Genomic DNA, 70,984 nt, shown 5'->3' with positions numbered 1-70,984 from the left:
ACCACTCTCTTCACCTTTCTTTTACTCTCCATATACTCTGCTCTTCTTATAACACTTCTGCTTTGTAAAAACCTCTCGTAAGCTACCTTTTTCTCTTTTATCACACCCTTTACTTCATCATTCCACCAATCACTCCTCTTTCCTCCTGCCCCCATCCTCCTATAACCACAAACTTCTGCCCCACATTCTAATACTGCATTTTTAAAACTATTCCAACCCTCTTCAACCCCCCCACTACTCATCTCTGCACTAGCCCAGCTTTCTGCCAATAGTCGCTTATATCTCACCCGAACTTCCTCCTCCCTTAGTTTATACACTTTCACCTCCCTCTTACTTGCTGTTGCCACCTTCCTCTTTTCCCACCTACCTCTTACTCTAACTGTAGCTACAACTAAATAATGATCCGACATATCAGTTGCCCCTCTATAAACATGTACATCCTGGAGCCTACCCATCAACCTTTTATCCACCAATACATAATCTAACAAACTACTTTCATTACGTGCTACATCATACCTTGTATATTTATCCTCTTTTTCATAAAATATGTATTACTTATTACCAAATTTCTTTCTGTGGGTGTGTGTGTGTGTATATATATATATATATATATATATATATATATATATATATATATATATATATATATATATATATATATATATATATATATATATATATAGAGTGGACCCCCGCTTAACGATCACCTCCAAATGCGACCAATTATGTAAGTGTATTTATGTAAGTGCGTTTGTACGTGTATGTTTGGGGGTCTGAAATGGACTAATCTACCTCACAATATTCCTTATGGGAACAAATTCGGTCAGTATTGGTACCTGAACATACTTCTGGAATGAAAAAAGATCGTTAATCGGGGGTCCACTGTATACAGTGTATATGTGTGTGTATATGTGTGTGTATATATATATATATATATATATATATATATATATATATATATATATATATATATATATATATATATATAATATATATATATATATATATATATATATAAAAGGTTGGAGGGAGGGGGTAAAGGAGGTTTTGCGTGCGAGGGGCTTGGACTTCCAGCAGGCGTGCGTGAGCGTGTTTGATAGGAGTGAATGGAGACAAATGGTTTTTAATACTTGACGTGCTGTTGGAGTGTGAGCAAAGTAACATTTATGAAGGGATTCAGGGAAACCGGCAGGCCGGACTTGAGTCCTGGAGATGGGAAGTACAGTGCCTGCACTCTGAAGGAGGGGTGTTAATGTTGCAGTTTAAAAACTGTAGTGTAAAGCACCCTTCTGGCAAGACAGTGATGGAGTGAATAATGGTGAAAGTTTTTCTTTTTCGGGCCACCCTGCCTTGGTGGGAATCGGCCAGTGTGAGCAGGGTAATATTTAGTGAAGGGATTCAGGGAAACCGGTTATTTTCATATAGTCGGACTTGAGTCCTGGAAATGGGAAGTACAATGCCTGCACTTTAAAGGAGGGGTTTGGGATATTGGCAGTTTGGAGGGATATGTTGTGTATCTCTATACATATATGCTTCTAAACTGTTGTATTCTGAGCACCTCTGCAAAAGCAGTGATAATGTGTGAGTGTGGTGAAAGTGTTGAATGATGATGAAAGTATTTTCTTTTTGGGGATTTTCTTTCTTTTTTTTTGGGCACCCTGTCACCCTGCCTCGGTGGGAGACGGCCGACTTGTTGAGAAAAAAAAAAAAAAAAAAAAAATTATATATATATATATATATATATATATATATATATATATATATATATATATATATATATATATATATATATATATATATATATATATATATATATATATATAATACACACACACACACAATGTATGTATGCATGTCGTGCCGAACAGTTAAAGCTGGTTAATTAGCAAGAACAATTTTAAAATTGAGCCATCTATAAAGTTTTCTCACACATTTAAAGATATATTTTTTCATTTATGTCTAATATAAAAATTAATGATTTTGTACCAAAAGAACCTTAGGAAACTTACCTAACCTTATTATAACAAGCTAAATTTAATTTAGCCTAATCCAACTAAATATATTTTATATAAGTTTATGATAATAATAAAAAACACAATGAAATATATTGTTTTCGTTAGGTTCAGAAGAATGATTTTTGAGAAATTGTACTCGCAAATTTTTGCTTGCCATATTCAGCAAGAAGAGCGTTGCTTTTTAAGCCAAAATTGCAAGTTTTACTTATTTGGCACAACATACATGTGATGGTGAAAGTGTTTATTTTTTGGGTCACTCTGCCTCGGTTGGAGATGGCGAGTGTTGGAAAATTGAATAATATATATATACAGCAAGCTGAGAAAGTTATATGAAATAGAGAAATAATTCTTATAGAACTTACAGTATCCAAAAGGCCACAATACATTAACAGGACCTAGATACACATCGAATGAATATTACATGACCCTATGACGAGAGGCATCTAATATCATTTTATTACTGTATAATGGTTTGGAAAATTATTATTGATGCTGCAATATATATATATACAACTTAAACCAAAGCCTTCAGAAACTGTTGTATGTATAATGAATGTTTCCTGATGTAATATATGAAAAAAAAAAAAGGGTTCATTACTGTCATATTCTCAAGGTACCAGCAATAGTTTAAGGCAAAAAGGTAAGTATGCAGCAGCAGCAGCAACAGATACAGGGACACTTAAGCACTGCACTAGAGAGATGTTCCTGTTCATCATCTCCAGCAAATGTCAGTAGAAAAACATAGCACTCATGAATTTTCAGTTTGTGTACAGGACACAAACTAGGAGATCCCCATGCTAATAATTAACAATAGTGATTAGCCACAGCATTATTCTTGACTCTCAATCCCTCTTCTGGTCTTATTTAAAAAGTTTATCAAGAATTTGTTGCAGGTTTTATTGTTTTAATAAAATGCTTTGAAATATACATAGTCATTTGGAAAATCTTAACTATCCATACAGGATCAGTTGATGCACCTGACATTAAGTTAAAAGCAACACTATGATGGTGCTGGTGGTTTGTTCATTAGGAAATGGGACAAGTGTCTCCTGACCTGGGTCTTCGGCAAATGACCCTTTAAGCATTTGCTGGCCCACAGGAGCTGGTTTTTACACCATATTTAATAAAAAGAGAATCACTACATAGGTTTATATGCCTGGCACAAACTTCTGGAACAATGAAATTTGAAATACTACGATGAAGATGTAAAAATGTACTGTACTTATGACCTGTTTGAAAATTATCATGCTACATCAAACTGGTGAAAACATTAAAAGTTCATAATGCTTGTGTGTGTGCGCAAAATTTTTATTTTTTTTTTTTTTATTATCACACCGGCCGATTCCCACCAAGGCAGGGTGGCCCGAAAAAGAAAAACTTTCACCATCATTCACTCCATCACTGTCTTGCCAGAAGGGTGCTTTACACTACAGTTTTTAAACTGCAACATTAACACCCCTCCTTCAGAGTGCAGGCACTGTACTTCCCATCTCCAGGACTCAAGTCCGGCCTGCCGGTTTCCCTGAATCCCTTCATAAATGTTACTTTGCTCACACTCCAACAGCACGTCAAGTATTAAAAACCATTTGTCTCCATTCACTCCTATCAAACACGCTCACGCATGCCTGCTGGAAGTCCAAGCCCCTCGCACACAAAACCTCCTTTACCCCCTCCCTCCAACCCTTCCTAGGCCGACCCCTACCCCGCCTTCCTTCCACTACAGACTGATACACTCTTGAAGTCATTCTGTTTCGCTCCATTCTCTCTACATGTCCGAACCACCTCAACAACCCTTCCTCAGCCCTCTGGACAACAGTTTTGGTAATCCCGCACCTCCTCCTAACTTCCAAACTACGAATTCTCTGCATTATATTCACACCACACATTGCCCTCAGACATGACATCTCCACTGCCTCCAGCCTTCTCCTCGCTGCAACATTCATCACCCACGCTTCACACCCATATAAGAGCGTTGGTAAAACTATACTCTCATACATTCCCCTCTTTGCCTCCAAGGACAAAGTTCTTTGTCTCCACAGACTCCTAAGTGCACCACTCACTCTTTTTCCCTCATCAATTCTATGATTCACCTCATCTTTCATAGACCCATCCGCTGACACGTCCACTCCCAAATATCTGAATACGTTCACCTCCTCCATACTCTCTCCCTCCAATCTGATATTCAATCTTTCATCACCTAATCTTTTTGTTATCCTCATAACCTTACTCTTTCCTGTATTCACCTTTAATTTTCTTCTTTTGCACACCCTACCAAATTCATCCACCAATCTCTGCAACTTCTCTTCAGAATCTCCCAAGAGCACAGTGTCATCAGCAAAGAGCAGCTGTGACAACTCCCACTTTGTGTGTGATTCTTTATCTTTTAACTCCACGCCTCTTGCCAAGACCCTCGCATTTACTTCTCTTACAACCCCATCTATAAATATATTAAACAACCACGGTGACATCACACATCCTTGTCTAAGGCCTACTTTTACTGGGAAAAAATTTCCCTCTTTCCTACATACTCTAACTTGAGCCTCACTATCCTCGTAAAAACTCTTCACTGCTTTCAGTAACCTACCTCCTACACCATACACTTGCAACATCTGCCACATTGCCCCCCTATCCACCCTGTCATACGCCTTTTCCAAATCCATAAATGCCACAAAGACCTCTTTAGCCTTATCTAAATACTGTTCACTTATATGTTTCACTGTAAACACCTGGTCCACACACCCCCTACCTTTCCTAAAGCCTCCTTGTTCATCTGCTATCCTATTCTCCGTCTTACTCTTAATTCTTTCAATTATAACTCTACCATACACTTTTAACCTGAAAAAATTACACAGAGAAAATTTACTATTAGATAAACTATCATGATCAAGGGGAAAATATTTAATATTTTTGTTTAAAACAAAATTCACAAAGGAAAAATGTTAAGAAATCCTTCTATAGTACATCTATAGGAGTTAAATACCGCAGCTCATGATTCAAAGGGTATGCAATACTAAGGCATTACAAGTAAACCATTAAAAAGCGGCTGTATTTTACAAGTATGGAGAACACACTGACCATGAAGCTCTGGTGTCCGCCTCTAAATGCAGTATCAGCAGCACTTAGATACTGCTAGGCTAATGACATTACATGTCTAAATATCACACATTGCTTGAAGCTAGGAGTTTGGCCACCATCTCTTCTTCTAAATCACCACAGCCTATTTAGAATTAAGAGACATTGAAATCGTTAATTATACTGAGGACCAAAAATGAGAATTTTAGGAATGCTCACTAAAGTAACACCATGACACTGCTCAGTTACACAACACAGTTAATCCTCTATTAGCTTAAGGATGTGTGACCATACAATGATTACCAATTGTGCCCTCTAGTACATGCTTACATATGCTACAATAATTGCTTCCATAAGTATATCAACTGGCTGTTATGGAAGTTATTCTAGGCCAATTCAGACCCGTCTTCAAGATAAAAGCAATATTTTTTTGGTAGTTTATAATATTTAGTGAGATAAATCTGTACTCTGTTTTTTTATTTTTCTTTGGTATATTGCTGTAACAAAAATATTTAACCTTTATTTGAAATATTTTGCTTAATTCTTCTGGTATACAAATACACAGTTAACATACGACAGCTGAAACATTACATCAAACACAAAACAGACAGCCCATCACTTCAATAACTATGCCGTTTATATTGAGACTATAAGACACTTAAAATACATTTGTGGAGAATTTTGAAAACAGTTTGTTCCAACATGAACAAAGTAAATGCTGATTGCTTGCACAGGAAAATATGAAGGTCTTCAAGGCAAATGCAGCTTCTCCTCACTTAACAATGGAGTTCTGTTCCTAAGACTATGTCGGTCAACGGATTCATCGCTAAGTGAGGAGCATACTACAGCCTCTCCTCACTTAGCGACGTACTTGTTTACAGATGACTCAGACTTACAACGGGCTCTCTCACCAGTTTGCATACCTAAATAATGTATATTAGAGCTGATTTCCTCCATTCTGTTTATTACAATATACTACTGTATAAACATTTAAAAATATGCTAAAAATGTTATAAATGGTGCAAAGGTGACATTAAAGCAGTATCAAAGATGGTTGACACAAACCCACTACCATTTTAGTATGTATAATGGTACGTACTGGGTTTGTGTCAACCATCTTTGATACTGTTTTAATGTCACCTTTGCACCGTTTATAACATTTCTGGCATATTTTTAAATGTTTATACAGAAGTGTACTATACATATACAGCAGAACCTCTACTTGCGAGTTTTTCCAAATACGAGCAGTCGATGAGTTGATTTTTTGCTTCCATACGTGAGCAAAATTTCCACAAGCAAGCAGACCTCAAGGCAGGTTCCTTGACACTGGTGATGGGCTCTTGCTCTTGATCTCAGGAATTGTATCTCATTTGTTTGTTGGACTATCTTATTGAAACTTGGGCAATGTATGATAGAAAGATTCTTCTTAACATACACCAAAAATGAAAAATCTAAGCATAAAAAAATGGAGTTCACTTTTCAGCAATTAGCCACCCCTTAACGGTAATTTCGAATGGTTTTTATGGTTGTATTCTCATTTTGTTGGTCTCATTTGATAGAAGGGAAGATATATAACAGAAATAGATACGATTTTAATTGCTTTCACGACAAAAAGTACCTTGAAATAGAGCTCAACCTAGGAGAAATGGTCCATTGCTTGGCTGTTTCAGAGTAAACAAATGACGTCACTGTCCATTCCAATATGCAGTCGTGAATGGGTTGACATTATTTATATAATTATTGCAATAAGGAATAACAGTAAAGCTTATATTTGTGTGAATAAAAATTACAAATTATTTATATAATAATAATATTAATAATGAAAGAAATCTAAGCATAAATAATGGAGTTCACTTCTCAGCAATTAGCCACCCCTTAGCGGTAATTTCGAATGGTTTTTATGGTTGTATTCTCGTATTTTTGGTCTCATTTGATAGAATGGAAGGTATATTACAAAAATAGATATGATTTTGATTGCTTTCACGACGAAAAGTGCTTTGAAATTGATCTCAACCTAGGACAAATGGTCAATTGCTTGGCTGTTGCAGAGTAAACAAATGATGTCACTGTCCATTCCAATATGCAGTCGTGAATGGGTTGACATTATTTATACGTACAATTATTGCAATAAGGAATAACAGTAAATCTTATATTTTTTGTGAATAAAAATAATTTATATAAATAATAATAATAAATATGTATAATGATAATATATAATAATACGTATAATAATAAGAGTATAATAATATAATACAATAATAATAACAACATAATATGCATAATAACAAATATAATAGACGGCTTCAAAAGGCCGTCACTAGATGGCAGTGTTTACCACAACAAAGAGGGAGCAGTTGTGGCCACCTCCACCTGTTACATAATGACACATTTTATTCATTCTAGAGTATATAACATGTTTCTATGTTATTTTTATTGTTTTTATGTCATATTAGATGAACTGTGATATATAAATTAGCCATATAGATGATATTAGCAAAATTATTCATGAAGTATTTTGCCCGGTCTCCAGATAAACTCGTCCACCGCCGACACCACCCATAGCACTACATGAATGACATATTTTATCATTCTTGAGTATATATATCATGTTTCTATGTTATTTATATTGTTTGTTATGTCATATTAGATGAACTGTGATAGATAAGTAAGCCGTATAGATGATATTAGCTAAATTATTCATGAAGTATTTTGCCTGGTCTCCAGACAAACTCATCCACCACCAACACTGCCCATACCACCACATGAATGATATATTTTATTAATTTTAAAGTGTATATCAGGTTTGTATGTTATTTATATTGTTTATTATGTCATATTAGATGAAGTGAGATAGATGAATAAGCCGTAGAGTTGATATTAGCGAAATTACTGAAGTACAAAATTCCACTGGAACAGATTAATTGCATTTCATTTAATTTAAATGAGGAAAATTGACTCTGCAAACGAGCAAATCTAGTTGCGAGCATGGTCATGGAACGGATTAAACTCGCAAGTAGAGGTTCCACTGTTTGTAATAATCAGAATAGAGAAAATTAGCTCTAATGTACATTATTTAGGTATGCATACTAGTCAGACAGCCCATCGCAAGTCTGAGTGTCGGTAAACGAGTACGTCGCTAAGTGAGGAGAGGTTGTATGATGATTTAAGATGAAGATGGGTTAAGAGCATTAAAGGCACATGACAAGATCAAGACATGGGAAACAGCTGTGACTGTTGGGTCATGTTATTCTAAGCATTTATTGCAAACTGCAGCATAAAGGAGACAAACTGATGAAGACATTACAACATGTGCAGAGCAAACCTTTATTTAGAGATGTCCTGCTCTAAGATTTTTTTCTTTTTTTTTTTTTACCTCACTGGCCATCTCCTGCCAAGGAAGGGTGACCTAAAAGAAGAATCACATTTTCCATCATTCATTCAATAACCGTCTTGCTAGAAGTATACCGACATCACAATTTGGATTACCCTCTGATTGCAACATCCCCACCCCTTCAGTGTTGGCAGTTCCCTTCCCACTTCCAGGACTCAGAATCTATCCTTCCAAATAAAAGTTTGCTTGGTACATCGTATCTTTTTACCATGCTTGTCAGAAAATATCATCATCCATCATGGAAACAAAACCTAGTACTGTATCCACAAGAGGGTAAAATGTTTCAAGATTAGCTCCTCTTGGCAAATATAAGCTTCCCAAGGAAAGATTTACAAAGGTGGACAACATCAATAATGCAGCTGCCAATCTGTTAGCCACATTTTTCCCCATATTGATCTTCAGCCATTAAAACATTCATATTCAAAGCCCACCACTGCAATTTCTTTCACCCCATGTTTATTTACTGGGATACAAGGCATACTGCTGATAGTAATGAACAAAAGATAAGTACAGAATATGCTCTTATTGTGACATTTCACTTTGTAGAGTTTTATCATGATTGATAAGGATCTGAACACTGTCATAATAAAAATTTGCTCTGAAACTGTCTCTTTTGTTCATGTATTTGCCGTCTAATCACACTGGACATAAAATAGAAAAACTGCAGTGCATCAGTTATAACATTACCATGCATATTCCTCCACATTTGGTATACTGTATGGTCGAACCCCAAAATTCACTGACGTTATATTCTTCCATTATTATTACAATAAAAATTAAGCACTAAACCCACAAGGGTCTATATTCTTCAAGGTCCACTAAAATTATGTCTGTATAATACTTTCCTTATGGGCTATATCTCACTTTAAGCTGGTTATTATTGGCATTCATAAGAATGAATATCCAGAAAGAAGAGATTTGGGAGTGGGAAATCTATAGAGCACATTTTGAGCAAATTCCTATTGTTAGCTTACAATTTTGAGATCCTGTGTCCAAAAATATGGGCACTAAAAAAACAGCAAAAAAATTGAAATTATTCATGAGAGACCCTCCATTACAAGCATTAAATATACAAAACATGAGAATTACAAAAACACACAAATTTGGGTGTTCGACCTTAAACTAAAATCATCCTAGCATTAAAATTACAATAAACCCTCTCATAATGTGGTAGGCATATTCTCGAAAATTGGCTCCTTATAAAAATTACTGGTATGTGAAGTAAAGAACATGTGAAAAAATTGGGTTATGTTCCATCAATCTCCAAATTTGCAAAGCAACTTTTTTTTTTTTTAAATATTCCACTAGGTACAAATTATTAATTTATCTTACTTTACATTCTAGTTGTCATTGTTTGTTGACATGGAAGTGTGTGTGGAGAGGGGTTATGTTGCCCTACTGGGCTGCAGTAGATAGCTCTAGTGCTTGTGTAGCTGTGGATGCAGAGTTGTCATTAGCTGCTCAAGCATTCTGCAATGTACCTTTGGTTTGCTTTACCCTGCAGAATTACCTTTTTATTATTCCTTTCATCATGTCACTATCTGCACTATTCACTGAATGAGCTCTTATTTACTTCACATTCTTTCAGACCAAAAGTGTGAGCAGTTTGCATTGCACATGCACCGCCTCGAACCATATCTCATTTTTTACTTTCAATACCACCAGAGATTCATTCTTATTCATCTTGGTATCTCTAATATTTCTTTTGCGTGCTACGGCTAATATCCAGAAATGATGGGGTGATGAAAAAGCCCAAAATTCTTTGACAAACACAGTAATGCACAAGTCATGCCCAGAAGATAACTGCAGGTGGCAAGGGTGGCAGTGGGGGGACAACCAAGATTTTGCATTCACACATTGGGAGTGTTCTAGAAAGGCTTTCTAAAGCTCAATGCCATAAAGAATGCATTTTTTCAATCGCCTTCAGGCAAAAGTCATATTACGTAGGATCACTTTATAAGAGGGCTTACTATCCTTTTCCCTATGGATTTTTTTTTTTTTTTTTAAATTCTTCACACCACATCAGAGGTTAATGTGTTCCACATAGTCTCAATGAAAAGTACAGCCCACATTCTCATGGATATATTAAAAAGATAAAGTAAGCCTACACTCACAAAACAGCTTAAAACCAAATTGTCAGATTTATTGAAATCCAAAGCTTCAAAATGCTTGAGCAAACTTCTACCGTCCATGACGGAAGTGGCCAGATTCAATTGCAACTTCAAAATCTGAACAACTAGTAATGGTGAATCCCACTGTGGAAAGACACTAAGGACAGCAATGTTACAACAGAATACCATATGACGATACAGTACAACAACAGTCCATGAGACACACAGTACTGCTACACAAGGGTCGTTTAGGCTCATCAATGAGCATAAGATAGAGGAAGTCACTGGAAATGCCAAGACTCACAGTCAAGGCCTGTAATATGTATTTCCCATCTCAATCTTACCAAAGTGAGAGGAGCATCTTATATTGATCACACATACACACTCCCTCATTTCATTTAAAAAATACTACGACGACGACTCATGAAAGCACATTATGATAAATACTGCTCAGGATGTCCAATGAGAAGGCAACACTCGACCATCACCCAGCAATGAAAATAAACACTGATATGAGAGCTCCCCAAAGTTAGTGTAGATAATGGTCCAGAGAACCAACAAGTTGATAAATTAGATTTATGTGCAACACTTGGGTATCTTTATTGTGGAAATGTTTTGCCACACAATGGCTTCATCAGTCCTGTACAAAGAAAAATTGTGAAGATCAGGAGGACTTTGAGGTAATCAGTCCCTCCTCAGCCTGGAGTCAATGTATTTAGTCCATCAAGACTGATGGACTAATAAGGACTCCAGGCTGAGGGACCAATTACTTCAAACTCCTGATCTTCACCATTCTTCTTTGTATTGGACAGACAAAGCTACTGTGTGATGAAATGTTTCCATAATAAAGATACCCAAGTGTTGCACATGTGTCTAATTTATCAAAGTTAGTAGTGTTTAGTGTTTACTCTCACCAAGACCGTAATTTTTTCTGCTGCATCAGGCAGATAAATCAGTTGGACTGAATTAGATGGTAGCGATATCATGGCTTAAACACAGCAAAAAAATCTTTTTGAGACAGTTTAATTTCAAGTGAAATTTGTTGAAACAGTGACATTAAAACTGACAAATATCACTGTTGGTAAGTTTAAGCTATTCAACTGATCATTAATGTTTTGACTATTATTTACATGACTTCAGAATACGTGTGTCCCTTGATTTATATGTATAAATATGTATGTATAGGTATATACGAGTCCAGTCCTGGACAAAACATGGTAACAAAGATTGCACTGTACACTGTCTTTCTCACTACCTGTCAGCTTAAACCATCATTCATTTAAGTATATGTCATGCTTTATAGCCAGAGTGATCATCAAGCTGAATTTTTCCTTAAAATATTTTTCAAAGTATTTTTTCTTATGGAGTTAGATACGCATTTTCATATGAATTTAACGAGTACTATGCAAATTTTTTATTCAGTACTAGAATTGCCTTGCCACCCTACATACATTACCTAAATTTAAATAATATAACAATCTCACCCATCTGATGTCACTCACTAGGTAGCATTATTTGCCATCAATGACATACAGTACAATATATTAATTCTTAATTTTGTGATTATGAAACTTGAGTTTAAAAGAGCCATAGCAAAAATGCATACAACCTTGGCTGTAGTACAACTGCCCTTGCTGCTTAGGCCAAGTTGGCAAGCACTGGCTGAAAAGCACAACATATATGTATATTAAAAGCATTTTCATATTTACTGCATATGAACTACCGGATCTATAAAAATAATTTTGATAAAAGTTCCAGCGCAAATGTTTATGTACAAACAAAGTACAGCACATGCAAACATGCACATTTGTGTATTAAATGTATCATACATCTCATTTGACTATCTGAAATTAGAATAATAATCTGTAATGACTAGTAAAAAATAATATAGGCTGTAGTACATACAATGATCAAATGGGTCACAAAAAAACAAGAGCAATCACCCCTACCTCATTATTAAAATAAAGCTCGGAATTACAAATCATAAAAAAAAAAAACTTTTCTGTTAACATTTGCTTTGCATTTTTCAATTTGTTCTGGAACATTCAAAACTACAAGAGACACTATTTAACCTACTTTGTCACCTCAGAAGTAACTAGTACTGTACAGTGATCTTGTGTCCATTCATATAATCTACTTCAAATGTGCAAAAATATTATTACAAATTCTTCCTCTAATGCACCTTGAACCTGATGTTCCAGGTAGTACAACTACAATAGATTTCGCTTTTTCCGCCGATCCCCTCGACAAATTATATAAAGCGGAAAGTAAAGTGAGATGCATCCTAGGCTACACTTGGTGCAACACCACAAGTTCTTTGTGCCTGTAAGAGTTACAGTTATCCAGTTTCAGAGAAAATGAAGTGTTGAAATCCACAGAAGTTTCACATATTAAAAAGGAAAATATGTGCAGGAAACTGTTCAGGTTGACCACAAAAAACTCTCACTCAAAGACACAGAACATCCATTCATGAATCATTATGACTAGTAACCATCTAAGGTCACAGAGTTGAAGCTACAGATGCCAACATGGAAGCTACCATGCCTGTGTAGCGCCTCAAACATGGGAGGAGGCTGCACGTAAGCCAAGGTGACAACCTACCATGTATATCTACCATGAGGCTGCACAACATGCAGGAAAAAAGACACTTCTCCCTGCTATTACTGGGAGTCAAAAATGGAAATGGCATCCATTCTCATTTATTTCAGCTACTGATGAAACTATCACAGTTAATTAGCATTGCTCTACTTAAAATGATTTTTCAATTTTAAGTTTTTCCGAATATATCAAATTTATCTACATACGTATATGATTTTCATATTTACAAAATAAAAAATATGAAAGCATCTTTGCCAAGCATTTCAAAAATTACAAATGTGCTTAAAATAGATATGATGATATTGTTTCAAGTGAAGATGATGATGAACAAGCTAGCATGTCAAGTAGAACATCGGTAGTTTGAGCCACGTGAGAATTATGCAAATGTTTGACAAGAATGATAAGTTGATAAACACAGCACTTCAGATCGGTAAGAGGCAGGAGGGTGGCACATCAATGGGCTGAGGAAGGAATAAGGCAACAGGTCAGTTAAAGGACCTTGTACTAAATACCATCTATTTAAAAGAATAAGTCACATGAGGGCTGCTTTTAGGTGGACTGGATAAAATGAACCAACTCCTAAATTGTACTTTACCATTTCCAATGATATGAAGAGTGCATGTTGCGATTCTTGTTTTTGAATGAGAATGTAATTCACACTAATTTTTTTGGCTTCTGCATTGTTCCTTAAAACATCAATTCTCACAAATACCTTTGTGCTTAAAGCCTAGGTTAAGAGCAGCCTCTCCATGAGCAACACAAGCCTACTTAAAGTATCTAATGGGTGACCCTTTTATGCCACATTTTATGATTAAAAAAATTGAAGAATTGACAAGGATTATGATAAAACTTTTCCAATGATGATCACTGTAATCACAATGATTACAGTAATGGCCATCTAGAGTTGACAAATTTGCAAGTGTGAAAAGCTAAGACTTCTTCACTGACCCCAGCCCACGAGTATAGAAAAAAAAAACATAAAAAGGAGAGGTGCTAATGCATAGGGTTTCAGAAATATTCCCTAGCTGAGACAAGTAAATCATCAAAAACAGCGACTAGGATATTTAGGAACATCATGGTCCTAATGTTGTCTTCACTAATGTGTAGATATGAAACACTTGTGTGATGTAGATCTTCAAAACTTAATCATATTACTTTAGCTGTACAAAAATTCTGTTTTAGCACATCGTCACCAAAAAAACTATCTCTACACCCATCAACACTCATAAAAATGTTCATAACCAAACCTAAACACTGACAATTACACATCTAAGAGTGCATGTGTGTTGCGTTTGTGTTTGCATGCCTATGTACTCGCCTATACATGTATGTGTGTGTACAAACCTATATGTAATTGCAGGGGTCGATTCATGGCTCCTGGCTGTATGCGTGTATGTGTACATGCTAAGCTAATTGTACTCGCCTAATTGTGATTGCAGGGGTTGGGTCTCAGCTTCAGGTCCTACCTTGCTGCTACTAAAGAATGTGTGGTATGCAAAACACTCTAGGCTTGAAGCTATGAATGCTGACAAGACAAAATCAAGTATATGAACCCAGCTATGTTGCTGGGCAAAAATTAGGGCAGCACCACAGTGACCTGACTGGCTGATTGAACTGCCTGTGGTGGTCAATGCTGTGTTTGTATTTTTTGTGTACATGTCTTTTGGTATTAACCCCTTCCCCATGAGAACTACTTTACTGAACATCATGATGCAATTATATTAAATAACTCAATGAACACTAATGCTACTTCAAGTAGCAACTAATGTGCACAAGTGAATGTGAATCAAACCTTCTGCGTTTCCTGTGAGATCGTTCTAAACATGTCACTATCTAGAAATAAATTTTCTACCCATTTTCAATATAATGCAAGACTCTCCAGTCAACATGGGAAGGTGTATTACAATTAAAAGATAAAAAAAAAAAGATATGTTTATTTGTTTCTGTTATTCAGACACGAGTGTAATAAACAAAGTGGTAAATAAATAAATAAATAAATAAATAAATAAAAAAAAACATGGAGGTACTAAGGAAAAGAAGAGATGAGTTATAGTACAGTACTGTATACATTCATGGTCCACATCTTGAATTATAACTTGTGATCTTATGGAAAATTCTTCACTTGTTGTAATTTTTAAGTAAACTATTCTCACGGGCCATATCTTGGTTGTTAAATATGGGATAACTATTCTGGCTTCACACTTTGTTTATCCCTCTTTAACAGGGCCTGTCTGCTAGAGACTCAACGAGAGAACAAAATACAGCACTTATATTCTTCTGTCTCTTATGTGGGGTTGTCTCTGCATTTAAAGTTAGAAGCTTCATTTCTGTAGTTAAAACACCCTCTTTTTCTTTGGGAATCAGGACTGAGTGCATACATTCATGTGCAAGGTGTGCAAATGCACAATGGTACAGTATTGCATCAATGACTGAAGGTAATCAAGAGTTTTCGTTTCCAACCCTTAATACCAGTAACAAAATTGAGGTGAAGGGGTTAGTGCAATATGTAGCTCAAAGCCTGAGCAGTCAAAGTATAGTGATTTCTAGTACATAACATTTAAAAAGGAATCTGAAATAAATCTCCTATGATACTGACTTAATCCAAAGACAGAATGAGCAATGCTTCATTATAAGCCAGTCCAGTATATGCATAACTACCCAAGAATTAAAGCTTAACCACTATCATGTTACAAAAAGTGTCTAACTTTCTTTAGTGAATGCGCCTTCTCTCTCTCACACACACACACACACACACACACACACGCTGCTAGATGCTTTGCAGATATCATTACTGTACTCCAAAAACAATCTTTGCACATATCTAATGCCCAATGGCATAAAATACAATTTAAAAAGTGTATCACGGTTTACGGGATTTTTTAAATGTCCTGCACAAACACTGGAACTGTCAAAAATCCCAAAGAACAGTCCTGTGCTGGTTTTAGGCAACAAAGCAGGCTTATAGCCTGAGCAAATTCCTAGGTGGGGGAGGGGGAGGATACACTCAAAATAGTATCAGTCAGTTAACAGTAATCTAGAGCCTCTGTCTTTAAACTTAAATGACAAACAAATAACCAAACACTCTGATGAACAGTACTGTGGGCTGATTTTAGTGTGTTATGAAAACTCATTTACATTTCCTAATTACATTATTACATATTTAGATACTAAGCTTTTCACTTGTAATCCAAGGAGAGTAGCTACTCCCATTGCCCCTCCCTCCCAAAGGCTACGGCCCTGCAAAGCTAGACAGACACAGTGATATACGTTTACAGTATAATAAACAAAATTCCCAAACCTCAAGGCAAGTTGTCTCGTTTTATACCTTCCTATTAGTTACCAGTACAGTAATAGGAATCTCTTTGAAGCCAGAGTAAAGATGTATGCATTAGCTTGCAGCCACTTAATATATACATACTGCAATTAGTAGGCAAGTTACCCACAGGTCATATTTCTGGTCTGTAATTAACTACTAGATATGTTTTGCAATGATGTCATTGGTGAAATATTTTAAAACACACTTCTACCTTGTATAAAAAAAAACTGATCAGGGGAATATTCAAATTCTTACCTTATACATCAAGAAAATGATTGAACAAGAGTTAGTGCTGTCCCATGTATCCTCTCAGGACTGAAACCAGAACTTTTGATGGTTAATCAAATTTCAATGGTGTCTCAACTGGTTTACATTTTTGCATAGGAATTTTAAAAAAACTGGGCGAGTGAATGCCCAAATTACTAAATCTTAAAGGCTTTTAGCTTATACCTACAGTACAGCAATATTAATCTTTAAACACCACCTGCGGCTCTAGAGGATGAAAACAGTATTCAAGAAATGGGTATGTTATTAACATACTTGCAACGAACAAGCACAGATGTAAATGTGGAAAATTTGAGAGTATATGGAAATGAACATTTCAAAACTATAATTTCTAATTTACAATACTGTACTTTTCAATGCCAATTTGTTTGCTTAAAAATTACTGCAATACATTAAATTCTGCCACCCTGATATACCCTATCACTTAACAATCAGTATTCATAGTATCCTTTAACTTTACTAAACAATAAAAAATTAAGCTGCCAATGGAAAAATGAATGTGTTATTCATACCAAATGATCCTACTTATACAGCCATGCACCACTCGACTGTACACCAAATATTTTCAAATTCTCTTTTCAGAACCGATTCTTAGATTTTAAATATCTGCAATACTTGCGATTTACCAGCACTGCAGTTGAAACACTGGTTTGAATGGAAGCACCACATAAATGTTTTGGGTAGACACTGCTGCACGCTGGCCAACAACCCGTGCTGATGCCTATCTCCATGCAACAAACCCAAGCTTACTGCCTATCTCTGTACAACAAACCCAAGCTTACTGACACTAGGAGTACAGTGTACACCTGATTTTTAGACTGCATTTTATAGTGATTTTAAAATTAATTACTCTTCTGTCTTCAGGAGAGCAATGCTATACTTGTTCTGCACACAGATAACCAATATAAAAATGTGCAAGGTGTGAAAAAAAAATTATGCCCCAGTATTGGTATAGCTTATATTACAGATGTGAGAAGACGCAGAACTTTACGTATGTCAGTAATGCAAAACGGAAATTCACTAATATGAGAAGGTAGAATTACTAAAGAAAATGGAGGTCCAAGTGTTTCTTACCAAGTAAAAGTGTATAACATTAGAAAAAGAACTCCACAAATTTAAATACCATACCCAGAAACCATTAAAGTGGCTTCTTATAAAAATTTTATACAAGCTTGCTAGTCAAATATCAACATAATATTTTAAGGAAGAATTTTGTTAAGAACACACCAGGTATTGCTGCCATCAACTGAAGCTTGGAAATATAAAAGGTTTAATACTGTACAGCCAAAGCTGGCTGCATGGACTTAAAAAGTTCAATCATTTGTGGTGAAAGGGCATCTGCAGCTACTGTCGGCCTTCACAACCATTCAGATGAATTTACTCTTTTGGTTGAATATCACCATACAACTAATGATCAAGTATATAACAATGACTAAGTGGAATTATGTTGGAAATGCATTTTACAACTTGCCTTCACTTTTAGCAATAAGAATTATGTGGCCAGTGTGAGCAAAGGAAAGATTAATTATTTTGACCCATGCTACCACAGTTGGCACACATGAAACTTGCTTTTCTTGGGGGTTATGTGCTAATCCATATACACTTAGTGGTACATACAAGTTCCCAATTCTTTACAAGGCAAGAAGACCTAGATTACACAAGAATTTAGTGTCAAACACTGTGTGTTATAAACACAGACCAATAAACATGTGAAAAATGGGCAGAAAATATAGCACTGAATAGAAAAGATCTGCATATTTCAACATAAGTCAGAGACCCTCTTCAGTAGATCTGCAGAAGGTGTCTGGCTGAGGTTGAAATATTCAGATCAAATTTTTATTCTATTATTGTGTGCTAACTCTCGACAATCTACACACGCGTTCCCTCAATTTTGTGAACAACCAATAATGCTGAGATATTCTAAACTGCCTACAAATATGTAAGTAGAGTATTGCAAAAAGACAATTTTAACAGCGACTGCTGAGTACCTATATTTTTTTGTCTTGTATGCCGAAGACTTGTGTGTATGTGCTGGATATTTGGAAGTTCTGTAAACTCCTGGTCCCGATGTGTCTGGATTAGCAGTGGACAACTGTATTACGTAATACGTATTGCAATAATCGCGAACGAGTGATAGAACATGCAAAATAACTACCGGAGGAGTTGAATGATAGCTGGCATTCAACTTCCCCTATGATTATTTTGTATAACATATATAAATCATACATACAGATAACAATTAATTTTAATTTTACTGACTTTGACGTAGTATGAATACTTGTTACACTCCTTATTAGAGATCATATTGAGAATCCCAACCTCTCCCTTCAGAAAAATTGTTATATGGCATATTATCTGCCTCAACTTATCTACACTGCAAGTACAGATGTTTTCTTCACACAAAAATTCTTCATTCAATTAATGAGACAAAACAAGATAATTCAATTTTGTAACACCATTATTTGTATACTACAGTACAGTATAAAAACTTAGTGTGTCTGGCCTCCTGACAATTATTTTTAATAATGTATTTCCTTATTCCAAACCTGAGAGTATACAAATTCACCACCTTAATACAAAACTTATGTCCCTTTTGCTCATAAGCTTACTTCTAGTCTTGTGTCAAAATGGATCTATAATATTTTATGTATCCATCATTAAAACATGTTGTGCATACATAAAATACTTCTACTATATACTTGGTCTTTGTTTACCATATCCCACTTTTTCTCAGTTTTGATTCGAATGAATTATGCATCGTTGCACACTGCTCTGAGCATTCAATCCCTCTTCTGCGCCCACTTGAAATCATCGGCACGCGGTTTACAGCCCAGCACCAATTGGATCAAACACTCTAGAGAGGTCCAAAACTTGAGCTTCTCAAGGGGGTAATTGAGCCAGCCAGTGGTTATGCAGAAGTACGTCTCGTGAGGTGCCACATGGTGAATGCGGTGGTGACGCTTGGGCAGGATGATATGTAGGTCCTAAAAGAAAGAAAATGAAGTCACCAACTGCTATATTGTAAATGCTAATGTTTCAAGATATTTTAATCCATAAATTACATAACTACAGAACACAGTAGGACCCCTGTATCCACGGGGGATATGTTCCAAGGACCTACCGTGGATAGTAGCGAACCCTATACATCATTTTTAATTTACATACTTACCTATTATAAAGTATGATAAATTTCCACTTATTGTGCATAATTTATCATATTTAACCGATGGGAAGCACTTCATGGCTTCTCTTAGGCTTTGAAGAACTTCCACCATCACTACATTTGCACTTTGAAACCATTAGTTTTAAAAGTAGGTTGGATAACTATACGAGTGGGTGCGAGTTGGACATTACAAAGAAAAGAGTAAAATGAATTTAATCAAGTTTCATTGCCAAATTATTTTACTGTTAACACAAGTTGTGGAACAACTCTTTTACGGGGACAGTTTTATATCTTACACTTGCGGGTTGCAGAATAAGCAAGGAAAATCCTGTGTGATATTTTCTATCCAAACAACTCTTTTTGTAAGTTGATACATTAGGAATGCAAATAATTTACAAGTTCAAACACCAAGAATGCAACTCTACTACTTTAAGCACTCAATTCTGAAACAGGAAATAATTCATTCACAATGTAATGTGGTACTGACCTGTAATATAGTGACCCAGCGTGGGAGGCCAAAGTATGTATGAGACCACTTGTGAATCTGTGGGAAAACAAGGATTCATAATGTGTGCTGGATGCTCTGCGCTCTATAAATACAGTCAGCTCTCTTAAACTCCACTAAATAGTTAAGTTATTTGTAAGTGGGCTGAAAAAAGTGCATTGAAAATTGAACTGAATGCAGTAGTAGGTTGGTAGACAGCAAGTGCCCAGGGAGGTACTACCGTCCTGCCAAGTGAGTGTAAAACGAAAGCCTGTAATTGTTTTACATGATGGTAGGATTGCTGGTGTCTTTTTTTCTGTCTCATTAACATGCAAGATTTCAGGTACGTCTTGCTACTTCTACTTACACTTAGGTCACACTACATATACATGTACAAGCATATACAGTGGACCCCCCGTTCACGTCATTAATCCGTTCCTGAGAGCTCATCGTAAAGCAAAATTATCGGAAAGCGAATAAATTTTCCCCATAAGAAATAATGGAAATCAAATTAATCCGTGCAAGACACCCAAAAGTATGAAAAAAAAAAAACTTTTACCACATGAAATATTAAGTTTAATGCAATAGAATAATTACAATAGCAATAATAAAAATATAATAAACACAATAGAATAATTGACACTTACCTTTAATGAAGATCTGGTGATGATTGATGGGATGGGAGGAGGGGAGAGTGTCGAAGTTTTTAATGTTTAGAAGGGGAATCCCCCTCCATTAGGACTTGAGGTAGCAAGTCCTTTTCTGGGGTTACTTCCCTTCTTTTAATGCCACTAGGACCAGATTGAGAGTCACTGGACTTCTGTCGCACAACATATCTGTCCATAGAGACCTGTACCTCTCGTTCCTGCTCACTATAGTAGAGATGGTCGATTGGGATTTACTATACAACTTGGCCAGGTCCGACACACGCACTCCACTTTCATACTTTGCAATTATCTCTTTCTTCATTTCAATAGTCATTAGCGCCCTTGGTCTCGAAGGGTTGGCACTAGAAGCTTTCTTGGGGCCCATGGTGACTTATTTTGCAGAAACAAGCACCAGAGACAGTGATAATATGGATAATATGGAATGTACCGAATGTATCCTTAGATGCAAGCACACTGGCTGGCTTGTAAACACTGGCACACACGGGGCAGTTCAGGCCACATGTGGACATGTCTCGTATGAATCATATCACATACCGGGTTTTGTTACGGAAACGGGGGCAAATTTTTGGCGATATAACGCTTCGCATACCGGATTTATCGGTTACCGGTGACTTCGCAAACCGGGGATCCACCGTATATACACAGCCCTCTGGGTTTTCTTATATTTTCTTTCTAGTTCTTTTTTTTTTTCAACAAGTCGGTCGTCTCCCACCGAGGCAGGGTGACCCAAAAAAGAAAGAAAATCCCCAAAAAGAAAATACTTTCATCATCATTCAACACTTTCACCACACTCACACATTATCACTGCTTTTGCAGAGGTGCTCAGAATACAACAGTCTAGAAGCATATATGTATAAAGATACACAACATATCCCTCCAAACTGCCAATATCCCAAACCCCTCCTTTAAAGTGCAGGCATTGTACTTCCCATTTCCAGGACTCAAGTCCGACTATAAGAAAATAACCCGTTTCCCTGAATCCCTTCACTAAATATTACCCTGCTCACACTCCAACAGATCGTCAGGTCCCAAGTATCATTCGTCTCCATTCACTCCTATCTAACACGCTCATGCACGCTTGCTGGAAGTCCAAGCCCCTCGCCCACAAAACCTCCTTTACCCCCTCTTTCCAACCCTTTCAAGGACGACCCCTACCCCTCTTTCCTTCCCCTATAGATTTACATGCTTTCCATGTCATTCTACTTTGATCCATTCTCTCTAAATGACCAAACCACCTCAACAACCCCTCTTCTGCCCTCTGACTAATGCTTTTATTAACTTCACACCTTCTCCTAATTTCCACACTCCGAATTTTCTGCATAATATTTACACCACACATTGCCCTTAGACAGGACATCTCCACTGCCTCCAACCGTCTCCTCGCTGCTGCATTTACCACCCAAGCTTCACATCCATATAAGAGTGTTGGTACTACTATACTTTCATACATTCCCTTCTTTGCCTCCATAGATAACGTTTTTTGACTCCACATATACCTCAATGCACCACTCACCTTTTTTCCCTCATCAATTCTATGATTAACCTCATCCTTCATAAATCCATCCGCCGACACGTCAACTCCCAAGTATCTGAAAACATTCACTTCTTACATACTCCTCCTCCCCAATTTGATATCCAATTTTTCTTTATCTAAATCATTTGATACCCTCATCACCTTACTCTTTTCTATGTTCACTTTCAACTTTCTACCTTTACACACATTCTCAAACTCATCCACTAACCTTTGCAATTTTTCTTTAGGATCTCCCATAAGCACAGTATCATCAGCAAAAAGTAACTGTGTCAATTCCCATTTTGAATTTGATTCCCCATAATTTAATCCCACCCCTCTCCCGAACACCCTAGCATTTACTTCTTTTATAACCCCATCTATAAATATATTAAACAACCATGGTGACATTACATATCCCTGTCTAAGACCTACTTTTACCGGGAAGTATTCTCCCTCTCTTCTACACACCCTAACCTGAGCCTCACTATCCTCATAAAAGCTCTTTACAGCATTTAGTAACTTACCACCTATTCCATAAACTTGCAACATCTGCCACATTGCTCCTCTATCCACTATCATATGCCTTTTCTAAATCCATAAATGCAATAAAAACTTCCCTACCTTTATCTAAATACTGTTCACATATATGCTTCAATGTAAACACTTGATCTACACATCCCCTACCCACTCTGAAGCCTCCTTGCTCATCCGCAATTCTACATTCTGTCTTACCTCTAATTCTTTCAATTATAACTCTACCGTATACTTTTCCTGGTATACTCAGTAAACTTATTCCTCTATAATTTTTACAATCTCTTTTGTCCCCTTTCCCTTTATATAAAGGGGCTATACATGCTCTCCGCCAATCCCTAGGTACCTTCCCCTCTTTCATACATTTATTAAACAAAAGTACCAACCACTCCAACACTATATCCCCCCCTGCTTTAACATTTCTGTCATGATCCCATCAGTTGCAGCTGCTTTACCCCCTTTCATTCTACGTAATGCCTCACGTACCTCCACCACACTTACATTCTGCTCTTCTTCACTCCTAAAAGATGGTATACCTCCCTGGCCAGTGCATGAAATTACTGCCTCCCTTTCTTCCTCAACATTTAAAAGTTCCTCAAAATATTCTCGCCATCTACCTAATACCTCCCTCTCCCCATCTACTAACTCCCCTACTCTGTTTTTAACGGACAAATCCATACTTTCCCTAGGCTTTCTTAACTTGTTTAACTCGCTCCAAAATTTTTTCTTATTTTCATTAAAATTTCTTGACAGTGCCTCTCCCACTCTTTCATCTGCTCTCCTTTCGCACTCTCTCACCACTCTCTTCACCTTTCTTTTACTCTCCATATACTCTGCTCTTCTTATAACACTTCTGCTTTGTAAAAACCTCTCGTAAGCTACCTTTTTCTCTTTTATCACACCCTTTACTTCATCATTCCACCAATCACTCCTCTTTCCTCCTGCCCCCACCCTCCTATAACCACAAACTTCTGCCCCACATTCTAATACTGCATTTTTAAAACTATTCCAACCCTCTTCAACCCCCCCCCCCACTACTCATCTATGCACTAGCCCACCTTTCTGCCAATAATCGCTTATATCTCGCCCGAACTTCCTCCTCCCTTAGTTTATACACTTTCACCTCCCTCTTACTTGTTGTTGCCACCTTCCTCTTTTCCCATCTACCTCTTATTCTAACTGTAGCTACAACTAAATAATGATCTGATATATCAGTTGCCCCTCTATAAACATGTACATCCTGGAGCCTACCCATCAACCTTTTATCCACCAATACATAATCTAACAAACTACTTTCATTACGTGCTACATCATACCTTGTATATTTATTTATCCTCTTTTTCATAAAATATGTATTACTTATTACCAAATTTTGTTCTAAACATAGCTCAATTAAAGGCTCCCCATTTACATTTACCCCTGGCACCCCAAATTTACCTACTACTCCCTCCATAACATTTTTACCCACTTTAGCACTGAAATCCCCAACCACCATTACTCTCACACTTGATTCAAAACTCCCCAAGCATTCACTCAATATTTCCCAGAATCTCTCTCTCTCCTCTACACCTCTCTTCTCCAGGTGCATATACGCTTAATATAACCCACTTTTCACATCCAATCTTTATTTTACTCCACATAATCCTTGAATTTATGCATTTGTAGTCCCTCTTTTCCTGCCATAGCTTATCCTTCAACATTATTGCTACTCCTTCTTTAGCTCTAACTATTTGAAACCCCTGACCTAATCCCATTTATTCCTCTCCATTGAAACTCTCCCACCCCCTTCAGCTTTGTTTCACTTAAAGCCAGGACATCCAGTTTCTTTTCATTCATAACATCCACAATCATCTCTTTCTTATCATTTGCACAACATCCACGCACATTCAGACTTCCCACTTTGACAATTTTCTTCTTCTTATTCTTTTTAGTAATCTTTACAGGAAAAGGGGTTACTAGCCCATTGTTCCCGGCATTTTAGTTGACTTTTACAACACGCATGGCTTACGGAGGAAAGATTCTTATTCCACTTCCCCATGGATATAAAAGGAAAAGTAATAAGACCAAGAACTATTAAGATAAAATCAAAGAAAACTCAGATGAGTGTGTATAAATAAACATGTACATGTATGTGTAGTTCTTATTCTTGTTTATTTCCTCTTATCTCCATGGGGAAGTGGAACAGAATTCTTCCTCTGTAAGCCATGCGTGTTGTAAGAGGAGACTAAAATGCCAGGAGCAAGGGGCTAGTAACCTCTTCTCCTGTATATATTACTAAATATAAAAGGAGAAACTTTCGTTTTTCCTTTTGGGCCACCCCGCCTCGGTGGGATACGGCCGGTGTGTTGAAAGATGCATTAAGATCTTTCCATGCTCTAATCAATTTTGGAAAAGGATACATCACTACTAAATAGTTTAGCCACATTAGATGCCACACTACTGACCAGAAAAATATATACAAGCTTTCTCAACTGTTACATTTTTTGTTTTGTAGAATACATTAGTGGCACTTAAAAAGTGCGGGGAGGAACCATAGTGAACTGAAAGCATGAGAAATGCATACACATCCTCTTCTAAGAACTGTGGACTGGAGATTCTGAAGGCTCCAAGGAAGAAGCCTACTAATACCCTCCCTTGGTACTTTGCTCCCACCATGATAAGTCATAGAATTCTTGGGTCTAAGATTTATGTCATGTAGTGGCAATGTGTGGTGTGAATATAATGCAGAGAATTCGTAGTTTGGAAGTTAGGAGGAGGTGCGGGATTACCAAAACTGTTGTCCAGAGGGCTGAGGAAGGGTTGTTGAGGTGGTTCGGACATGTAGAGAGAATGGAGCGAAACAGAGTGACTTCAAGAGTGTATCAGTCTGTAGTGGAAGGAAGGCGGGGTAGGGGTCGGCCTAGGAAAGGTTGGAGGGAGGGGGTAAAGGAGGTTTTGTGTGCGAGGGACTTGGACTTCCAGCAGGCATGCGTGAGCGTGTTTGATAGGAGTGAATGGAGACAAATGGTTTTTAATACTTGACGTGCTGTTGAAGTGTGAGCAAAGTAACATTTATGAAGGGGTTCAGGGAAACCGGCAGGCCGGACTTGAGTCCGGGAGATGGGAAGTACAGTGCCTGCACTCTGAAGGAGGGGTGTTAATATTGCAGTTTAAAAACTGTAGTGTAAAGCACCCTTCTGGCAAGACAGTGATGGAGTGAATGATGGTGAAAGTTTTTCTTTCTCGGGCCACCCTGCCTTGGTGGGAATCGGCCAGTGTGATAATAATAATAAAAAAAAATAGATGAGTTAAAGTTACATCAGATTTTATTTATAAACTAGCAACTCTGCTCATTATCTTTGATTAGAAACACTCCCAGCCTTCTTCTTATCTGAGTCCTTGATGTCAAGTTTTGGTTTAAGACTGATGATAAACCCAGGTACTCCATGGGGAAGTGGAACAGAATTCTTCCTTCGTAAGCCATGCACGTTGTAAAATGACGGGAGCAAGGGGCTAGTAACTCCCTCTATTTTTTTTATAGGTAATCCTGCCTCAGTGGGATATGGCCAGTTCGTTGGACAAAAATAAGGTCACGAATGCTTTATCCAAGTCCTTGATGCCAAGTTGCAGGTTAAGACCAATCATTGTAAGGCTAAAGTAATGAGCATAACCCAATTTACTATTTATAATAACTGCAGAAGTTATTGATCCAATTGCACACACATCCCTCTCCCTCCTCTCATAGTCAGGGTAAAGAATGTATAAAACTGAGCCCCAAGAACATGGCTGGAACATTTCATAACCCACATTCACGATAGAAAATACAGGATGTTATGATTCTCTGGAACTGATAATGATCCAGGATTGAACACTTATGTAGTTTCCTTTTGCAATATGTGACGATGCATCATCAATGATGTATAACAAAGAAAAAAGGAAATTTTTACCTGATTTGTTAATGCCACAAATATGGCCAGAAGGTAGAGGTAGGCAAACCAGTAATATTTGGCCTGAATCTGTTCGCTATTCTTGGAACAAAAATTCCAAGTCATGTACATCAGGCCTGGAATGGTTAGCATGAAGTTATCTCCATTGGTTTCTATGAAATCATGCCTAGTGATGGAGGTGGGGTCGATGTGGTGCTCTCGGAAAGGACGTATAAAGTTCTGAAAGAGACGAGGCAAATTTTAGTTTGTTTCTTAAAAAAGGCAAGCTAAGGAAAAAAAGGAAAACTCATTTCAATAGTCTATTATTGTCTGTGATTAAGTCATGAGAGTAATATCCCTTTATATAAAGGGAAAAGGGACAAAAGAGACTGTTAAAATTATAGAGGAATAAGTTTACTGAGTATACCAGGAAAAGTGTATGGTAGGGTTATAATTGAAAGAATTAGAGGCAAGACAGAATGTAGGATTGCGGATGAGCAAGGAGGTTTCAGAGTGGGTAGGGGATGTGTAGATCAAGTGTTTACATTGAAGCATATATGTGAACAGTATTTAGATAAAGGTACGGAAGTTTTTATTGCATTTATGGATTTAGAAAAGGCATATGATAAAGTGGATAGAGGAGCAATGTGGCAGATGTTGCAAGTATATGGAATAGGTGGTAAGTTATTAAATGCTGTAAAGAGTTTTTATGAGGATAGTGAGGCTCAGGTTAGGGTGTGTAGAAGAGAGGGAGACTACTTCCCGGTAAAAGTAGGTCCTAGACAGGGATGTGTAATGTCACCATGGTTGTTTAATATATTTATAGATGGGGTTGTAAAGGAAGTAAATGCTAGGGTGTTCGGGAGAGTGGTGGGATTAAATTTTGGGGAATCAAATTCAAAATGGGAATTGACACAGTTACTTTTTGCTGATGATACTGTGCTTATGGGAGATTCTAAAGAAAAATTGCAAAGGTTAGTGGATGAGTTTGGGAATGTGTGTAAAGGTAGAAAGTTGTAAATGAACATAGAAAAGACTAAGGTGATGAGGGTGTCAAATGATTTAGATAAAGAAAAATTGGATATCAAATTGGGGAGGAGGAGTATGGAAGAAGTGAATGTTTTCAGATACTTGGGAGTTGACGTGTCGGCGGATGGATTTATGAAGGATGAGGTTAATCATAGAATTGATAAGGGAAAAAAGGTGACTGGTGCGTTGAGGTATATGTGGAGTCAAAAAAACGTTATCTATGGAGGCAAAGAAGGGAATGTATGAAAGTATAGTAGTACCAACACTCTTATATGGGTGTGAAGCTTGGGTGATAAATGCAGCAGCGAGGAGACGGTTGGAGGCAGTGGAGATGTCCTGTTTAAGGGCAATGTGTGGTGTAAATATTATGCAGAAAATTCGGAGTGTGGAAATTAGGAAAAGGTGTGGAGTTAATAAAAGTATTAGTCAGAGGGCAGAAGAGGGGTTGTTGAGGTGGTTTGGTCATTTAGAGAGAATGGATCAAAGTAGAATGACATGGAAAGCATATAAATCTATAGGGGAAGGAAGGCGGGGTAGGGGTCATCCTCGAAAGGGTTGGAGAGAGGGGGTAAAGGAGGTTTTGTGGGCAAGGGGCTTGGACTTCCAGCAAGCGTGCGTGAGCGTGTTAGATAGGAGTGAATGGAGACGAATGGTACTTGGGACATGATGATCTGTTGGAGTGTGAGCAGGGTAATATTTAGTGAAGGGATTCAGGGAAACCGGTTATTTTCTTATAGTCTGACTTGAGTCCTGGAAATGGGAAGTACAATGCCTGCACTTTAAAGGAGGGGTTTGGGATATTGGCAGTTTGGAGGGATATGTTGTGTATCTTTATATGTGTATGCTTCTAAACTGTTGTATTCTGAGCACCTCTGCAAAAACAGTGATAATGTGCGAGTGTGGTGAAAGTGTTGAATGATGATGAAAGTATTTTCTTTTTGGGGATTTTCTTTCTTTTTTGGGTCACCCTGCCTCGGTGGGAGACTGCCGACTTGTTGGGGGAAAAAAAAAAAAAAAAAAAAAAGTAATATTTTTTATATACTGTATGATTATTCATAATTACAAACTTTACCCTATCTTGTAACAATTATGTATTCTATTTAATAGAATTATTATACTATATTATTAGTATTGCCGGGAGAAAGGGGCTAGTAACCCCTTATTTTAGGTCACCCTGTCTCAAGTGGGATACGGGTGGTTTATAGAGGGGAAAAAAAAAAATAAAAGTATAAAAGCAATGAAAAATTAAAAGATTTTCTCCCTGGTCTGGAGACCCTTAGCTGATGTTTGTTGGACAAGCTTCTGGGTGTTGATATGTTGGGGATATTGCACTGTACCGTGTGCTGTCTGCCGAGCCACTTGCTCTTACAAGGCAATATTTGAAGTCACTACTCTTGAAGCCTGGCCTGAAGCTAATATTCAATGCTGACTGCATGATAAACCAGGCTGTTGCTGCCAGTGACCTGTAAAACCTACATAACCAACACAAACAACCTGGGTTTTCTGGCACAGCACCTTGAGGGAAACAATGTAATAGCTCTATTACAAAGCACTCTGGGGGAACATAACTATGACAAAGCACTGTGGCAAAAAATTACTATTAAACCTTTCAGGGTCCGTGCCGTAGATCTACGGCTTTACGTTGAGGGTCCAAATCGTAGATCTACGCCATGAGCTCAGCTCACTCTGATAAGCTGTGAGTGGTAAATTTTGGCCTAGATACGGGAGAATACATCCATGTGGTATGTGTGCACCACATAAAACAAATCCTGCAGCACATAGTGCATAATGAGAGAAAAAAAAAACGAGACCGTAATTTTCGATTAAAACAGCAACTTTGCAGTGATTTTGTGTGTTTTTTATAGTTGTAGTTGCGATTTCTTGGTCTCATTTGATAGAATGGACGGTATATTACAGAAATAGAGATGATTCTGATTGGTTTTAAAATTGAAAATGGCTTGAAACCGAGGTCAAAGTGGCGGAAATGTTAAATTTTTTGCCCATATTCTATTACACGCCAGCTGGTGGGTCTAATATACGTTCACAAATGTGCTGATATTATTCATAAAATTATTACAATATTGCATGACAGTAAATCTTCTATTTTTTTGGTTTGAATAAAAATTCATTATATGAATTAACCCTTTCAGGGTTTCGGCCGTACTAGTACGGCTTATGCAACAGGGTTTTTGACGTACTAGTACGCTTAAATTCTAGCGCCCTCAAATCTAATGAGAGAAAGCTGGTAGGCCTACATATGAAAGAATGGGTCTATGTGGTCAGTGTGCGCGGTATAAAAAAAAAATCCTGCAGCACACAGTGCATAATGAGAAAGAAAAACTTTGACCGTGTTTTTGGATTAAAACAGCGACTTTGCACTGTATTTTCGTATGGTATTTATTGTTGTATTCTAGTTTTCCTGGTCTCATTTTATAGAATGGAAGACATATTACAGAAATTGAGATGATTTTGACTGGTTTTAAAATGAAAAGTACCTTGAAATTGAGCTCAAAGTAGCAGAAATGTTTGATTTTTACCAAAGTTCAAAAGTAAACAAATCATGCTATGCGTCCAATACATGTATGTCAACTGGTGAGTCTAATATTCTAATATTTTTTTTACAAGTGTACTGATATTATTTATACCATTTCTACACTAATGCAGTAGTCTGCATAACAGTAAATCTTTATTTCTTTGTGAAAATAAAAATTCAAAGTGGAAAGCAAAAGAATGCAAGAGGGGCATGGGGACGTGATTAATGAACAGAGGAAATGTTATTTTAGTGCCAGGAATGTCTTTGTTTATTCTGGACCCTATTTGGAAATTGACATCTTTTGAAATGTGTGTGAAATTGGCAAAATTGCTAAATTCTGGCCACTGTATTGGATAGTTGAAATCGGTAAATGGGTGGTTTCTTATACTCATTCGATAGAAAAAAATGGAGTTCTAACGAAATAGTTATGATTTTTGTCGACTAGTACACTGGAATTGGCCGAAAATAGGGCTCAAAGTGGGCAAAATCGCCGATGCGTAAACATCGTCGAGACTGCTAGCTTCACAAGAGCATAATTCCCTAAGTTTTTCATCAAATTTCATACTTTTGGTGTCATTATGATCGGGAAAAGATTCTATCTTTTCATAAGGATTTTTTTTTTTTTTGAAAATTGGCGACCCTGAGAACAAGTCTCTGAGAGGGCCTGTCGACCCTGAAAGGGTTAAAAATCAAAATGGAATTCATTTGTAAAGCCTAAAAATGTAACTAATGAACAGAGGAAATGTTAGTTTAGTGCCAGGAATGCCTGCATTGTTTATTCTGGACCCTATTTTAAAATTGGAATATTTTAAACTTTGCACTAAATTGGCCAAATTACCAATCACTATTTTGTAGTTGAAACAGCTGAGTTGGAGATTTCTTGTGCTCAATCGATAGAATAGAAGTAATACTAGTGAAATAGCTAAGAATTTGATTGACTGGAATAAGGTAATTGGACTAAAATGGGAGTCAAAGTCGACAAAATCGCCGATGCGTAAATATCGCTAACACATCAAAATTTGCGAGAGCATAATTTTGTCAATTTTCCATCAAATTTCGTACTTTTTGTTTTATTACCTTCAGAAAAAGATTCTCTACCATTTCATAAGAAAAAATAAGAAAATTATTTTTTGAAATTCTTGGATACTAGTGTGCGCTTTGAAATTTGGCCTGAGCCCTGAAAGGGTTAAAACTCTTAAAACAATAAATGTTATGCCCATTGCTTAAAAAAATAAATTAATCACAAATTCCCAAAGGCAAAGTTTGACACTGCTAGCACCCACCTTGCCCAAGAGGGGAAGCTCCACTGAACCCCAGGTGTCTGCCCCCCAGTGAACGAACCCCGAGGCAAAGTCTGCCGTGAAGATCCCTGCTAGCGCAACGAGGAAGATTGTAGCCACCTTCTCGAATTTGAAGTGAAACGCCATGAAATACAAGTTGACTACCATCAATGTTATACATATGCAGACACACACTATTTCCTGCATTCGTTTCCCTGAAAGAAATGGAGAAATTCAACATGAGGCACGTGAAACAAGCAAACAAGGCACACAAAACATATGAATAGTCAAAAAACGCACTTATACTAAGGCAGATAAAGGCAACGATAACTGAATTACATTTTGAAAGGCCTGTGCAGCACAGTAAAATAAGTCAGATTAATGTAATTGGATAAGGACATTTAAATATGGCCTGGTGGGTAAAGCTCTCTTCACACAGCGAGGGTCTGGGTTCGATTCCTAGCGAGGGCAGAAGCATTGGGCATGTTTCTTTACACCAGTTGTCTATGTTCCCTATCAGTAAAATGGGTCCCTGGGAGTTAGTTGACTGGTGTGGGTCACACCCTGGGACAAAACTAACCTAATTTGCCCAAAATGCTCTGAAAGCATAACAAGAGGATTTCTATACAGTGGACCCTCGTTTTTCTTAATTAATACGTTCCAGAGTGTGACCGATATCGAAATTGACGATTTGTGAAACCATTTTCCCCATAAGAAATAATGTAAATCCAATTAATCCATTCCAGACACTTAAAAGTATTAAAACAAAATTTTTTTTACGTGAAATATAGATGTACATACACAGAAAACAATGAGACATGAAGAATGAAACAATAATATGACACTTGCCTTTACTGACGATTCTTCTTAGTGTATGGAAGATGGGAGGAGGGGAGAGGATGGATTAATTACTGTTTGGAAGAGGAATCCTCTCCCATAAACACTTCAGGTACCAAGTGCTTTTCTGGGGTTACTTCCCTTCTTTGTTTTTTAAAGCCACTAGGACCAGCTTGAGAGTTACTGCACACCTGTGGCACTAAACACCTGTCTAGAGAGCTTTGTTTCTGGCATCTCTTTAAAATTTCCCTAAAATGGGATAAGACATTGTCATGGCACATGTTGCCGACACGGCTTGCAAGAGCTCTGTCAGGGTGATGTTCCTCCATAAATCTCTCCATCCTACTCCACACTGCACAAATCTCCTTAATCTCTGAAGAAGGCACCTTCTTTCATCTCTCTCCCTCCTCGGAAGCAATTTCCTGAGCTGTGGTCTGTTGCTGTTCCATATGAAGCTCTTGCAGCTCTTCAGTGGTTAGCTCTTCGTTGTGGACCTCCACCAACTCTTCCACATCCTTGCTATTCACATCCAACCCCATGGAATTCTCCAATACCACAACAGATTCCACAACTGGCATAGGGTTCTCAGGGTCAGCCCCCAAACCCTTCAAAATCTCTCTTTTGGGCACAATCTGGCCACAATTTTCTCCAAGCAGAGTTCAAAGTCCTGGAAATCACTACCTACCTTGGTTCATGTGTGAGATTTTATATATACTGCGTACCTTGTCCTAAGGTTCGTAGGTTCGAGTCTCCTTCAGCCAGAGATCAGCGTTTGTGTATATTTCGCCTGCTCTTGCGAATTCCTTGCATATATATATAGTATATATATCTATATCTTTCATATATTTTTTTTATTTTTTTTTTATTATCACACTGGCCGATTCCCACCAAGGCAGGGTGGCCCGAAAAAGAAAAACTTTCACCATCATTCACTCCATCACTGTCTTGCCAGAAGGGTGCTTTACACTACAGTTTTTAAACTGCAACATCAACACCCCTCCTTCAGAGTGCAGGCACTGTACTTCCCATCTCCAGGACTCAAGTCCGGCCTGCCGGTTTCCCTGAATCCCTTCATGAATGTTACTTTGCTCACACTCCAACAGCACGTCAAGTATTAAAAACCATTTGTCTCCATTCACTCCTATCAAACACGCTCATGCATGCCTGCTGGAAGTCCAAGCCCCTCGCACACAAAACCTCCTTTACCCCCTCTCTCCAACCTTTCCTAGGCCGACCCCTACCCCGCCTTCCTTCCACTACAGACTGATACACTCTTGAAGTCATTCTGTTTCGCTCCATTCTCTCTACATGTCCAAACCACCTCAACAACCCTTCCTCAGCCCTCTGGACAACAGTTTTGGTAATCCCGCACCTCCTCCTAACTTCCAAACTACGAATTCTCTGCATTATATTCACACCACACATTGCCCTCAGACATGATATCTCCACTGCCTCCAGCCTTCTCCTCGCTGCAACATTCATCACCCATGCTTCACACCCATATAAGAGCGTTGGTAAAACTATACTCTCATACATTCCCCTCTTTGCCTCCAAGGACAAAGTTCTTTGTCTCCACAGACTCCTATGTGCACCATTCACTCTTTTCCCCTCATCAATTCTATGATTCACCTCATCTTTCATAGACCCATCCGCTGACACGTCCACTCCCAAATATCTGAATACATTCACCTCCTCCATACTCTCTCCCTCCAATCTGATATTCAATCTTTCATCACCTAATCTTTTTGTTATCCTCATAACCTTACTCTTTCCTGTATTCACCTTTAATTTTCTTCTTTTGCACACCCTTCCAAATTCATCCACCAATCTCTGCAACTTCTCTTCAGAATCTCCCAAGAGCACAGTGTCATCAGCAAAGAGCAGCTGTGACAACTCCCACTTTGTGTGTGATTCTTTATCTTTTAACTCCATGCCTCTTGCCAAGACCCTCGCATTTACTTCTCTTACAACCCCATCTATAAATATATTAAACAACCACGGTGACATCACACATCCTTGTCTAAGGCCTACTTTTACTGGGAAATAATTTCCCTCTTTCCTACATACTCTAACTTGAGCCTCACTATCCTCGTAAAAACTCTTCACTGCTTTCAGTAACCTACCTCCTACACCATACACTTGCAACATCTGCCACATTGCCCCCCTATCCACCCTGTCATATGCCTTTTCCAAATCCATAAATGCCACAAAGACCTCTTTAGCCTTATCTAAATACTGTTCACTTATATGTTTCACTGTAAGCACCTGGTCCACACACCCCCTACCTTTCCTAAAGCCTCCTTGTTCATCTGCTATAATATTCTCAGTCTTACTCTTAATTCTTTCAATAATAACTCTACCATACACTTTACCAGGTATACTCAGCAGACTTATCCCCCTATAATTTTTGCACTCTCTTTTATCCCCTTTGCCTTTATACAAAGGAACTATGCATGCTCTCTGCCAATCCCTAGGTACCTTACCCTCTTCCATACATTTATTAAATAATTGCACCAACCACTCCAAAACTATATCCCCACCTGCTTTTAACATTTCTATCTTTATCCCATCAATCCCGGCTGCCTCACCCCCTTTCATTTTACCTACTGCCTCACGAACTTCCCCGACACTCACAACTGGCTCTTCCTCACTCCTACAAGATGTTATTCCTCCTTGTCCTATACACGAAATCACAGCTTCCCTATCTTCATCAACATTTAACAATTCCTCAAAATATTCCCTCCATCTTCCCAATACCTCTAACTCTCCATTTAATAACTCTCCTCTCCTATTTTTAACTGACAAATCCATTTGTTCTCTAGGCTTTCTTAACTTGTTAATCTCACTCCAAAACTTTCTTATTTTCAACAAAATTTGTTGATAACATCTCACCCACTCTCTCATTTGCTCTCTTTTTACATTGCTTCACCACTCTCTTAACCTCTCTCTTTTTCTCCATATACTCTTCCCTCCTTGCATCACTTCTACTTTGTAAAAACTTCTCATATGCTAACTTTTTCTCCCTTACTACTCTCTTTACATCATTCCACCAATCGCTCCTCTTCCCTCCCGCACCCACTTTCCTGTAACCACAAACTTCTGCTGAACACTCTAACACTACATTTTTAAACCTACCCCATACCTCTTTGATCCCATTGCCTATGCTCTCATTAGCCCATCTATCCTCCAATAGCTGTTTATATCTTACCCTAACTGCCTCCTCTTTTAGTTTATAAACCTTCACCTCTCTCTTCCCTGATGCTTCTATTCTCCTTGTATCCCATCTACCTTTTACTCTCAGTGTAGCTACAACTAGAAAGTGATCTGATATATCTGTGGCCCCTCTATAAGCATGTACATCCTGAAGTCTACTCAACAGTCTTTTATCTACCAATACATAATCCAACAAACTACTGTCATTTCGCCCTACATCATATCTTGTATACTTATTTATCCACTTTTTCTTAAAATATGTATTACCTATAACTAAACCCCTTTCTATACAAAGTTCAATCAAAGGGCTCCCATTATCATTTACACCTGGCACCCCAAACTTACCTACCACACCTCTAAAAGTTTCTCCTACTTTAGCATTCAGGTCCCCTACCACAATTACTCTCTCACTTGGTTCAAAGGCTCCTATACATTCACTTAACATATCCCAAAATCTCTCTCTCTCCTCTACATTCCTCTCTTCTCCAGGTGCATACACGCTTATTATGACCCACTTTTCGCATCCAACCTTTACTTTAATCCACATAATTCTTGAATTTACACATTCATATTCTCTTTTCTCCTTCCATAACTGATCATTTAACATTACTGCTACCCCTTCCTTTGCTCTAACTCTCTCAGATACTCCAGATTTAATCCCATTTATTTCCCCCCACTGAAACTCCCCTACCCCCTTCAGCTTTGTTTCGCTTAGGGCCAGGACATCCAACTTCTTTTCATTCATAACATCAGCAATCATCTGTTTCTTGTCATCCGCACTACGTCCACGCACATTTAAGCATCCCAGTTTTATAAAGTTTTTCTTCTTCTCGTTTTTAGTAAATGTCTACAGGAGAAGGGGTTACTAGCCCATTGCTCCCGGCATTTTAGTCGCCTCATACGACATGCATGGCTTACGGAGGAAAGATTCTTTTCCACTTCCCCATGGACAATAGAAGAAATAAAGAAGAACAAGAGCTATTTAGAAAAAGGGGAAAACCTAGATGTATGTATATATATATATGCATGTGCGTGTCTGTGAAGTGTGACCAAAGTGTAAGTAGGAGTAGCAAGATATCCCTGTTATCTAGCGTGTTTATGAGACAGAAAAAGAAACCAGCAATCCTACCATCATGCAAAACAGTTACAGGTTTCTGTTTCACAGTCATCTGGCAGGACGGTAGTACTTCCCTGGGTGGTTGCTGTCTACCAACCTACTACCAATATATATATATAATATATATATATATATAAATAATATATATATATATATATATGATGGGGTCCACCTCTGGTGTAAATTGTGGGACCCATAGCCTCGGAGAAGTGGATAAAAAGGCTTCAAGGAAGAATATTTGGATTTCTTCCTGAAGCCATTTGAATATTCCACTTCCCCTACCACCCCATCTTTTAAACTATTTTTTTTTACCAATAGGAATATTTTATTACATAATATGGCACAGAGGATTTAAGAGATACATTGTTGATATAAAGGTGGCATATATATATATATATACATGTTGTTACGTGTGTGTCACCGATTATAAGGCGAAAATCTCATCCAGCTCCTCAGAGCTGGGGCGTGTGCCCAAAATGCAGCATGCATTACCCCTTTGAACAGCCGCGCTGAGCCGCTGGAACAGAAAACTAGCTGCCCTGGGATCCCTAGTTACCCTGATGAGTCTTTTTCCCAGCTCCTTAAGGAAATTAGATGCACTCTTTCCCCATGAGCCAAGGGTCTCTGAGCCTATGGGAACAAACATATAATGATGGGCAAGTTCTCCATATTTTCTAGACTTTTGGGACTCCCTAAAGCTGGCAGCTGCCCCTCCTTCCTCCCTGGTGTATTGGAGATAGGTATCAGCCAAGGTAGATGCACATGTATAGTCCCACACCACCTGCTTCCCATCTGTCCAGGCTTGAAGGGTGATACCATCTGGACGCTTCTGGCTGCCATCAGATCTGCATAGTTGGGGTGGCTCCCTTACTGCTGGGCATCCAGCTGTTGTGAGGCTCCTCTTGATAATGTTATTAACCTCCTCATGTCTTGCAATCTTTCCCTCGGATTTACGGCACACAAGACCATGGTACCCGAATCGGTCTGCTGCTTCACTGCCACAAATACACCTGTGTTCGGCGAGAATAGGGGCGGCAAGTCGAAGGGCAACACCGATGCGGATGGTCTGTGGGTCGAGGCGTGTGCCAAGGCTGGAGTTGGGAACAGCCAACAGAAAGTCCCCAGCATGAGGGGCTCTCACTGCCAGCAGGCGGGCTCTATCCTTCCCTGACACACTCTGAAACATCGTTGAGGCTATATTTTCCACTATTGGACTATCCCAGTGCGATTGTTTGTAGTTGTTGGGGGGAGCAGGTCTGGTTTCTGAGCCCGTTAGATTATCCCAGATCATTGCTCCGTCAATGAATTTTTGGTCCTGGGCTCCAATATATATATATATATATTTTTTTATTATTATTATTATCACACCGGCCGATTCCCACCAAGGCAGGGTGGCCCGAAAAAGAAAAACTTTCACCATCATTCACTCCATCACTGTCTTGCCAGAAGGGTGCTTTACACTACAGTTTTTAAACTGCAACATTAACACCCCTCCTTCAGAGTGCAGGCACTGTTAATGTTGCAGTTTAAAAACTGTAGTGTAAAGCACCCTTCTGGCAAGACAGTGATGGAGTGAATGGAGTGAATATATATATATATATATATATATATATATATATATATATATATATATGGGTAGTTTCAAATCTTTCTTTGGGTAGTTTCAAATCCCTTTGGGTAGTTTCAAATCTAGGTTGGATAAGTACATGAGTGGGAGGGGTTGGATTTGAGTGGGACTTTCACATCAGAGCTTATTTCTTGGGTGGCATTGAAAATTGGGTTGGGCAAATGTTTTGTTAGTGGGATGAATTGTAAAGGACCTGCCTAGTATGGGCCAGCAGGCCTCCTGCAGTGTTCCTCCTTTCTTATGTTCTTATGTACATATATCTATATCTACATATATCTACATATACCTATATCTACATATACCTATATCTACACACACACCCACGCACACACAAGATAGAGTACCAGCAAATGTAAAGCAATTCATGTTGGATAATCCAGCAAGAGTAAACCAAAATGTATAGGGTAAGCCAATAAAAAGCAAGAGGGCCATGATGAAAGCTGGACAATAATAATAATAAGTTTATTTCTTTGTAAAGATTACAATGTGTAATTACAATTTTGATTTGTTAAGTACAAAGATAGCCACTATCATGCCGAGGCATTTCGGGCAACTTTAAGACACTTGAAGTTCACAGCTCTTCAACCATCTTCCAGCAAGTGGAGAAATTAACGTTTGAGAAAAACCTGTTAAGTGGAAACCCAACAAGTATCTGCAGTTATGGCATGATTAACTGGACTAATTATCTGTGTGTGTGTGTTTACAAAAGAAGTGCTATGTATTTATTGTACATATTGTACTGTAGCTGTTAAAATTACATGTTAGACTGTGCTGACTCTGAAGTCGAAGGCTGTAGGCAGCTGCACCTGGTTATCAGAGGCCACCAGGAAAGTCTTAATGATTTAAGTTACAAACCAAACATGAACCGAAACCAAACATGAACCGACACCAAACACTAATGATTCATGGAGGGAGGGTCCATAGCTTGATGCTCAGTGACTGATATTGATCCAAAGATGACTCATTACCCCTCCCCCCCTTCCTTTCCATTAAAGTGACACCCATCATCTAATCCAACATCTCTAGTGAGAACAACCACTATCATTCTGACCTGTCATCTAACCCAACATCTCTTGTGAGAATGACTACTCATTTTGAAAGTAATGTCCACACTATCCATTAGGATTAGTCTGCCCAAAATGCACAGCATGCAAGTGACTTTCTTTTGTCCGTAACAATATTTTACGACATGTAAACTTACATTTATGTATACTGCAGAAAAAAAAGAGTTGTACTGTACGTATTGTATTATAATGCATCACAACATTCCCAGTGCTTGTTTATCACCAAACCTGAGTGTGAAGAGAATACCTACTCACACCTAGACTAAACATAGGCATCGAGAAAACTCCTGCTAATTACATTTTGAAGCTTGGCTCTGGGGAGGGGGCAAATTATCAGTCAGCACGCTACAACACACCCATGGCATGCAAGCTAGTTGACTGCAGTACTACTTTGTATTTGTTCTTTTTTTTTCCTCCAGTCTTATGTTAAAAATAAAAGCAAATAATTTTTTTTATTGTGCACATGTTTAAATACAACAAAGTTAACCATTCTACCAATTAACAGTCTAATTCAGAGAGGATACTTTGGATGATGTTTCGAGTCATCCCAGACCATTACAAAGCTGAGAAAAAAGGGGTGGGGAGATAGGTCAAGTTTCCTCTCCAAAAATTGTGGGTTAGTTTAAATTTTTTCAGTCACAAAAAATAGCCTTTTTCTAGTTCACTACAGAACAAGCCATTTATTCTCTGACACTTCAACATACAGGTCGGCCATCCCTAATCCGGCATCACTGGGACCTGTAGTGTGCCGGATTAGTGAGTTTGCTGGATTACAGAGTGGTTAGGTTAGAATACACTTAATTAACCTATCAATAGAGAGACTTTCTGCTACATCTTACTCATTTTCATCACTTTCTCCTCCACTGGCTTGCTGCTGTGGATTTACAACCATATGTACAATTTCTGAGTTGGTATAATGATGAAATTTGAAATTATGCTAGCCGAAATTATTGCTGGATTACTGATGGAACCGGATAACTGATTGCCAGATTAGTGATGGTCGACCTGTACTAAATTATTAAAGAACTTGCTGTACTTAATGCATTTTTAAAATTAGAATGGAAAAATGATATGCAACATGTATAGAAGGGCAGTTTCAGAATTTCTATATGGGAAGGGCTTGAGTGTCAATCTGGTTGGGAGAGGAAGGCTAGGGGTCTGGGGGCTGTGGGGTGGCCGGGGACTTGTGGGAGCAGGGGTACATGTCTTGAAACATCATTACTATTTCTTACTTGGGAGGTTGATGGAAATTAGGGGGGCTCAGCCCCTTCCCCCTTCCTGGCACTACCACTGAATGTATAATAACTTTGAAATCAGATTCCGAACTTTTCAAGGGCCAGATGCAGTGAAAATCCATTGCTAATATTGCTAATCACAGAACTGTCACTGTCCATCTTTGTGATAAGCTACAATTTGAGCATCAAATTTGGCTGTTTAAGTTGTCTATAAGGTTCTTTAAATCTAGCATTCATTTATTTTTAAGAAATTATGACCAATTTGGTGTTGCCTAAGAAAACAGTTTACTGGAATGTGACATATGGACAAAAAATAATAATCCACAAAGATTACAGATTGTGAAAATTTTTTAAACATTTGATAATGAGAACGTTATAAGTATAATCGTAAATAAATTTACCACCAGAAGACCAAATAAATGCAGTTTCAAGAAATTCATGGGTATTAAGAGCATTAAGACAACCTTTAAATACAGTATACTGTAACGGTGTAGCAACAGCTTTTTTTTATTCGTCTTTTTCCAAATTTTTTTTTGCTCCAAAATCCCCCCCCCCTCCGAATGTGCTAGTTTTGTTAAGACATGGCTACCCACTCCAGATGACCTGTATCAGCTGTAATTTTTTCTAGGAGTTCTATGCACTTAACCCTTTGAGGGTTTTGGTCGTACTAGTACGTCTTACGCGTAGGGGTTTTTGACGTACTAGTACGCATAAATTCTAGCGGCCTCAAATCTAGTGGGAGAAAGCTGGTAGGCCTTCATATGAAAGAATGGGTCTATGTGGTCAGTGTGCACAGTCTAAAAAAAATCCTGCAGCACACAGTGCACAATGAGAAAAAAAAAAACTGACCATTTTTTTGGAATAAATCAGCGACTTTGCAGTGTATTTTCGTATGGTATTTATTGTTGTATTCTAGCTTTCTTGGTCTCATTTTATAGAATGGAAGACATATTACAGAAATTGAGATGATTTTGACTGGTTTTACAATGAAAGGTGCCTTGAAATTGAGCTCAAAGTAGCAGAAATGTTCGATTTTTACCAAACTTCAAAAGTAAACAAATCGTGCCAAGCGTGCAATACACGTCAACTGGTGAGTCTAATATTCTTTCACAAGTGCACCAATAATATTTATACCATTTTTTACACTAATGCAGTAGTCTGCATAACAGTAAATCTTATATATTTTTGTGAGAATAAAAATTCAAAGTGGAAAGCAAAAGAATACAAGAGGGGCCTTGAGACGTGACTAATGACTAGAGGAAATGTCATTTTAGTGCCAGGAATGTATTTCTTGTTTATTCTGGACCCTATTCGGAAATTGGCATCTTTTGAAATTTGTGTGAAATTGGCAAAATTGCTAAATTCTGACCACTGTACTGGATAGTTGAATTTCATAAATGGGTGGTTTCTTGCACCCATTCGATAGAAAAAATGGAGTTCTAGCGAAATATTCATGTTTTTTGTCGACTAGTACAGTGAAATTGGCCGAAAATGGAGCTCAAAGTGGGCAAAATCGCCAATGCGTAAACATCGCCGAGACCGCTAACTTTGCGAGAGCATAATTCCGTAAGTTTTCTATCAAATTTCAAACTTTTGGTGTCTTTATGATCGGGAAAAGATTCTCTATCTTTTCATAAGAGAAAATAATTTTTTTTTTTAAATTTGGCCGACCCTGAGAACGAGTTTCGGAGAGGGCCTGTTGACCCTCAAAGGGTTAATAAAGCTCATGTGTGGACTTTTTTCAAGTACAGACTTCATTGCATTTGTCTTTACATACAATAAAACCATGATACAGTAGAACCCCCTGTATCTGTGGATTCAGTTTCGATGGTTTCAGTCATCCATGGTTTACTGTGGCCTGAAAATAACTCAATTTTGCTTAATAATGGCACCAAAGAACAAAAGTATTGATGGTGGCAGGGTTTCAAAGCCTATGAGAAGGTGTGAAGTGCTCCCCATCAGTGAAAAAGTGCTAATTGTTGACACTGTGCATAATTTATCAATTAAACTTTTTATGTATGTGAATGAAAAACATTTACAGGGTTCGCTACCATCCACAGTTTTAGGTATCCACGGTAGGTCTTGGAACCTATTCCCCGCAGACATTGGGGGGCTACTGCCTTGTGTCTTGACCTATTAACTAGTTATTAACTCCAAGTCAGGTCAGAATGTCTAAAGTCCCCCATCTGTCAACATCTTTAACATTGTGAAGAAAGAATCTCAAATACAGTGGTACCTCGAATTTCTGCCATAATTCATTCCAGAAGGCTGTTTGAGCGCTGTTACCGAACGAATTTGTTCCCATAAGGAATAATATAAATTAGATTATTCCTTTTCAGACCCCCAAAAATGCACTTACAAAAAAAACACTGACTAGTCACACTAGTCAATGGTCAATGGTCAATGATGGACCAAAACACTTTCATAAGCTTCTTTTTTCTATGTGCTTGCTATTTGTGTATAGATATACAGTGGACCCCCCACCTTACGATATTAATCCATTCCTGAGAGTTCATCATAAGCCGAATTAATTTTCCCCATAAGAAATAATGGAAATCAAATTAATCCGTTCCCGACACCCCAAAGTATGAAAAAAAATTTTTTTTAATACATGAAATATTAATCTTAATACACACAAACTGAAGAAGACATGCACAATTACTACTCTACTAAGAATAGAATACATGACACTTACCTTTATTGAAGATCTGGTGATGACTGATGTGAAGGGAGGAGGGGGAGAGTGCAAAAGTTATTGTTTAGAAGGGGAATCCCCCTTCCATTAGGACTTGAGGTAGCGAGTCCTTTTCCGGGGTTACTTCCCATCTTTTAATGCCACTAGGACCAGCGCGAGAGTCACTGGACCTCTGTCGCACAACAAATCTGTCCATAGAGCTCTGTACCTCCCGTTCCTTTAAGACTTTCCTAAAATGGGCCATAACATTGTTGTTGTACAGGTTGCCAACACGGCTTGCAGTAGCCATGTCAGGGTGATTTTCATCCGTAAAGGTTTGCAGTTCAACCCACTTTGCACACATTTTCTTTATCTCTAATTTTCGCCCTTTTTACCACAGGGATGGCACTAGAAGCTTTCTTGGGGTCCATGGTGACTCATTTTGCAGTTACAAGCACTAAAAACACTGGGATAATGTGAAATGTACTGAATGTATGGGTAGATGTGACCGCACTGGCTGGCTTGTAAACACTGGTGCTGAGGCCACACGTGGGACGTGTCCCGGACGAATCAATTAAGGCGAGTTTTTTATCTTGAGGCGAGGCAAAATTTTTGTGTTCAAATGCTTTATATGGCGGATTTAACGTAACGCGATGTGTTCATAAGGCAGGGGTCCACTGTATAGTGGAATTTCGGTATTTTTTTTTTTTTTTTTTTTTATTATCACACTGGCCGATTCCCACCAAGGCAGGGTGGCCCGAAAAAGAAAAACTTTCACCATCATTCACTCCATCACTGTCTTGCCAGAAGGGTGCTTTACACTACAGTTTTTAAACTGCAACATTAACACCCCTCCTTCAGAGTGCAGGTACTGTACTTCCCATCTCCAGGACTCAAGTCCGGCCTGCCGGTTTCCCTGAATCCCTTCATAAATGTTACTTTGCTCACACTCCAACAGCACGTCAAGTATTAAAAACCATTTGTCTCCATTCACTCCTATCAAACACGCTCACGCATGCCTGCTGGAAGTCCAAGCCCCTCGCACACAAAACCTCCTTTACCCCCTCCCTCCAACCCTTCCTAGGCCGACCCCTACCCCGCCTTCCTTCCACTACAGACTGATACACTCTTGAAGTCATTCTGTTTCGCTCCATTCTCTCTACATGTCCGAACCACCTCAACAACCCTTCCTCAGCCCTCTGGACAACAGTTTTGGTAATCCCGCACCTCCTCCTAACTTCCAAACTACGAATTCTCTGCATTATATTCACACGACACATTGCCCTCAGACATGACATCTCCACTGCCTCCAGCCTTCTCCTCGCTGCAACATTCATCACCCACGCTTCACACCCATATAAGAGCGTTGGTAAAACTATACTCTCATACATTCCCCTCTTTGCCTCCAAGGACAAAGTTCTTTGTCTCCACAGACTCCTAAGTGCACCACTCACTCTTTTTCCCTCATCAATTCTATGATTCACCTCATCTTTCATAGACCCATCCGCTGACACGTCCACTCCCAAATATCTTAATACGTTCACCTCCTCCATACTCTCTCCCTCCAATCTGATATTCAATCTTTCATCACCTAATCTTTTTGTTATCCTCATAACCTTACTCTTTCCTGTATTCACCTTTAATTTTCTTCTTTTGCACACCCTACCAAATTCATCCACCAATCTCTGCAGCTTCTCTTCAGAATCTCCCAAGAGCACAGTGTCATCAGCAAAGAGCAGCTGTGACAACTCCCACTTTGTGTGTGATTCTTTATCTTTTAACTCCACGCCTCTTGCCAAGACCCTCGCATTTACTTCTCTTACAACCCCATCTATAAATATATTAAACAACCACGGTGACATCACACATCCTTGTCTAAGGCCTACTTTTACTGGGAAAAAATTTCCCTCTTTCCTACATACTCTAACTTGAGCCTCACTATCCTCGTAAAAACTCTTCACTGCTTTCAGTAACCTACCTCCTACACCATACACTTGCAACATCTGCCACATTGCCCCCCTATCCACCCTGTCATACGCCTTTTCCAAATCCATAAATGCCACAAAGACCTCTTTAGCCTTATCTAAATACTGTTCACTTATATGTTTCACTGTAAACACCTGGTCCACACACCCCCTACCTTTCCTAAAGCCTCCTTGTTCATCTGCTATCCTATTCTCCGTCTTACTCTTAATTCTTTCAATTATAACTCTACCATACACTTTACCAGGTACACTCAACAGACTTATCCCCCTATAATTTTTGCACTCTCTTTTATCCCCTTTGCCTTTATACAAAGGAACTATGCATGCTCTCTGCCAATCCCTAGGTACCTTACCCTCTTCCATACATTTATTAAATAATTGCACCAACCACTCCAAAACTATATCCCCACCTGCTTTTAACATTTCTATCTTTATCCCATCAATCCCGGCTGCCTTACCCCCTTTCATTTTACCTACTGCCTCACGAACTTCCCCCACAATCACAACTGGCTCTTCCTCACTCCTACAAGATGTTATTCCTCCTTGCCCTATACACGAAATCACAGCTTCCCTATCTTCATCAACATTTAACAATTCCTCAAAATATTCCCTCCATCTTCCCAATACCTCTAACTCTCCATTTAATAACTCTCCTCTCCTATTTTTAACTGACAAATCCATTTGTTCTCTAGGCTTTCTTAACTTGTTAATCTCACTCCAAAACTTTTTCTTATTTTCAACAAAATTTGTTGATAACATCTCACCCACTCTCTCATTTGCTCTCTTTTTACATTGCTTCACCACTCTCTTAACCTCTCTCTTTTTCTCCATATACTCTTCCCTCCTTGCATCACTTCTACTTTGTAAAAACTTCTCATATGCTAACTTTTTCTCCCTTACTACTCTCTTTACATCATCATTCCACCAATCGCTCCTCTTCCCTCCTGCACCCACTTTCCTGTAACCACAAACTTCTGCTGAACACTCTAACACTACATTTTTAAACCTACCCCATACCTCTTCGACCCCATTGCCTATGCTCTCATTAGCCCATCTATCCTCCAATAGCTGTTTATATCTTACCCTAACTGCCTCCTCTTTTAGTTTATAAACCTTCACCTCTCTCTTCCCTGATGCTTCTATTCTCCTTGTATCCCATCTACCTTTTACTCTCAGTGTAGCTACAACTAGAAAGTGATCTGATATATCTGTGGCCCCTCTATAAACATGTACATCCTGAAGTCTACTCAACAGTCTTTTATCTACCAATACATAATCCAACAAACTACTGTCATTTCGCCCTACATCATATCGTGTATACTTATTTATCCTCTTTTTCTTAAAATATTTTTTATTATTATTATCACACTGGCCGATTCCCACCAAGGCAGGGTGGCCCGAAAAAGAAAAACTTTCACCATCATTCACTCCATCACTGTCTTGCCAGAAGGGTGCTTTACACTACAGTTTTTAAACTGCAACATTAACACCCCTCCTTCAGAGTGCAGGCACTGTACTTCCCATCTCCAGGACTCAAGTCCGGCCTGCCGGTTTCCCTGAATCCCTTCATAAATGTTACTTTGCTCACACTCCAACAGCACGTCAAGTATTAAAAACCATTTGTCTCCATTCACTCCTATCAAACACGCTCACGCATGCCTGCTGGAAGTCCAAGCCCCTCGCACACAAAACCTCCTTTACCCCCTCCCTCCAACCCTTCCTAGGCCGACCCCTACCCCGCCTTCCTTCCACTACAGACTGATACACTCTTGAAGTTATTCTGTTTCGCTCCATTCTCTCTACATGTCCGAACCACCTCAACAACCCTTCCTCAGCCCTCTGGACAACAGTTTTGGTAATCCCGCACCTCCTCCTAACTTCCAAACTACGAATTCTCTGCATTATATTCACACCACACATTGCCCTCAGACATGACATCTCCACTGCCTCCAGCCTTCTCCTCGCTGCAACATTCATCACCCATGCTTCACACCCATATAAGAGCGTTGGTAAAACTATACTCTCATACATTCCCCTCTTTGCCTCCAAGGACAAAGTTCTCTGTCTCCACAGACTCCTAAGTGCACCACTCACTCTTTTTCCCTCATCAATTCTATGATTCACCTCATCTTTCATAGACCCATCCGCTGACACGTCCACTCCCAAATATCTGAATACGTTCACCTCCTCCATACTCTCTCCCTCCAATCTGATATTCAATCTTTCATCACCTAATCTTTTTGTTATCCTCATAACCTTACTCTTTCCTGTATTCACCTTTAATTTTCTTCTTTTGCACACCCTACCAAATTCATCCACCAATCTCTGCAGCTTCTCTTCAGAATCTCCCAAGAGCACAGTGTCATCAGCAAAGAGCAGCTGTGACAACTCCCACCCTGTGTGTGATTCTTTATCTTTTAACTCCACGCCTCTTGCCAAGACCCTCGCATTTACTTCTCTTACAACCCCATCTATAAATATATTAAACAACCACGGTGACATCACACATCCTTGTCTAAGGCCTACTTTTACTGGGAAAAAATTTCCCTCTTTTCTACATACTCTAACTTGAGCCTCACTATCCTCGTAAAAACTCTTCACTGCTTTCAGTAACCTACCTCCTACACCATACACTTGCAACATCTGCCACATTGCCCCCCTATCCACCCTGTCATACGCCTTTTCCAAATCCATAAATGCCACAAAGACCTCTTTAGCCTTATCTAAATACTGTTCACTTATATGTTTCACTGTAAACACCTGGTCCACACACCCCCTACCTTTCCTAAAGCCTCCTTGTTCATCTGCTATCCTATTCTCCGTCTTACTCTTAATTCTTTCAATTATAACTCTACCATACACTTTACCAGGTACACTCAACAGACTTATCCCCCTATAATTTTTGCACTCTCTTTTATCCCCTTTGCCTTTATACAAAGGAACTATGCATGCTCTCTGCCAATCCCTAGGTACCTTACCCTCTTCCATACATTTATTAAATAATTGCACCAACCACTCCAAAACTATATCCCCACCTGCTTTTAACATTTCTATCTTTATCCCATCAATCCCGGCTGCCTTACCCCCTTTCATTTTACCTACTGCCTCACGAACTTCCCCCACACTCACAACTGGCTCTTCCTCACTCCTACAAGATGTTATTCCTCCTTGCCCTATACACGAAATCACAGCTTCCCTATCTTCATCAACATTTAACAATTCCTCAAAATATTCCCTCCATCTTCCCAATACCTCTAACTCTCCATTTAATAACTCTCCTCTCCTATTTTTAACTGACAAATCCATTTGTTCTCTAGGCTTCCTTAACTTGTTAATCTCACTCCAAAACTTTTTCTTATTTTCAACAAAATTTGTTGATAACAGCTCACCCACTCTCTCATTTGCTCTCTTTTTACATTGCTTCACCACTCTCTTAACCTCTCTCTTTTTCTCCATATACTCTTCCCTCCTTGCATCACTTCTACTTTGTAAAAACTTCTCATATGCTAACTTTTTCTCCCTTACTACTCTCTTTACATCATCATTCCACCAATCGCTCCTCTTCCCTCCTGCACCCACTTTCCTGTAACCACAAACTTCTGCTGAACACTCTAACACTACATTTTTAAACCTACCCCATTCCTCTTCGACCCCATTGCCTATGCTCTCATTAGCCCATCTATCCTCCAATAGCTGTTTATATCTTACCCTAACTGCCTCCTCTTTTAGTTTATAAACCTTCACCTCTCTCTTCCCTGATGCTTCTATTCTCCTTGTATCCCATCTACCTTTTACTCTCAGTGTAGCTACAACTAGAAAGTGATCTGATATATCTGTGGCCCCTCTATAAACATGTACATCCTGAAGTCTACTCAACAGTCTTTTATCTACTAATACATAATCCAACAAACTACTGTCATTTCGCCCTACATCATATCGTGTATACTTATTTATCCTCTTTTTCTTAAAATATGTATTACCTATAACTAAACCCCTTTCTATACAAAGTTCAATCAAAGGGCTCCCATTATCATTTACACCTGGCACCCCAAACTTACCTACCACACCCTCTCTAAAAGTTTCTCCTACTTTAGCATTCAGGTCCCCTACCACAATTACTCTCTCACTTGGTTCAAAGGCTCCTATACATTCACTTAACATCTCCCAAAATCTCTCTCTCTCCTCTGCATTCCTCTCTTCTCCAGGTGCATACACGCTTATTATGACCCACTTCTCGCATCCAACCTTTACTTTAATCCACATAATTCTTGAATTTACACATTCATATTCTCTTTTCTCCTTCCATTCCAGAAGGCTGTTCGAGTGCTGCTTCAATTGAGTACCAAACAAGTTCTTCCCAACCAATTTTCTGTTTGGTTGGCCGTTATCACTAATTGTCGTAGGTCCCATGGTGATTTATTTATACAATACAAAAAAAAAAAAAAATTACAAAGAAACACAAAATAGTTTACAGAGTTCTAGCAGGTTGTATTTGTTTGGACAAGTGCTGAGCTTTGTTTGAGTAGGGAACTGGTTGTACACCGAGGTTCCACTGTAGATCTGTCTTCCTGGCGAATCTGGTGGATGCTCGAGTATTAAAGGCCTGTATTACAGTACATTTAAGGCAGGAATTCACAACAACCCGGACTTAGCAGAGGTAAACTCATTACACTTCTGTTCATTCTGGACCATTCAAGTCATCTAGGAGAAAAAGCAGAGAAGGCCACAAGAGACAACAGGAGGAAAATGAGATTAGTAGTAATATTTTAGTTGGTAGTAGGTGGTAGTAGTACTTGTAGTAGGTGGTAGTAGTAATAGGTCATAGTAGTATTAGTAATGGTAGATGGTAGTAGTTCATAGCGGTAGTAATCACCTGAATGTCAGAGTAATCGAGTTTGCCTGGGAAGTGATGGCACATCAAGAAGACACAGTCAAACAAGTTGTGACTTGCTAGTCTGTGCTCTAATCAAAATGAGTTTCATTAATAAATCCACATTTTTACAAAAACTTCCAGCTAAGTTATAAATCTGTATAACAGAAGGACATCCACATTCAATTAAGAGAAAAGTGAGCCATCCTAATATGGCGAAAAGCATATAATAGGCTTGTTTCACATTCTCATGGCAGGATGGAAGCACTTCCCTAGGGGACTGCATCTGCTATTCTAATACCAAGGAAAACAAAAGGAAGAACAAAAGCACCTGCAAGCAGGTGTATACTAGATCCTTATGTGCACTCATTCTATGATTAAACATTCAAGCATGATATACATGTGTATCTGGATGAGATATGAGGACATTAACAAAGGGTTAGCTATAAAGGCCCAAGCACTATGGGCTTTCTGCTTGCACAACTAAATGTCACCCATCTCTGTAAAAACATTGTATCATGCTGAAATAAAACTATTATTACATATACTGACTTGAAAAACCTAGATCTAACAAACCCTAATTTAATGAACCAACTCTGTCCAGACAACACCCAGAAAAAAAATAAGTTTCTTGTATCCTGTGTTGTCTGTTATGGCTATAATCCACTAGGTAAATGCATTTCAGATTTAATAGACCAAATCTTAAATCAGAATTGTTATCAATCTTAAGTCTGGGTTTAAGTCTGTTAAATTAAGAATTGTTCATTATTGTGGCAGTTCCCCCGAGTTAACCGATTTTTCGATTTAATGGACAAAGTACATTAAAGCCAGAATTTTCCATTATGATTATAGAAAAAATGTGAGTTAGTGGGTATCCCCTCTCTCCCATATTAGTCCATTAAATTAAAGGTTAGCTACATATACAAAGAAACAAACGCTAAACTGGTATGGGTCGTACAATTGTAGGGACAGCCTCAGTTCAGTTATAAAATATTGCCACAAAGTATGTGTGTAACTTCTATATACCATAACTATAATAAGTATGTACATGCAATATGCAAATTTTCCAGTTAAAATACAAAGCTCTTGTAAGTAAGTTTACTTAGGTACAGGCACATGCAAGTTTAATTATCATGCATAGTTTAACATGTGTAAATCACCTAGAATAACCCCAAAAGTCAGATAAAGTGACTCATTTCCATTGATGTCCTTGTAATATCTTATTTAAAACCTAGCTGTACATTTTATACGGTTGGGATCCTCTCCAAAATACGATACTACGTGCCGCAAACTGCCCTTCTCACACTATACCATTCACTTGTATATCCATACCTCACCTATGCTATCTGTGCTTGGGGTTCAACTGCAGCAACACACCTAAAGCCAATAATAACCCAACAAAAAGCCACAGTAAGAATAATCACTAAATCCCATCCCTGGCAACACCCCCCCCTCCCCACTCTTCATAGATCTAAACTTACTCCCTGTTCAGAACATCCACACTTACTACTGTGCAATCTACATCTACAGGACCTTAAATTCCGATATTAACCTTGACCTAAAACGCTTTCTTGATAGTTGTGACAGAACCCACAGGCACAACACCAGACACAAACATCTCTATGACATTCCCCGTGTCCGACTAAACCTTTACAAAAATTCAATGTATGTCAAAGGCCCTAAAATCTGGAACACCCTACCTGAAAATGCTAAAACTGCACACACATTCATCACCTTCAAAACTACCATCAGAAAACATCTTATCTCCCTGATACACCCTGTCAACTAATTACACGAATACCACCTGGTGGTTAACACTTACACTCACTCACCCATTTGACCATAAACAGAAATATCAATCTCAATCTCAAAATAATGAATCTTAACTAGTCATAAGTTGGCCTGTGATACTCCAATACTGAAACTATGTATAGTGCCAAAACAAAAGCATTCACAATGCTAAACTCACAAACTAGTATTTAGTCACTTAGCCATAATACCAACTTACCTCATAATTTTGTAATATTTTAAACTTAAGATTTAATCTAAGTCTGCCCGAAATGCCTAGCCATGCTAGGTGTTCTAGTGGTACACTAATTATTTTACTACATGTAAACCACACAATAACCAAATTCTGTAAACTCAGCATTGTAATCCTTATAGAGAATAAACTTTGAATTTGAATTTGAATTTGAAGACCATTACTATTCAGCTTAACCTCGGAGGGTTATTAACCCAGGATAACTCAAGAAAGCAAGTCATCAAGGGTCATCTTCACTGGCATCTTAGGGGCCTCTCCAAGGATGTGGCAATATCTTAAACCCAGGTACCCACTTGCTGCTAAGTGAGCATAAGCAAATGCATGAAGAAACCATGCCTTATTTTATTGTAGAGTTAACATTCATGTACCTAATATGGTAAGATAATCCTGTCTTTAATGTTCATGTAAATAACCTAGTGTACTGTATTCCTATAGTATCTCCTATTGTAAATGATTTTCACACAGTAGAGTTACTTAGCAATTTTAACTTTTAAGGTTATAATCAATATTGATTCCTATTGTAACTTACTGCTAGGCTTTAAATAAGACATTACATGAATTCCAATGGAAATTAAAGTCACTTTGCTTGACTTTCTTGGGTTATCTTCAGTAATTTACACACATGTTAAACTGTACGATACTACTTGTACAGCGGTACCTCGAGTTACGAACTTAATTCGTTCCCGAAATGCCTAGTCATGCTAGGCACGATAGTGACCCTCTCTGTAATTAGTATTTTATAATATGTAAACCCCACATTGTAATCTTTACAGACAATAAACTTCTGATTTGATTCGATCTGAGAAGGCTGTTTGAGTGCCAATACTGAAGGAATTTGTTCCCATAAGGAATAATGTAAATTAGATTAGTCTGTTTCAGACCCCCAAAAATACACTTACAAAAGCACTTACAAAAATACACTTACATAATTGTTCGAGTTGGGAGCTGTTCGAAACTCTAAGTACCACTGTACTTGTACCTCAAAATAAACTTACTTTGTATACTCTAAGGATTAAAATAATTAACAAAAATTTTCATACAGTCTACACAGAAAGGAGAGCTTATCCTCTAGTCAAAATTAAAACTATCATGTTACAATGGTTAGGCAGTTAAAAGTAATGTATTCTGAGGACCTCAATGGAAATAATTCACTGACTTTCTTGGGGAGTTGTTGAAGTTAGATAGCACAAGTTAATATGCAAGACAATTTTAATATAAAAAAATTATGTAATATTTTACCTAAACAAACTTAATGGTAAAGCACATTAAGCAGACCGAATAATTACCTTTAAATATGACTACAACGGTATTTATTGCAGCCATCGCATAATTTTATAACGGCCTAAAAAAAAAAGCATGGTGAATATAAATAAAGCTCACTTTTGTCTGGGGGTATATAAAATATTCATGAAACTGATCATTTTTTTCATTTATATGAAAATTCTAAATTATTATTATTATTATAATCAAGGGGGAAGCGCTAAACCCGGAGGATTATACAGCGCCTGGGGGGGGGGGATGTGGAAGGCATTCAGGCTTAATTCGGGGAACTGGAGCACAGATCCAATTCCCTAAATCAAGAGCCCCTCACCAACATCAAGGAACCTTCCTTGAGGGGTGAAAATTCTAAAAACCTTGATAATTTCTGGAAGTTTTTGACTGCACCTTAGAAGTAATGAATTATATAACAGAATATGTTTCTTATCCACGAAAAATTTGTCTTATGTCATCTTGAATACTTTGATTAATTACTGAATAATTTTTTTTTTTTAAATTTACATTACAAAACTTTCTGCAATGGCCTAAATGGAAATCAATCATATCTGTTTGACTTTATTATTGTTATCCTAGGTTAAAAAGTAGTATATAATGTACTATTTATGCCCATAATATTATACCTATAAATTCTCGAAAAAGTTTAAAACATGAACAATATATAGATGTACTTAATTGCTGCATTTGGAAACATACTATTTGTGGCATATAATGTTGATGTGAAGAATAATAACTTAAGACAACACAACATTTATATGTAGTTTTATAACCTTTCGAGAGAAAGTCCATCTGTAAAGGGCAGGAACTATCTAGCTTAACAGGAGCTAATATGATTTTATATATCTAGTATATTCCAGATCTTTTCCCCCTTACTATAAATATTATCCACTGGTCCACGCCTTGCATAATTCTCGCCTGCAGTCCTGTACAGGCAAAAATGTTTAGGAATTAAAGAGCAGAGGCTATCACTGACCAGGACGCGATACACTTATTTAACACTCACTCAGAAACACAAATCCCGAGTGCACTCGTTTATAGATGAACTTGTGTAGGATTTTGGCTGTAAACAGGGTGTTAATGGAGAGGTTAGAGAGACAGGTTGACTGCTAAATCACCAACAAGACAGCAGCAACACCCCCGTCCAGCAGACTAGCCCTCTCTCCTTACCCCTGCTGTAGAGGCCTGCTAGCTCCTTAGCGCCCTTGTGGTATGGCCCCCAGCGGGGCTTGGTCTTCTCCTCCTCATTGGTGGCGGAGTTGTCATTGGGGTCGTCCTCGAGCATGGAGTTGTGGAGAATATGGTCCTCAGACTTGAGAGAGGTCGCCATCTTCCCCAGGACTCACCCCTGACTGACGCACACTCGCCCCTCACACACCCACTTAGCCTCCCCCCCGCACCACCCTCCACGCACTCTTTTTTTTTTTGCTCTCCCCGCCACACCTCCACTCCACACACCCCTCACAGTTCGCGTCGAAACTCTCAGCTTGTGTATGTTCTGTGGGTGGATGGAGAGATACGACCCACTGGAGGGAGGAAGGGGAGTGAAAAATGGTGGTGAAGATGTGGCAGCTGGAGGAGTGTTTGTCGCAGCCGCCGACGGCACTGTTGCATGCAAGCTTTACTGCGCTAACGTTGTCCTCTCTCTCTTTCTTTGAGTCTGTCTCTCTCTCCGAGTCTGTCTCTCTCTCTCTCTCTTCAAGTCTGTCTGTCTCTCTCTTCAAGTCTGTCTGTCTCTCTCTCCGAGTCTCTCACTCCGAGTCTGTCTCTCTCTCCGAGTCTCTCTCTCTTAAAGTCTGTCTCTCTCTAAAAGGACCCCAATGGAAATAAGTCACTCTGACTTTTTTGGGTTATCCTAGGTTCTCTACACATATGCTGCTATGTATGATAATTCTATGTAACTGTATTTGTGTATACCTGAATAAATTTACTTACTTACTCTCTCTCTCTTAAAGTCTGTCTCCAAGTCTCTCCGAGTCTCTCCGAGTCTGTCTCTCTCTTCAAGTCTGTCTGTCTCTCTCCGAGTCTCTCTCTCTCTCTCCGAGTCTGTCTCTCTCTCTCCAAGTCTGTCTGTCTGTCTCTCTCCGAGTCTGTCTTTCCGAGTCTCTGTCTCTCTCTCCGAGTCTCTCTGTCTCTCTCCAAGTCTGTCTCTCTCTCCGAGTCTGTCTCTCTCCAAGTCTGTCTGTCTGTCTCTCTCCAAGTCTTTTTGTCTCTCTCCGAGTCTGTCTGTCTGTCTCTCCGAGTCTGTCTCTCTCCGAGTCTGTCTCTCTCCAAGTCTTTCTGTCTCTCTCCGAGTCTGTCTGTCTGTCTCTCCGAGTCTGTCTCTCTCCAAGTCTGTCTCTCTCCGAGTCTGTCTGTCTGTCTCTCCGAGTCTGTCTCTCTCCGAGTCTGTCTCTCTCCAAGTCTTTCTGTCTCTCTCCGAGTCTGTCTGTCTGTCTCTCCGAGTCTGTCTCTCTCCAAGTCTGTCTCTCTCCGAGTCTGTCTGTCTGTCTCTCTCCGAGTCTGTCTGTCTCTCACTCGCTTATCTCTGTTCATCTCACACACAGTCCACAACAGTGTTATCAACCTGCCTTGCCTGATCACAGTTCACCATCGCCAGATAAGCCAACACCACTCTCAAACTGATGGCATCTCTCTAATTAAGAAATTAATTTACACGTCATTTTGTTGTAGCAATAAAAGGGGAAGTGGTGGTGGTGGTGGTGGTGGTGGTGGTGGTGGTGGTGGTGGTGGTGGTGGTGGTGGTGGTGGTGGTGGTGGTGACGGTGGTGGACTGGTGGCGGTGGCGGTGGTGGTGGACTGGTGGTGGTGGTGGTGGTGGTGGACTGGTGGTGGTGGTGGTGGCGGTGGTGGCGGTGGTGGTGGTGGTGGTGGCGGTGGCGGTGGTGGTGGTGGTGGCGGTGGCGGTGGCGGTGGTGGTGGCGGTGGCGGTGGTGGTGCTGGTGGTGGAGGATGTGAGTAATATATTGATCAAACACTCAATGTAACACCTCTCATTTCTCTGTCCGTCTGCCACTTCTAACACTCCTTCTCTCCAACCATAATTCTTTTTTTTTTTTAACACCGGCCGTCTCACACTGAAACATGAGCTGGAAACACAGGGCCAGGAGCTGAGACTCGACCCCCCTGCAACCACATATAAGTGAGGAGGACACTCAAAATCACTCATTCAGTAGCTGTCTGGCCGGAAATATGTGTGGACATCCCATGACCCTCCAAACTGCAACATCCTCGCCCACCCTTTTAAATTTTTTTTATTACGTGGTATATGCCCCCCCCCCCAAAAAAAAAATCACACACTGAAAAGTAAAGAGAAACACTTGACTGCTGACGTATTGAACCACACAACCTCACCTGCCTATCTTAACATTATCATACACAACCATATAATACTTGTATAAAAAAGACAACAACAATAACAGCAGTACCTGTAATAATAATAATAATAATAATAATAATAATAATAATAATAATAATAATAATAATAATAATACTGTAGTTACTTTAATAATAATACTCGAGACCATATATATATATATATATATATATATATATATATATATATATATATATAGATATATATATATATATATATAGGTAGTAGGTTAGTAGACAGCAACCACCCAGGGAGGTACTACCGTCCTGCCAAGTGAGTGTAAAACGGTATCCTGTAATTGTTTTACATGATGGTAGGATTGCTGGTGTCTTTTTTCTGTCTCGTGAACATGCAAGATTTCAGGTATGTCTTGCTACTTCTACTTACACTTAGGTCACACTACACATACATGTACAAGCATATATATACACACCCCTCTGAGTTTTCTTCAATTTTCTTTCTAGTTCTTGTTCTTGTTTATTTCCTCTTACCTCCATGGGGAAGTGGAACAGAATTCTTCCTCCGTAAGCCATGCGTGTTGTAAGAGGCGACTAAAATGCCAGGAGCAAGGGGCTAGTAACCCCTTCTCCTGTATATATTACTAAATGTAAAAGGAGAAGCTTTCGTTTTTCCTTTTGTCTTCCTTTGCAGATGACACCCGAATCTGCATGACAGTGTCTTCCATTGCAGACACTGCAAGGCTCCAGGCGGACATCAACCAAATCTTTCAGTGGGCTGCAGAAAACAATATGAAGTTCAACGATGAGAAATTTCAATTACTCAGATATGGTAAACATGAGGAAATTAAATCTTCATCAGAGTACAAAACAAATTCTGGCCACAAAATAGAGCGAAACACCAACGTCAAAGACCTGGGAGTGATCATGTCGGAGGATCTCACCTTCAAGGACCATAACATTGTATCAATCGCATCTGCTAGAAAAATGACAGGATGGATAATGAGAACCTTCAAAACTAGGGAGGCCAAGCCCATGATGACACTCTTCAGGTCACTTGTTCTATCTAGGCTGGAATATTGCTGCACACTAACATCACCTTTTAAGCCAGGTGAAATTGCTGACCTAGAAAATGTACAGAGAACATTCACGGCGCGCATAACGGAGATAAAACACCTCAATTACTGGGAGCGCTTGAGGTTCCTAAACCTGTATTCCCTGGAACGCAGGCGGGAGAGATACATGATTATATACACCTGGAAAATCCTAGAGGGACTAGTACCGAACTTGCACACGAAAATCACTCACTACGAAAGCAAAAGACTTGGCAGACGATACAACATCCCCCCAATGAAAAGCAGGGGTGTCACTAGCACGTTAAGAAACCATACAATAAGTGTCAGGGGGCCGAGACTGTTCAACTGCCTCCCAGCATACATAAGGGGGATTACCAACAGACCCCTGGCAGTCTTCAAGCTGGCACTGGACAAGCACCTAAAGTCGGTTCCTGACCAGCCGGGCTGTGGCTCGTACGTTGGTTTGCGTGCAGCCAGCAGTAACAGCCTGGTTGATCAGGCTCTGATCCACCAGGAGGCCTGGTCACAGACCGGGCCGCGGGGGCGTTGACCCCCGGAACTCTCTCCAGGTAAATCCTGCCTCGGTGGGATGCGGCCGGTGTGTTGAAAGAAATATATATATATATATATATATATATATATATATATATATATATATATATATATATATATATATATATATATATATATATATATATATATATATATATATATATATATATATATATAATATTTGTAGGGCTTCAGATGAAATATTTCCATAACCACAAATAAATGTAATGTTTATATATACACAGCGGCTTGTAAATCATACATTGTAATCTATTTGCATACGCGTGTGATGTAACTATAAAATCCTTGGTGGGAGAACACGGTACCAATACCATTTAAACCGCTCAGAGATCCATGAAATATTCCCCATATTAAAACGAGAGGAAGTGTGTGTATGTGTGTGTGTACTCACCTGTTTGTGGTTGCAGGGATCGAGTCATAGCTCCTGGCCCCGCCTCTTCGCTGGTCGTTATTATTCACTCCCTGCTCCGTAAGCTTTATCGTACCTCTTCTTAAAGCTATATATGGATACTACCTCCACTACATCACTCTCCAGAGTGTTCCACTTTCTGACAACTCTATGACTGAAGAAATACTTCCTGACATCCCTGTGACTCATCTGAGTTTTCAATTTACAACTAGTTGTGACCCCTTGTTGCTGTTTAATCACTGAAACAGTCTGTCCCTGTTCACCTTGTCAATTCCTCTCAGTATTTTATATGTCGTTATCAAGCTCCCCTCCCCATCCTTCCTGTGTGGTTACTAGTTGTCAAAGGCACTTGTCGATAGACACTTGGCCTGGATGTAGTCACCTATATGTGTGTGTGTGTGTGTGTGTGTGTGTGTGTGTGTGTGTGTGTGTGTGCATGTGTGTGTGGCAACAAGTAGTCGAGTTTCAGCTCTTGGACCCGCCTCCCCACTAGCCATTATTGAGTTCACTCTCCTGGCTGCGTGAGCCTATTATACCCATTCTTAAAGCTATGTATGGATTCTGCTTCTACCACTGCCTAAACTAAGGCTAAAGAATTATTTCGTAACATCCCTGTGGTAGTCTGCCCATACCCGTCCTGTAGGTGGTACTTACCTCACACCCATGGTGTGGATGGTAGTCTCTCCATACCCATGGTGTGGATGGTAGTCTCTCTATACCCATGGTGTGGATGGTAGTCTCTCTATACACATGGTGTGGATGGTAGTCTCTCCATACCCATGGTGTGGATGGTAGTCTCTCCATACCCATGGTGTGGATGGTAATCTCTCCATACCCATGGTGTGGATGGTAGTCTCTCCATACCCATGGTGTGGGTGGAGTCACATTATACCCATGGTGTGACCGGTAGTCACCTCATACCCATGATGTGGGTGGTAGTTACCCCATACCTATCCACTCTACCCCATACCCATCCACCATGAGGCCTGGTTACAGACCGGGCCGCGGGGGCGTTTACTCCCGGAACTCTCTCCAGGTAAACTCCAGATATAGGTGGTAGTCACCCCATACCCATGGTATGGGCAGTAGTCATAAGATTAGAGGTACATAATGGGTCCAGGGACTGGGCAGCAAAGTTCTTGTGAAAAATTTTGGATTTTCCTAAATTCAGCATGTGTAAATTTGAATAATACAATAACAGCGTAACAAAATGTGATGCTGTTTGACCCTTTCGAGAAATTTCGAGTGAGGGGGGGGGGAGGTAGAACAGTTGCTGAGTGACGCGGAGGGGAAGACGCCATGTTGAAATTGAATGTGTGAACACTGGTCTGAATTGTGCAGTGTAATCAGGCGTTCTTAAAAGTCATTTGGTGTATGTCGGCTGACATGTTCCTGCTGGAGAATTGGGATAAATAATGTGGAAAACCCTTATATTTCGGCAACAAGAACGGAAAAATAGAGGACACCGATTCTTCCTAGGAGCACACTTTAGTTAAGTGATGCTTACCCATAATATACAGTAGTTTCCGCGCTGGCCATCGTAAATTCTAGTTGTAGTGGTAACGTTACGGTGTTTCCAAAAAATAATAATGATCCAGTAAAGGACCCCAATGGAAATAAGTCACTGACTTTTTGGGTTATCCTAGGCTCTCTACACATATGCTATGTATGATAATCTCTGTAACTGTATTTGTGTATACCTGAATAAACTTACTAAAAGGTTAGTGGTAATACGAATTTCCTTTCTAATAACACTAGTTTTAATTAATGTACAATAATTATATTCTGTGTACTCAGCAAGCCTAATCATATACAGTCCACACAACTTTAATTTACCAGAGTAGCTGATTTTAATATTGTAATTATTAATTTAATGTCAGGTCTAGCTTTATGTGAGTGGTAGGAAGTGGGCATCGAGGGAGTGACAGTTTGGCGGCCTGCTGTGGCTAAGTCCCACTTATCTTAAACATAATAATTCAGGTAATACTCTGTAAACCTCCTGCAAGAAATTTGCTCACATAATAATTCACAAAAGTTCTGATAACTAAACAAGTTACAGTGGTAATGAACTATTACATGTTTAAATCCGGTTACAATCGTAATGAATTATTTATGTAGACAGGAATTAAGTCACAAAAATATTACAGCGTAGTTTATATGCGGTTCTGAATTATTTATATTACTTCATATTTTTAGCAGAGTATGCCTGAATTTAAACAAGTTTAAGTGGTTATGAGATATTTACAGTGGGCAAAGTCAGGGTATTTTTCCAGAATGGTTGGTAATATACCACTGTGGCTAAAATACCTTGCCATTTCTTGAAACATTTCTGAGTGAATTGTCTCTGAATTCATTTATTTTATCGCATTCCAGCACATAATGATGTAGGGTGTGACAGTTGTCCATCATGCAATGTTTATATTTAGTAATGTCTACACCAGCTTATGATACAACCTCTCAGAGGTACTGGTAACCCAGCAGGATCCGGGCGGTAGTGATTTCCAAGAGTGTTTATTAATTTGCTGGATGTGCCATAGACATGTGGCTCCTCCTGCATGAGAGAATGATGATAAGTGGAATGACTGATGCCAGTCTCTCTCATTTCAAGTGAATGAAGTTCAACGAAATTCGTTTTGTATTACTGTCCTCAGACTACTAGTTGACAGACCAAGACAGTGGCATGCAGAGGAGGGCCGAAGGGGCGGTGGCCTCGGGCATCCAAATGGGGGGGAATCCAATCAGAGAGGGAAATAAGATAGTGATCTGAAATTTCAGCGGTGATAAATAAATTTTTGGAGGCTCACCGCACTACAGAGACAGTGGTTAGCCCTTTATTCCTTTAACATGGTGTACCCTTTCTGTCTAGAGAAAATGGTGACCCCAATTGAAGATGAACGAGAAAGAGAGAAATTAAAAAATGAATGTTCAGACTTTGCAAATTATTATGATAATGATGTGGCAGCTATTCAGTTATATGACGAAATTATTGATTTTGTGATGCTCCTTCGAGCTGGAGGGAACTGAATTCCCCCTGATGGTAAAGATGCTGTGGAGTCTTTACTGCAGTTTGGGAGGGATGTCTTTCCGATGCTGTGTGTTTCATACACATTACTGCTTACAATCACATTTTCAGTCGCAAGTTGTGAAAGGTCATTTTCAAAACTGAAATTAATTAAAAACATACCTGAGATGTTGAATGTCACAGGAGCGACTGATCAACCTGGCTTTAATTTACCTGGAGTTTACCTGGAGAGAGTTCCGGGGGTCAACGCCCCCGTGGCCCTGTCTGTGACCAGGGCTCATGGTGGATCAGGGCCTGATCAACCAGGCTGTTACTGCTGGCTGCACGCAATCCAACGTATGACACACAACCCGGCTGGTCAGGTACCGAGTTTAGGTGCTCGTCCAGTGCCTGCTTGAAGACTGCCAGGGGTCTGTTGGTAATCCCCCTTATGTATGCTGGGAGGCAGTTGAACAGCCTTGGGCCCCTGACACTTATTGAGTTGTCTCTTAACGTGCTAGTGACACCCCTGCTTTTCATTGGGGGGATGTTGCATCGTCTGCCGAGTCTTTTGCTTTCATAGGAAGTGATTTTCGTGTGCAAGTTCGGTACTAGTCCATCTAGGATTTTCCAGGTGTACATAATCATGTATCTTTCCCGCCTGGTGCTGTTAGTGTGCAGCAATATTCCAAAATAATTTCTCACAGCTGATGTAAAAAGCGAAGTAGTTCAAATGTTTTCTGACAGGAGGAATCATTTGGGGAAAAGAGTTTAATCAATTTGGTTGATTTATATTTAAATCGAATAAAGTGTTTATTTCATGTTTCATTTGTATTTACATATTCAAAATATCTCCCTTTCTCATAATATTTCTCACTACTAAGCCTTTTATTTGAGTCGTTGGGACATACAATCAAGGAGTTGGCCCCGGGCATCACCAGACCTCTGCCCGCCACTGGTCCAGGACTGTAAACGACTCCCTCTTTGAAGGGAGTTCATCAGTTTTATCATGCATCTGGAGACCAATTTGAGATGGAATCCACAAATGTAAGCTGACTCCACTGTCCACAATCCTACCATACCTGTGTCTGGCTGCTGACACAAGCATGCTACAGTTGATACTCAAGGAGTTAAGAGCATTGATGGATTATAAAGAATAATTTACAATTAAGGTGTAAATCTTTGATACGTAGACGCATCTGAGAGTTAGTTTAATATGTTTATTATGCACCCCATACCCAGCCTGTGGGCGGTAGTCGAAAGATTAAAGAGGTACATAATGGGTCCAGGGACTGGACCCCAAAGTTTTGATAGCTGAGCAAGTTACAAAGGTAATGAACTCACAAGTTACAAAGGTAATGAATCATGTAAGTAAATTTACTTACGTTTATACATGGCTACAATCATGAACAAATTATAGAGTAATGAGCAATTTACACGTCCACACCCGGTCACAACTATAATGAGTTATTCGTGCAAATATTAATTGTTGGGTTACACACACACGCACACTCGGGGCCAGGAGCTGTGAATCGACCCCCGCAACCACAACTAGGTGAGTACACACACACACACACACACACACACACACACAAATAGGTGAGTACACACACACACACGAGTATACATACACACACGTTCACAAGCACTCACACATATATGAGTACACAAATATACATGCAAACACACACACACAAACACACACACAAACACACACACAAACACACACATGCACAGACATAGACAGACAGACAGACAGACAGACACACACACACACACACACACACACACACACACACACACACACACACACACACACACACACACACACACACACACAACAGGCCTAGTGTCTAATCGACATGTGCCTAGGACAAAATGGTAACTAACACACATACACACACACACACACACACACACACACACACACACACACACACACACACACACACACACATACACACCTACAACAGGCCTAGTGTCTAATCGACATGTGCCTAGGACAAAATGGTAACTAACACACACACATACACACACACCCACACACACATACACACACACACATACACACACACATACACACACACATACACACACATACACACACATACACACACACACACATGTGCTCATATACAACAGGCCTAGTGTCTAATCGACATGTGCCTAGGACAAAATGGTAACTAACTCACACACACACACACACACACACACACACGCACGCACACACACACACACACACACACACACACACACACACACACACACACACACACACACATACACACCCACACACACATACACACACACACATACACACACACATACACACACATACTCGACCCCTGCAACCACAAATAGGTGAGTACAAATAGGTGAGTACACACATACACACACATACACACACACACACACACATACACGACATATAAAATACTGCGTGGAATAGACAAGGTGGACAAGGACAGGATGTTCCAGGGAGGGGACACAGAAACAAGAGGCCACAATTGGAAGTTGAAGACACAAATGAGTCAGAGAGATAGTAGGAAGTATTTCTTCAGTCATAGAGTTGTAAGGCAGTGGAATAGCCTAGAAAATGACGTAGTGGAGGCAGGAACCATACACAGTTTTAAGACGAGGTTTGATAAAGCTCATGGAGCGGGGAGAGAGAGGGTCTAGTAGCAACCGGTGAAGAGGCGGGGCCAGGAGCTAGGACTCGACCCCTGCAACCACAAATAGGTGAGTACAAATAGGTGAGTACATGTGCTCATATACAACAGGCCTAGTGTCTAATCGACATGTGCCTAGGACAAAATGGTAACTAACACACACACACACACACACACACAGGAGCTAAGACTCGACCCCTGCAACCACAAATAGGTGAGTACACACACACACACACACACACGGGCCAGTAGCTATGTCTCGACCCCTGCAACCACAACTAAGTGAGTACACACACACACACACACACTAGGTGAGTACACACACACACACGGGCCAGGAGCTATGACTCGACCCCTGCAACCACAACTAAGTGAGTACACACACACACACACACACACACACACACACTAGGTGAGTACACACACACACACACACACTAGGTGAGTACACACACACACACACACACGCACACACACACTAGGTGAGTACACACACACACACACACACGTGGTAATGCTTTATTTACAGCTAGCAAAGTCAGGGTATTTTTCCAGAATGATCTGGAATATACCACTGTGGATAAAATACTTTGACATATCTTGAACATTTCTGAGTGAGTTGTCTCGAAATCCATTAATTTTATCGCACTCCAGTACATAATGACGCAAGGTGTAACAGTAGTCCATCTGGCAAAGTTTACATTTCGTTTGGTCTACATCTGGTGGTGGTGATTTAACCTGCCAAAGATACTTGTAACCCAGCCGGAGCCGGGCAGTAGTGACATCCAAGAGTCGGCTTATCTTGTTGGATGTACCATAGACATGTGGCTCCTCCTGCATGATGGAATGATGATAGATGGACTGACTTATGTCAATCTCCCTAAGTCTTAAGTCAATAAAATTCAGTTGAAGTTCTTTTCGTATTATTGTTCTCAAACTGCTACCTGACAACCCAAGATTGTAATCTACTCCCTCTTTGAAAGCATACAGCTTAGCCAATTCATCAGTTCTATCATGCATCTGAGAACCAATGTCAGATGGAATCCACAGCATGTGCACTCTGACTCCGCTGTCCACAATCCTACCATGACTCACGAAATCGTAATGACACGATTGCAAACAAACCATACCACGGGTTCAAATCCCGCCCGTGGTATGGTTTAATCCTACCATACCTGTGTCTGGCTCCTGACACAAGCATGACGAGAGCGAGGAATATAGCAAACAGTTCACTTTGAAGGGAAGAAACCTAATTGTTGATGCGTGCTCCAAATTGGACATGAGAGCCATCACTGTGTGACAACTACAGTACTACCAGCTGCACCAGTGGGTTGATAAACAGTCATCAATATATATTATTTGTGGAAGAAAGGTGTATAAATGGAAAACAGGAATAAATAAAGGGGATGTAAATAGCGTGCTGAAACTTTCCAGCCAAGACAGGACTCGCAGAAATGGTTTCAAGCTGGAAAAATTCAGATTCAGGAAGGATATAGGAAAGCACTGGTTTGGTAATAGAGTTGTGGATGAATGGAACAAACTCCCGAGTACCGTTATTCAGGCTAAAACGTTGTGTAGTTTTAAGAATAGGTTAGATAAATACATGAGTGGGTGTGGGTGGGTGTGAGTTGGACCTGACTAGCTTGTGCTGCTGGGTCTGGTGCAGTGCTCCATCCTTGAGTGGAGGTGACCAGACTGGGTGGGTCATTGGGCTATTCCGGGGGGAGTGGGTCATTGGGCTAATCCGGGGTGGGACATGGACCTGCTCCGCATGGGTCAGTAGGCCTGTTGGAGTGTTCCTTCTTTCTTATGATCTTATGTGACTGAGGCATCAATACAACTTAAGGCGTCCTGCTTGGCTTCAAGACAAAGCTTTGTCGTGACTTAAGGTTTTTCGGGGGATAGTGGTTTGGAATGAGGTAATTTCCCCTGGTGCTGCGAAGTGTCATTGTTGCCTTACTTGACACAGATCATGTATCTGGTTCATCCGGAGGTCAGTTTCAGTTTTTATGACTCACTGGAGGAGTGTTCAGCAATGCTGAAGAAAGTTTGGAGGACTCGTGCACAAGGCTTTATTTAGATGATACCATACTGGTGCTGCATACTCCAAGATGGACCAGAGATACGCTCTCTACAGGGCTATGAAGACTTCCCTATTGAGATGTGTTTACTCATCTAACTGTAATCGTGTAATTGTGGATGCTGGGGTCGAGTCTCAGCTCCCTGTCTCGACTCTCCGCTGATCGCTTCTAAGTTCACTCCTGGCTGAGTGAGCCCTAGTAAGTTTATTTAGGCACAGATACATATAAGTACAATTAACATACATAGTGTAAATTACCTAGGATGACTCCACAAGTCAAAGTGACTTATTTCCATTCTTGTAACTTGTGGTGATCACGTCTCTATCGCTTTGCTATGTAAGTCATTCCAGTGCAATAATAATAATAATAATAATAATAATAATAATAATAATAATAATAATAATAATAATAATAATAATAATAATAATAATAATAATCTTTATATCTACAAGTACATGACACAGCTTATACAGACCTAGCTGACATCAGTGACATACTATATTAGAAAGCCTATAGTCATGCAGAGCATTTCGGGCAACTTAGGTTAATCTTGTCCCCCAGGATGCGACCCCGCATCAGTCGACTAACACCCAGGTACCTACTTGCTGCTAGGTGAATAGGAACTGCAGGTGTAAGGAAACACGCCCAATATAATGTAAACACAGAAATATAAACACATATGCAGTATAATGTGATCCGTTATTGACAACGCTTCGCCCACACAGTGGGTTTTTCAAGTCACAAACAGATATACCTGGAGTTTACCTGGAGTTTACCTGGAGAGAGTTCCGGGGGTCAACGCCCCCGCGGCCCGGTCTGAGACCAGGCCTCCTGGTGGATCAGAGCCTGATCAACCAGGCTGTTGCCGCTGGCTGCACGCAAACCAACATACGAGCCACAGCCCGGCTGATCCGGAACTGACTTTAGGTGCTTGTCCAGTGCCAGCTTGAAGACTGCCAGGGGTCTGTTGGTAATCCCCCTTATGTGTGCTGGGAGGCAGTTGAACAGTCTCGGGCCCCTGACACTTATTGTATGGTCTCTTAACGTGCTAGTGACACCCCTGCTTTTCATTGGGGGGATGGTGCATCGTCTGCCAAGTCTTTTGCTTTCGTAGTGGGTGATTTTCGTGTGCAAGTTCGGTACTAGTCCCTCTAGGATTTTCCAGGTGTATATAATCATGTATCTCTCCCTCCTGCGTTCCAGGGAATACAGGTTTAGGAACCTCAAGCGCTCCCAGTAATTGAGGTGTTTTATCTCCGTTATGCGCGCCGTGAAGGTTCTCTGTACATTTTCTAGGTCGGCAATTTCACCTGCCTTGAAAGGTGCTGTTAGTGTGCAGCAATATTCCAGCCTAGATAGAACAAGTGACCTGAAGAGTGTCATCATGGGCTTGGAATAATAATGGGGTGGAAGGTACGCGAGTATTTATAGTCAGGTTCAGGTATTTTATACCATTTATTTCCATCGTTTCCACCCGTATCGGGGATCGAACCAGGCACACCCAGTGCGCGAGCTGAGTGCGCTAAAGAAGTGTTTCCTAAAATTCTTGTGAGTGTGTGTGCCAGGTGTCAGGTATGAACTAGGTCAGGTACGCAGCACACCACAAAGGCGCTCACTCTAGCACCAGCCAGACCCAACAGGATTGAAGTATCAATATTTAATCAATCCAGCAGCGGGACTCACAACATTCCTCCCAACTGATACATTCCTGTCCATCACATTACCCACAGTGCAGTGATAATTTAGTGCTTATTACTGCTGAATTTGTGGTTTTTCAAATCACACACACACACACACACACACACACACACTCGACCCCTGCAACCATAAATATCTTTTTCTGTTGCATCTTTTTTTTTTCTATTTCTGCAAGTACATGTACAAGGTGGTATAAACCTTGGTAATAAATACCGACAAGTTGGTTTAGAAAGACACGTAAGCAAACACTATAACATATTTATTAGAAAACGTTTCGGTCCTGGGACCTTGATCTAGGTCCCAGGACCGAAACGTTTTCTAATAAATATGTTATAGTGTTTACTTACGTGTCTTTCTAAACCAACATGTACAAGGTATACAGTCCTAGCTGACATCAGTGACATAGAAAGCCGTTTGTTATGCTCTCAGAGCATTTCGGGCAAATTAGGTCAGTTTTGTCCCAGGATGCGACCCACACCAATCGACTAACACCCAGGTACCCATTTTACTGATGGGCGAACATAGACAACGGGTGTAGGGAAATACGCCCAATGTTTTCACCCTTTCCGGGAATCGAAACCGGTCACTCAGCCTGTGGAGCAAGAGCGTTAGCCACCAGGCCACGAGCCACCGTTGTGAATATGAAAATGGTATACAATACCGCCAGGTTGATAAGCAAGACACATGTGCAACAGTTAGCTATCTTTGTTCCGAAACGTTTCACCTACACAGTAGGTGAACCCACACCTAGTTAGTAGTTTGGAACCCACACCTAGCCAAGCACGTAAAGAAACTAGAGAAAGTGCAAAAGTTTGCAACAAGACTAGTCCCAGAGCTAAGAGGTATGTCCTACGAGGAGAGGTTAAGGGAAATCGACCTGACGACACTGGAGGACAGGAGAGATAGGGGAGGCATGATAACGACATACAAAATACTGAGAGGAATTGACAAGGTGGACAAAGACAGGATGCTCCAGAGATTGGACACAGCAACAAGGGAACACAGTTGGAAGCTGAAGACACAGATGAATCACAGGGATGTTAGGAAGTATTTCTTCAGTCACAGAGTAGTCAGGAAGTGGAATAGTTTGGGAAGCGATGTAGTGGAGTCAGGATCCATACATAGCTTTAAGCAGAGGTATGATAAAGCTCATGGTTCAGGGAGAGTGACCTAGTAGCGACCAGTGAAGAGGCGGGGCCAGGAGCTTGGACTCGACCCCTGCAACCTCAACTAGGTGAGTACAACTAGATAAGTACACACACACACACATACACACACAGGGAAGACATGATAACGACGTATAAAATACTGAGGAATTGACAAAGTGGACAGGGACAGAATGTTCCAGAGATGGGACTCAGCAACAAAGGGTCACAACTGGAAGTTGAAAACTCAGATGAGTCACAGGGATATTAGGAAGTATTTCTTCAGTCATAGAGTTCTTAAGAAGTAGAACAATCTGAAGAGTGATGTAACGGATGCAGGATCCATACATAGCTTTAAGAAGAGGTATAATAAAGCCCTTTGAGCTAACAGCGATCAGCGAAGAGGCAGGACCAGTTGCTGCGAGTCCACTCCTGTAACCACAAATAGATGAGTACACACAACCAACACTACAGCGTAGCATCGGTGGTTCAGTGGTAGAATTCTCGCCTGCCACGCGGGAGGCCCGGGTTTGATTCCCGGCCGATGCATTCGTTTATTGCCAGGAGCCGAGACTCGTCCCCTACAAACACATATAAGTAAACACACACACCAGTTCCCCACCTATGAATAATCTGTATAATTATTCACTTTAAGTCACCACTTTCCCTGTCCTCCCCAACACTCCCCAGACCTCAACTATAATCCTAATTAATTAATCTGCAATTTAAAGAGGGCTTCAGAGAAGCTCAGGTGTGTACACCTGCCCTGCCAACCACCATCTTAATTACCAACCTCGCACGACAGGTGCGATTTAACTTTTCACTTGAGTTACTGAAAGTGATTTCCGCATCCATCCAGTACGCGCGCGTGTCTCTGTATACTCACCTAGTTGTACCCACCTAGTTGTGGTTGCAGGGGTCGATTCACAGCTCCTGGCCACGCCTCTTCACTGTCGCTACTAGGTCATAACTTTTCTTAAAGCTATGAATGGATCCTGCCTCCACTACATTACTTTCCAGACTATTCCACTTTCTGACAACTCTATGACTGAAGAAATACTTCCTAACATGTGTGTATGTGTGTGTGTGAGTGACTGGTTAGTGGGGGACGATGGTCACAGAAAGGTGCTGCTGGTTCATCCTATGAATAAAATATTGGGTGTGGTGGAG

General features: G+C 39.6%; 1 protein-coding gene and 1 non-coding gene across 3 annotated transcripts; one reads left to right on the top strand and one right to left on the bottom strand.

The window, feature by feature from the left end:
• Positions 1-10,431: 10,431 nt before the first annotated feature.
• Kua (Plasmanylethanolamine desaturase Kua) lies at positions 10,432-55,201 on the bottom strand. 2 transcript variants are annotated; one of them, XM_053790002.2, is made up of 5 exons: positions 55,000-55,201; positions 31,898-32,109; positions 27,074-27,292; positions 20,439-20,495; positions 10,432-19,772 (listed from the first exon to the last, which is right to left on the bottom strand). In XM_053790002.2, exons 1-5 carry the CDS (start codon positions 55,157-55,159, stop codon positions 19,569-19,571), a joined length of 852 nt encoding a protein of 283 aa, XP_053645977.1. In that variant the 5' UTR covers positions 55,160-55,201; the 3' UTR covers positions 10,432-19,568. The 2 variants fall into 2 exon arrangements, with proteins under 2 accessions (XP_053645977.1, XP_053645978.1); XM_053790003.2 differs by lacking the exon at positions 55,000-55,201 and adding an exon at positions 54,836-54,969.
• A 15,091-nt stretch (positions 55,202-70,292) lies between these two features.
• Positions 70,293-70,363, top strand: TRNAG-GCC (transfer RNA glycine (anticodon GCC)). The gene has a single exon. It is a non-coding gene; the product is annotated as a tRNA-Gly (tRNA).
• Positions 70,364-70,984: the final 621 nt, after the last annotated feature.

The sequence above is a fragment of the Cherax quadricarinatus genome, chromosome 58 (genome assembly GCF_038502225.1).
Source record: "Cherax quadricarinatus isolate ZL_2023a chromosome 58, ASM3850222v1, whole genome shotgun sequence".
Lineage (NCBI taxonomy): Eukaryota > Metazoa > Arthropoda > Malacostraca > Decapoda > Parastacidae > Cherax > Cherax quadricarinatus.
Note: the sequence above shows the minus strand (reverse complement) of the source record. Positions and strands in the feature narration are given on the sequence as shown.

What these genes read in the sequence shown, in the direction of transcription:
- Kua (XM_053790002.2), bottom strand. Translation starts at nt 55,159, where the DNA reads ATGGCGACCTCTCTCAAGTCTGAGGACCATATTCTCCACAACTCCATG. An exon ending in AGCAGGCCTCTACAGCAGGG is followed by an intron (nt 32,110 to 54,999) that starts GTAAGGAGAGAG and finishes CATTTCTTTCAG; the next exon opens with GGAAACGAATGCAGGAAATA. An exon ending in AGCTTCCCCTCTTGGGCAAG is followed by an intron (nt 27,293 to 31,897) that starts GTGGGTGCTAGC and finishes CGTCTCTTTCAG; the next exon opens with AACTTTATACGTCCTTTCCG.